The 72,089-nt window shown below is 43.4% G+C and overlaps 1 protein-coding gene across 1 annotated transcript; it reads left to right on the forward strand.

The window, feature by feature from the left end:
* Positions 1–11,673: 11,673 nt before the first annotated feature.
* On the forward strand, positions 11,674–19,626 carry LOC143773391 (gastrokine-1-like). The gene is made up of 6 exons (XM_077260853.1): positions 11,674–11,709; positions 12,793–12,834; positions 13,227–13,364; positions 14,257–14,367; positions 15,761–15,896; positions 18,767–19,626. The coding sequence occupies exons 1-6, from the start codon at positions 11,698–11,700 to the stop codon at positions 18,856–18,858; spliced, it is 531 nt and encodes a 176-aa protein (XP_077116968.1). The 5' UTR covers positions 11,674–11,697; the 3' UTR covers positions 18,859–19,626.
* The last annotated feature ends 52,463 nt before the right edge of the window (positions 19,627–72,089 follow it).

Genomic DNA, 72,089 nt, shown 5'->3' on the forward strand with positions numbered 1-72,089 from the left:
CTCCTCCTGTATATACACTGCACAGTACCACTCCTCCTGTATATATACACTGCACAGTACCACTCCTCCTGAATATATACACTGCACAGTACCCTCCTCCTGTCCTGTATATATACACTGCACAGTACCACTCCTCCTGTATATACACTGCACAGTACCCTCCTCCTGTCCTGTATATATCCACTGCACAGTACCACTCCTCGTGTATATATACACTGCACAGTACCACTCCTCCTGTATATACACTGCACAGTACCCTCCACCTGTCCTGTATATATACACTGCACAGTACCATTCCTCCTGTCCTGTATATATACACTGCACAGTACCACTCCTCCTGTCCTGTATATATACACTGCACAGTACCACTCCTCCTGTATATACACTGCACAGTACCCTCCACCTGTCCTGTATATATACACTGCACAGTACCACTCCTCCTGTATATACACTGCACAGTACCACTCCTCCTGTCCTGTATATATACACTGCACAGTACCACTCCTCCTGTCCTGTATATATACACTGCACAGTACCACTCCTCCTGTCCTGTATATATACACTGCACAGTACCACTCCTCCTGTATATATACACTGCACAGTACCACTCCTCCTGTATATATACACTGCACAGTACCACTCCTCCTGTATATATACACTGCACAGTACCACTCCTCCTGTATATATACACTGCACAGTACCACTCCTCCTGTCCTGTATATATACACTGCACAGTACCACTCCTCCTGTATATATACACTGCACAGTACCACTCCTCCTGTATATACACTGCACAGTACCCTCCTCCTGTCCAGTATATATACACTGCATAGTACCACTCCTCCTGTATATATACACTGCACAGTACCCTCCACCTGTCCTGTATATATACACTGCACAGTACCACTCCTCCTGTATATGTACACTGCACAGTACCACTCCTCCTGTCCTGTATATATACACTGCACAGTACCACTCCTCCTGTATATATACACTGCACAGTACCACTCCTCCTGTATATACACTGCACAGTACCCTCCTCCTGTCCTGTATATATACACTGCACAGTACCCTCCTCCTGTCCTGTATATATGCACTGCACAGTACCCTCCTCCTGTCCTGTATATATACACTACACAGTACCACTCCTCCTGTATATATACACTGCACAGTACCCTCCACCTGTCCTGTATATATACACTGCACAGTACCATTCCTCCTGCCAATCCTGTTCCTGTCCTGTTCTCGGATAGGCGACATTGGTCTTTGGGAGGGTTAATATTGGTTTATTATTTTCAGGAATACTATGGGAAAATAAAATATATATATATTGGAAAACACATTTAAATGGATTATACCAAGTAATCCCCTTTCCCGAGAACTTTGTAGTTGCTGGGGTCCGACCGCTGGGACCCCCATGATCTCGAGAACCGGCGCTCTAAAGAAGCGATCAATCGTGGGCACTGTGGTGACATTCACACATAGCTCTTCAAATAACGCCTTTAAGAGGAGCGTTGAAGGGCACAACACAGTATAGGAAAATCCACTGATCGGGTGTGGGGGGAGTGTTAAGGTACCGTCACACTCAGCGACGCTGCAGCGATATAGACAACGAGCCGATCGCTGGAGCGTCGCTGTTTAGGTCGCTGTAGAGACGTCAAACACAGCAGCTCCAGAACGATGCAGGAGCGATCCAGTGACGTAACGGCGACTCATTTATCGTTCTCACAGGTCGTTAGCTCCATGTAAAACATTGCTGACATCGTTGCTTTTGATGTCAAACATGACGATACACGCCGACCTGACGACCAAATAAAGTTCTGGACTTCTAGCTCCGACCAGCGATGGCACAGCAGGATCCAGATCGCTGCTGCGTGTCAAACACAACGAGATCGCTATCCAGGACGCTGCAACGTCACAGATCGCTAGCGATATCGTTGTAAAGTTGCTGAGTGTGAAGGTACCTTTATAGTCTGTGGGCTGGTGGGGTTTGTGTGGCATTGCTCCTTTTTTGTCCCAGTCCGGCCCTGGACAGCTCTGCAGGGAGGCTGCCATACTTTGTACTGGTTTTACTCCCTGCATATTGTGGGGCAGCTGAAGGGTTCAGGTAGCAGTGTCATCGCCCTGTGTTGTTCTGTAGCCCACATCCCCACACTGACTATATACAGTGGGCAACTAAGGGGTAGACAGCAGTTCCTTATGAATAGTAGGGTCAGTGGGTAAATGTGTCTACCTGTTTTACAATGGTATGGCCCAAATGTGAGCTGAGGTAAAACATTGCCAGAAGCTAAGAGGGACCAAGCTTTCTTCTCTCTAGCCTCTGACATGTCCATACACAGGCACTAATGCCCTCACCCTTCTGCCAGTATGTACTGCCGTGTGTGTGGCAGTAGTTTTTCTAATAGTCTTATCACACCTGTCTGCCATACTTCCTTGAGGAGGGACGGGAACCAAAGTTGACGTGTTCTAATATTGAAATTCCATTTCCCAGCTCTGGAAATTCACCACTTACGGTTGGAGGATTGGCAGTGATTGCATGGTTTAGAGGAGCACACTTCCATTTATAAGGGGTTGTCCCCGTCAGGCTGGGTTTACAGGAGGGATACCCTCCGCGAGGCTGGAGGTTGTGCTGCGTATACAGAATGTAAACTTCACTCTTGTGAACCCAGCCTACAACTAATTATGTAATGGTGCATGTATTACTAATGCAGATGACGTTTGCGTGTGTCGCCATTTCTAATTCATTTATATATTTTACTATATTATACTGCTCTGTAGTAAGCTCCGTTCTGCGCCCATATGTCTGTAGTAAGCTCCGTTCTGCTCCCATATGTCTGTAGTAAGCTCCGTTCTGCTCCCATATCTCTGCAGTAAGCTCTGTTCTGCTCCTATATCTCTATAGGAAGCTCTGTTCTGCTCCAATATCTCTGTAGTAAGCTCGGTTCTGCTCCCATATCTCTGTAGTAAGCTCGGTTCTGCTCCCATATCTCTGTAGTAAGCTCGGTTCTGCTCCCATATCTCTGTAGTAAGCTCGGTTCTGCTCCCATATCTCTGTAGTAAGCTCGGTTCTGCTCCCATATCTATGCAGCAAGCTCAGTTCTGTTCCCATATCTCTGTACCAGCCTGTTTTTAAAGCCTGTTATGTCTGCTGCTTTAATGCAATGGTCAGAGGTAAGCAGGGAAAAGGAGGGCCACCGCAACTCGAGGGCCACTGCCTTGTGATTGCCCCCCAGGCTGAAAAGTGCCAGCCAGCCCCTGAGCCCAGGGCATTTAGAACTAATCCTAGAAAATTCACCAAAATGGGGATGAAAGCCATAATCAAAGAAGAATGGTGAGGTACCAGTCGATTAATTTACTCGGCTATAAAAACCAAACTCAGCGAGAGGTAAAAATGAAGACCAATCCTCCTGCTGAGCACCTTAAAATTTGTTCCAAAGTTTGATTTGTCCTCTTAGTCTGACCATTGGTTTCAGGGTGGTAAGCAGATGAAAATGACAAGTGAATCCCAAATTTACTACAAAAAGCTCTCCAGAATTTAGAGACAGATTGTACTCCCATGTCAGACACAATGTTCAGAGGGATCTCATGTAACCTTACAATATGAGAAACAAACAACATGGAGATTATCTCTACATTAGGTGATCCTGACAAAGGAACAAAATAAGCTTATTTGCTGAATCGGTCAACTACCACCCAGATAGCAGTTTTCCCATCAGACAGAGGCAAATCCATAATGAAATCCATGGACAAATGAGTTCATGGTCTTTCTGGAATTGGCAATGGAGCCAATTCCCTAGCTGGCCAGCTATGACTGACTTTAGCACGTGCGCAGACCTCCCAAGCAGATACAAAATCTTTAATATCATTATGCATGTACGGCCACCAAGAAAATCTAGCAATGGCTTTCCAAGTAGCAGTAACCTCAGGATGACCATTTAAGACAGAATCATGAAGTTCTTGTAACACCTTATAACAATCTTATATACAGAGGCACAAATAATTTGGACCCTGGTGAAGTGGAAGGAGCCAACAACTGGACTTTACTGTAAGAGCAGTGAGACTATGGAACTCTCTGCCGTATGATGATGTTGTAATGAGTGATTAATTACTTAAATTTAAGGGGGGACTGGATAGCTTTCTTGAAAAGTATAATGTTACAGGGTATATATACTAGATTCCTTATTAGGGTGTTGATCCAGTGAACTAGTCTGATTGCCGAGTTTGATTGTGGAGTCGGGAAGGAATTTTTTTCCCCAGTGTGGAGCTTACTCTTTGCCACATGGGGTTTTTTTTTGCCTTCCTCTGGATCAACATGTTAAGGCATGTTAGGTTAGGCTATGGGTTGAACTAGATCGACTTAAAGTCTTCCTTCAACCTTAATAACTATGTTACTACTGTATGTTACTATGTTACTATGTTTATGAATCTCCTCTTCCAATTCCGAGGTTACCATAGAAACCACAATACCCTGAAGAATAATGGAGTATGGAGGTTCTGAAGGAGAAATTTAATCTAGACTACAATGTAATGCACCAGCTCTCACATTTTTTGACCCTGGCCTGCATGTAATAGAAGAATTAAACCGAGAGAAAAACAAGGACTATCTGGCCTGTCTAGGAGTTAACCTTATAGCTGATTCAATGTAAGCTAAATTCTTGTTATAAGTGATCACTAATCATTAACTGCCACCTCCAAAAAATGCCTCCATTCCTCAAAAGCCGAGCTTGACAGCAAGTAACTCCCGATTCCCAACATCATAATTTCTCTCTGCCCGCAAAATTTTTTTTTTAAAAAAAGCACACAGATGCAGGTTTGTCAGAGTTTTGGGCCCCTGTGATAAAACTGCCCCCACTCCAATCTATAAAGCATCCACCTCCACATTGAACGGTTATTGGAGATCAAGTTGGATCAGAATGGGTGCAGACATAAAACACTCTTTTAATCTTTGGAAAGCCCTGATTGCACCCAGCGACCAAACCTTGAGATTCTCCCCCCTTACATTTAAGGTCAGTAAGTGGTTTAGCAATTTGCGACTACCCCTTAATAAATTTCCTATTATAGTTGGCGAATTCCAGAAAATGCTGCAAACCCAATCAATTGCCAAAAAGGAAACAGAGAAGCACATTGCTAAGGAGAGTAAAACTAATCCCAAACTGTTCTTCAACTATATCAATAGTAAAAGAATAAAAACTGAAAATGTAGGCCCCTTAAAAAATAGTGAGGAAAGAATGGTTGTAGATGACGAGGAAAAGGCTAACATATTAAACACCTTCTTCTCCACGGTATTCACGGTGGAAAATGAAATGCTAGGTGAAATCCCAAGAAACAATGAAAACCCTATATTAAGGGTCACCAATCTAACCCAAGAAGAGGTGCGAAACCGGCTAAATGAGATTAAAATAGATAAATCTCCGGGTCCGGATGGCATACACCCACGAGTACTAAGAGAACTAAGTAATGTAATAGATAAACCATTATTTCTTATTTTTAGGGACTCTATAGCGACGGGGTCTGTTCCGCAGGACTGGCGCATAGCAAATGTGGTGCCAATATTCAAAAAGGGCTCTAAAAGTGAACCTGGAAATTATAGGCCAGTAAGTCTAACCTCTACTGTTGGTAAAATATTTGAAGGGTTTCTGAAGGATGTTATTCTGGATTATCTCAATGAGAATAACTGTTTAACTCCATATCAGCATGGGTTTATGAGAAATCGCTCATGTCAAACCAATCTAATCAGTTTTTATGAAGAGGTAAGCTATAGGCTAGACCACGGTGAGTCATTGGACGTGGTATATCTCGATTTTTCCAAGCGTTTGATACCGTGCCGCACAAGAGGTTGGTACACAAAATGAGAATGCTTGGTCTGGGGGAAAATGTGTGTAAATGGGTTAGTAACTGGCTTAGTGATAGAAAGCAGAGGGTGGTTATAAATGGTATAGTCTCTAACTGGGTCGCTGTGACCAGTAGGGGACCGCAGGGGTCGGTATTGGGACCTGTTCTCTTCAACATATTCATTAATGATCTGGTAGAAGGTTTACACAGTAAAATATTGATATTTGCAGATGATACAAAACTATGTAAAGCAGTTAATACAAGAGAAGATAGTATTCTGCTACAGATGGATCTGGATAAGTTGGAAACTTGGGCTGAAAGGTGGCAGATGAGGTTTAACAATGATAAATGTAAGGTTATACACATGGGAAGAAGGAATCAATATCACCATTACACACTGAACGGGAAACCACTGGGTAAATCTGACAGGGAGAAGGACTTGGGGATCCTAGTTAATGATAAACTTACCTGGAGCAGCCAGTGCCAGGCAGCAGCTGCCAAGGCAAACAGGCTCATGGGGTGCATTAAAAGAGGTCTGGATACACATGATGAGAGCATTATACTGCCTCTGTACAAATCCCTAGTTAGACCGCACATGGAGTACTGTGTCCAGTTTTGGGCACCGGTGCTCAAGAAGGATATAATGGAACTAGAGAGAGTACAAAGGAGGGCAACAAAGTTAATAAAGGGGATGGGAGAACTACAATACCCAGATAGATTAGCGAAATTAGGATTATTTAGTCTAGAAAAAAGACGACTGAGGGGCGATCTAATAACCATGTATAAGTATATAAGGGGACAATACAAATATCTCGCTGAGGATCTGTTTATACCAAGGAAGGTGACGGGCACAAGGGGGCATTCTTTGCGTCTGGAGGAGAGAAGGTTTTTCCACCAACATAGAAGAGGATTCTTTGCTGTTAGGGCAGTGAGAATCTGGAATTGCTTGCCTGAGGAGGTGGTGATTGCGAACTCAGTCGAGGGGTTCAAGAGAGGCCTGGATGTCTTCCTGGAGCAGAACAATATTGTATCATACAATTATTAGGTTCTGTAGAAGGATGTAGATCTGGGGATTTATTATGATGGAATATAGGAATATAGGCTGAACTGGATGGACAAATGTCTTTTTTCGGCCTTACTAACTATGTTACTATGTAATTATGGCCTGCACCTTCCCAGGCAGAGGTATATCTAGGGTTTCTGGCACCCAGGGCAAGGATTCAATTTGACGTCCCCCCCCCCCCAAGGACATATGCGATATGCACAATTAGTCATGTACCGATGAGCTGCTCTCCCTAATGCTCGCAATGTTCAGTGAAAAACTGACAGAAGCAGGTAGAGAAGCTCATTGCCACAGGACCATAAGTATGAAAATCGCACATGAGTGAAGTGTCCATGTGATGACTGCTGGAACCTGCAGAGCTGAATCCTGACATTGCAGGCTTCTGAATTCTTACAAAGAATGCACTGCACACTTTTAGGATTCTCCCGTGCCGGTGGACAGTCATGTCAGCACAAGCATGTGATTTGTATACTTCTGGCCACATTCCGACTAGATGTGCCTGGACTCGCTCAGTTAATTTTCATTGAGTGAGGCCATACATGTCTATTCAGCGCATGACTGACTGTATGTAAATCGCCAGCATGAGCGAATCCTGACAGCGTGCAGGGCCCACTGTGAGAATTCATAAGTTTGCAGTCACAAAGAATGACTGCAGACTCATCACAAACCTGAACAACTCCTTTAATGCTCCTAACAAAAATAAAAACATGAGAATTAGTTAATATCACAAATAACATTTACATCCAGGTACCTTATAGATGATGTCATGTCTGGAGTCGTTCTCTTTCTTTTCCTCATATTGTCCAGACCCCATGATGAGTTTTCTCATCCACAGCTCGTCTCTGCAGACTTCCATCTTCTCTGGTCTTTTGCAGAAAATCTCCACATGATGCCCTTAAAGATATAAGTGTCATTATAATGCTCCTGAATAAAAAATTGCCCTTCACTATATTGTTTGCACAAAATATGACCCCCACACTGTCCCTCTTATGGTACATGCTCTTTACACTGACCTTTCCATTCCATACCAGCCCACTCTTCACATTGTCCTCTCATACTGTGTCCCCCCTATAGAGCCCAGTATTTATACTGTACTTTCTCATCACACTCCCCCCTCCTTGGTATACCGTCCTCTCCTGGCTCTGCCCTTTCACTGTCCCTTCATTCTACGCCCCTACTGCTCAGTTTCTATTCTATGCCCACTCACTTTTCTCCCCCATACTGTCTCCTCACACTATTCCCTTCCATCCTCATACTGTCTCCTCTCACATCCCCCTGTTCACCATACTGTCTCATTATATATTTACCTCCTCACTTTCTATACTGCCTGCTCTCCTGACTCCCCATACTGTGTCTGCACACATCCCATCACCCTCACTCCCCGTACTCTGTCCACATACATTTTTCACATCGCTACTCATACTGTGTCCGCATACATTCCCCCGTTTGCTCTCCATACTGTCTGCACCTATCCCCCATACTGTTTCCTCATATATGACCCCCATTTCCCCATACTGTTTCCTCATACATGCCCTCATTCCCCATACTATTTCCTTGTACATGCCCCCATTCCCCTATACTGTTTCCTCATGCATGCCCTCATTCCCCATACTATTTCCTCGTACATGCCCCCATTCCCCCATACTGTTTCCTGAGCCGATCGAGTTGTGCCAGCTTCTAGCCTCCCATGAAGGCTATTGAAGCATGGCAAAAGTAAGAAAAAAATGTTTTAAAAAATATTAAAAATATTAAAAAAATATTAAAGTATAAATCACCCCCCCTTTCGCCCCATTCAAAATAAAACAATAAAAAAAATCAAACTTACACGTATTTGGTATCGCCGCGTTCAGAATCGCCCGATCTATCAATAAAAAAAAGGATTAACCTGATTGCTAAACGGCCTAGTGAGAAAAAAATTCAAAACTCCAGAATTAAATTTTTTTGGTCGCCGTGACATTGCATTAAAATGTAATAACGGGCGATCAAAAGAACGTATCTGCACCAAAATGGTATAATTAAAAACGCCAGCTCGGCACACAAAACAATAATCCCTCACCTTACCCCAGATCATGAAAAATGGAGATGCTACGGGTATCGAAATATGGCGAAATTAATTTTTTTTTAGCAAAGTTTGGAATTTTTTTTACCACTTAGATAAAACGTAACCTAGACATGCTTGGTGTCTATGAACTCGTAATGACCTGGAGAATCAAAATGGCAGGTCAGTTTTAGCATTTAGTGAACCTAGCAAAAAAGCCAACAAAAAACAAGTGTGGGATTGCACTTTTTTTGCAATTTCACCGCACTTGGAATTTTTTTCCCATTTTCTAGTACACAACATGCTAAAACCAATGATGTCATTGAAAAATGCAACTTGTCCCGCAAAAAACAAGCCATCACATGGCCATATTGATAGAAAAATAAAAAAGTTATGGCTCTGGGAAGGAGGGGAGCAAAAAACAAGAATGCAAAAACGGAAAAGGGACAAGGTCGTGAAGGGGTTAAAGCGCCCCATCCCCAGTACAAATCTTCCCACACGCAATAAATAACCCCATATCCACTAAAAATCTCCCCACACACATTAAAAACCCCATCCCCACTCCAAATCTCCCCCCACACATTAAACAGCCCCATCCTCACTCCAATACTCCCCACACATAATAAATCCCCCATCCCCACTCAAATTCTCACCACACATCCAATTATTGTCCTTCATCTCCCCCACCCCATCATTGCCCTCTTCAGACTTGCATCATTGCGCTATCCACCACCAATATCATTGCTTCCACCCCATATCATTGCCCATTCCACCAGTTCCATCATTTCCTCCCCCACCACCCCATCATTGTCTTTTCCTCCCATCACTTCCATCATTGCCCATTCCACCACATCCATCATTTCCTCCTCCTCCACCACCCCATCATTGTCTTTTCCCCCACCACTCCATCATTGCCCATTCCACTACCTCCATTATTTCCTCCATCATTTCCTCCCCCACCACCCCATCATTGTCTTTTCAGCCACCACTCCCATCATTGTCCTTTCCACCCCCACCACCATCATTGTCCTTTCCACCACCACCATCACATTCTCCCCACCACCCCATCATTGTTCTTTCCACCACCTCCATCATTGCTTTTCCCCCCACCACCCCATCATTGCCCTTTCCACCACCTCCATCATTTCCTCCTCCCCCACCACCCCAATTATTGCCATTTCCACCACCATTATTGTTCTTTCCACCACCATCATTGCATTCTCCCGCACCACCCCATCATTTGCCCTTTACACCACCTCCATCATTGCTTTCACCCCTACCACCTCCTCATTGCCCTCTCCATCACAGCCTTATCCTCCACCACCCCCATTCATTACCTCCTTCCCCACCACTCTCATCATTGTCTTTTCCATTACCACCATCATTGCCATCTCTCCCACCTCCATCATTGCCTTCTCCCCCACAACCCCCATCATTGCACATCCCACCACCTCCATCATTTCTTCCATCCCCATCATTGTCCTTTCCACCACATCCATCATTTCCTCACCCCATCATTGCCTTCTCCCCATCTGCCCCATCATTGCCCTCTCCTCCCATCATCCAGCGGCACTGCTGTCTGAGAGGAAGTGGGAGCACGCTGCAGCTTCTCTGTGCCAGCTGTCAGCTTGACAGGCGGCACAGAGAACAGCCAAATCTCATTCCAGGGGTCGGCAGAATGCAGCCACTGTGGGAGACACTGCCACATTAGGCAGCCCGACTGCACCCCCCTGCCAGCTGCACCCGAGGCACATGCCTCGGCTGCACCCCTAGATAAGGCTCTGTTCCCAGGATCCACCTTAAGCCCTTCTGCTGACAAGACAAACCCCAAGAAAGAGATTTCATGAACAGAAAAAAAACACATTTCTCTAATTTAGCAAACAAAGAGTTCTCTCTAAATCTATGTAAGATGACGTTTCTGGTGAGTGTCAAAATCTGGTGAGAATATTAGAATATCATCCAGGTAAATCACAAAATATCTTCCAATGCAATACATTACTGGGGTTATCGTGGTACATACCATACGCTCATTGTTAGTTTCCTGATAATAGGCTTATTAGTGGAAACTGGTTGCGGCCTCCTCCGTTGATCGTTAGCCAACCGTGTAATTGTTCAGATGATAGGGGGCAGCAGAGAGCTGTTCGCTCCAAAAAGAACAGCAGGTGGATCTTTCTTTTATTATTTGGAAAAATTTAATATATACTGTACAAGCTTATCAGCACTCTTTTTTCATGGTCCTGAACACAACTGTATGAGGACAGATCAAATGTTATTATACGTTCTGTCTCCATACAGTACAATATTATCGCAGCGCATACCCTCTTTAAGAGGCTTTATGGGTTTTGAGTAGTCCACTTCCATGTATCCTAAAAAGGAATGTTCTAGACCTAATAATCTGAGCAAAGGCAGAATACAAAAGTGATATTTGCATTTTGTTTCATCAAAGAAAGTACACAAGAAATGCCGCACATATTTCTCTGTGACTTTCTAGCTATTTTACACAATATTACAACACCTATCCAGCCATTGGTTATCATCTATTTCTATTTGTTTATGATTTCACAGAATTATATCCCATTAAATAAATTTGCCTTGTGAAGAAATGACAATAACGTTATCGAGCCCATGCGTCATTTTGAGGTGGACGTTTTCCAATGATTACAAATTTAGGCGCTGCCTGTTTAACAAAGACTCATTATCACACATATATATGGCAGATACACTACCACTGCTTCCCTGCTTGTGGTCATCTCCAACACACAGAATGAAGGCTGTAGTAAGTATCTGCTGCTTCAGACTTCTCTGTCCATCTGCTTTCCTTCTCTAACCAAAGACCCTTCCTACGTTTGTAGAATGTAGAGCTGGAAGGGCAGTAAGCGCAATAGGGTCTTATCTGGATTAACATTAATAGAATCTGGGCAAGGGTGGTCATCTGGTAGGGTTGCGACTTCTATGGTTTGTCCTGATGAAGTGAGACACTTCGAAACACGTCGTTGACCAATAACCCGCATTCCTGGATTCCTGACTTTCTCATTATTCTTCCTCCGGCAATGCAGATTTAACCTGTTTTCACTCCAGTCCTAGTATATTTGTAGGAATTTGGGGTAACAACAACCACTGTATTAACCATTATTGCTCCCATATACATATCTGGCAAAAATTAAGAGACCACTGCAAAATGATCGGTTTGTTTGATTTTTCTCTTTATAGGTATATTTTTAAGTAAAACGTAAATAGTTATTTTATTCTATAAACTACAGACCCCAAATAATGCAAAGAAAACAAGTTCGTAATTATTTAGAAACAACAATACTAATGTTTTAACTCAGGAAGAGTTCAGAAATCAATATTTTATGGAATAACCATGATTTTTAATCACAGCTTTCATGCGTCTTGGCATGTTTCCACCAGTCTTTCACACTGCTTCTGGAGGAAAAATTTGTTTGATGGCTTGTGACTATCCATCATCCTCTTGATTACATTCCAGAGGTTTTCAGTGGGGTTCAGGTCTGGAGATTGGGCTGCCTATGACAGAGTTTTGATGTGGTGGTCTCTTACTTTTTGCCAGAGCTGTATTTTAGCCAGTTTTTCTAAGTGACAAATGCCCAGTACCGACCATCCTGGCAGATTTGCAACTTCAGCCTTTGCTCACAACTTCTGTGGAATTTCCAATGATGGACAACTTTTTTTGAAGCAAAGAAGAAAAATATTAGTTGAACTCAATAATATAAAATGATTCACTAACTAGCTAACTAGTGAAATTAGGACATGATTCATATACCAACAATGTTCGTCTCTCATGACATCAAGACGATCAGCTTTCATGGCTGACTCACTAACTCTCCTATTTGCTTTTCAGATCCTCCTCGCGGCCCTCCTTGGAGTGGTTTTTGCAACTGATGTAGGTTACATGTCCTTTTCATATATACATAAAGACCATATACAAATGACGTGCCTATTAGCTGGGAATGATTAGAAATGGCTCGTGATGGATGACAATGACTATGATTAAATGTACATTATTGTAATGAGATAATTATTTTCAGCATGCCATCCATTCCTCAATCCCATATACAACCCTAAGGGGATCTTTATATCCATGCTCTTATTCAGGAAATATTATTTTCTTTTTTTTCCATAAAGTTAGTTTTCTTTATTTACATTTTTTTTTACTAATTTTGGTATTTCCTTTAAAATATTTTCGTAATGATGTTTTTACTTGTTAAACCCTTCACGGGAAGTCATGAAAAACATCTTTACACATCTAATGTAACTGTCCTTCATTACTTACAGAATATCAATATCAACAATCAGGGCAATGATGGAAGCAACGTCCACCAGACTGTGAACATTGATAATCACAATAGCATTGCCAATATAAACCATTACGATGGCTGGAACTCATGGAATTCCATGTGGGATTATGGAAACGTAAGTGTACTAGACTTGTGATTCTAAACCAAATTCCCCCTACTTCAATAAATTACAGAAAATACCCCCCAAGGGCATAATTATAGACTTTATTGTATTATCCCTAGATATGAAGGCTCACATTAATCAGTGTGTTCGCTTCAATTTCTGGCATGACCCGTGCTAAAAATTATTGCAAATTCTCACTTGTGCCAAAGTTGTGCAAAGATTTAACTTTTTCTGCTGCACTCATAAAAAGTTAAAATGATAAAGTTGAAAAGCAGGCACTGTGAAATAAGTGTGGTCTCAGACACATTTATTAAACAGGAAGCTAGGAAATGGCACATGTTTTGGGGCCAATCTGTCTGTTCATAGTAGGTATAGATTGTATTGTTTCAATACATTTGGCAGATTTGGGAACTAAATTTTGGGAACAGATTTTGGGAACTAAGCTAACTAAAAGTAAGAGTCACGTGAATTTAAATTATTTTGGCACAAACCATTCTGACCGAAGTTATTGACTGACAAATCTAATGCCAGTTTATACTTTGTATTACCTTGGAGAGTTCTTGGGAATAGAAAACGTTTTATGCATAGTGATGTGTTTAAGGTAAGGGCTTAGGGTAAACATTTTTGACCAAGGTATGTTGGCTGGCATATTTCCACTTCAAAGTTCATAATATCACTTGCTTACTCCCAGATATCTTCCCCTTTATGGCTCTTTATTTCAGATTAGTCATCTCTAACCTGTTACTTTTTATCTGTCCTAAAATCATGTCTAGAGTAGTAGTTATGCAACAGCTAGACAGCAAAACATTGAAGACCACTGGTTAAGATACATAAAAAAACATGAAATTGTTTAAAGAATTCAGAAGCCATAAGTTGTAATCAACGTCAACACATTTTCTTTCAGGGCATGTTTGCTGTCCGACTTATGGCCACTAGACATTGTGTGGTAAGTAGGATGAACAAAAATGTAGTCCCAAGCTTGGAACAACTGCAAAAAGCCAGCCAGGAGAGACAGGTAAGCTTCTCTATATCATGCTGTATATGATATGTATGCATATATGATTTGTCCTTCTGTAGATACCCAGTTTGACACTGACCTAGGGAGTGATCTGGTTAAACGGGTTTTCCTATGAACAAAGTACATTTTAACTGATGTCCCTATGCTGAGATAATCTTATAAATGTGCCCCTGCTGTGTCCTTCGTAATGGCCGTGTCTGACTGTACAGGGACATGGTCTGATTATACCACAGCTCCTGGGCAGGGGAGGAAGCAAAAGAGTATACAGACAGGATAGCATAGGATCATAGCTGCTGCTTTCTGTGAGGTAAAACATTTCGCTGCCTGTTTAGAAACATGTTTTACCTCACAGAAAGGATCATCTGCAATCCTATACTATCTATATATTTAGTTTTGTTTCCTCCCTTTCCCAGGAGCTGTAATATGATCAGACTATGTTCCTGCACGGTCAGACACAGCCATTACACAGTACACAGCAGATTCACATTTATAAGATTATCTCAGCACAGGAGAATTTTTGTAATATATCCAACTGCAGAAATTATTTTTATTCCATCTATTAAATACAATTTACTTTGTTTGTGGGAAAACCCCCTTAAGGCTGTAAAGAATATGTTGGCGGGATCAGCCATCCATTTAACGTATATGGGGGTGTCATGACTTTCACTGATAGGCATCGGGAAAAGGAGAATTGGGTATGCTGGATTTCAACATGTCTGATCCTTTTGCTCTCACTGGCAATAAAGAACTTGTGCATGTTTGGCTTGAGTTCAGCAAGCATTTGTATAGAAGAGAGGTCAGGAAAGTTAGCTGTTGGACCAATGAGCCCATCAGAAGTGTATGGCCTGTCTCCTGTTATCCCTTATCTGTCAGGAATAGGTCACTGTGCCTGTAAATGTTCTTTGTATGTCTAAAGGTCTAAACATCACATTTAAAATTTAGGAATTTAGGAATACACTTTTAGTGAACATTATAGTGTCAAACTGACCTTGAGCACACATCCAAAAGATTTACATACACACGCACATATGATTTAATCTATGTTTTCGTTACACAACAATATTTATATGCAACCCGCCAAGTATAACTCAACAGGGGTGTAGGCTTGCAGATCTGGAAACATAACTTTCTTTATTTTCCATAAATGCAAATGATAAAAATCTAATCTGAAATAAGAAGCCTCGCAACGTCACCGTATGTACATCTCATCCAAGTAATGCTTAACATCTACTGTCTTCTGAAATGTCAGAGGCCGAGATCACAGAGCATTGATGACTGAAAAGTGAGCAAATATTTATCTCTTCAGTCTAGAAAAAGCCCAAGATTTGAAGCTATTTCACAGAATGATACAGTTTAGTTCAACCCCTGTTCTTTTTCCATGTTTTGACAGAATCCCAATGCTCCCCCTACAAGGTCCTTGTCCTACACAATCTCTCAGACCAAAGTCAAGAACGTGGCACAGTTTGGTAAACACATTGAATCTCTTTGCAAAGGGGTCCCAACCTTCTTTGCCCAAGAAAACCAAGGTACGTTATTGGGTAGCTAACTAATAGATGTTAAGCTTGATGAATATATTTAAAGAGGACCTGTCAGCAGGTCAATAGTGGCCTTTTTTGCTCATGTTATTCCTTCTGCTCCCCTTAGTATTCTGATTTAGTTTTTTTTATAAATCAGTTCCAGAAATCTGGGCCTTTTTATTAATTAACATTTTTTCATAGTCTTTACAGGCATTGCTCACAGGGTAGCAATGCAGAGGATCCTAAAGACACAACCCCAGACAAACCATTGAGCAACGCTCCCTTGGAGTAGCACTTCTGCCATAAAATACACTTTTCATGAGTTGTACGGATGGGTGTGACTACGCACCATTATGCCCGGGCTAAACTTATTTTGATAGAACTGATTCAAACTAGAGTGAAAATGCCAAAAGTTTCCAAAATGTTTACAAAACTAAGCATTCCAAATAAATGTTGCAACTTTTCAAAGCATTTACTCTACTATTCTGGCGTAAATTCTTTAATGAAACAGACCCATTGTGTTCCTGCTTTTGATGACTACATCTTAAAGGGAGCCTGATATGTCAGCAACATGCTATAGAGTAGGATAAGCTGAGCAGATTTATATACAAATTTGTGAGAAAACATGCAGTATGACACTGCCCACTGGACTCTTTTGCCCAGAATGAGCATGGATATCAATCAGTAATTTATAAAAATTACAGACTTTTTTTTACACAAAACTATAGCTTTATTTGTTCAGCTCTTCCTTCTCTATAACATAATGCTGGTAGACTGGATAGTCTTTTCATGGTGACAGGTTTCATGTCATAAGTAGTAGGGTTAAAGGGAACCTGTCACCCCCAAAATCAAAGGTGAGCTAAGCCCACCAGCATCAGGGGCTTATCTACAGCATTTTGTAATGCTCCTGATGTAACCTGAAAGATGAGAAAAAGAGGTTAGATTATACTCACCCAGGGCGTTCCCGCTGCGGTCCGGTCCGATGGGCGTCGCTGTCCGGTCCGGGGCCTCCCATCTTCTTACGATGATGTCCTCTTCTTGTCTTTGCGCTGCAGTGCGCAGGCACCAAGAAAGGTCAGAGAGGAGCGGCACCTGCGCACTGCAGTACTTTGCTCTGCCCTCAATAGGGCAGACAGAGGTACGCCTGTGCCGGAGCCGCAGCATGAAGACAAGAAAAGCACGTCATCCTATGAAGATGGGAGGCCCCGGACCTGACCGCGACGCCCATCGGATCAGACCGCCCGCCCAGGTGAGTATAATCTAACCTCTTTTTCTCAGCCTTCAGGATACATCAGGGGCTTATCTACAGCATTACAGAATTCTGAAACTCATATAGAGAACAAGCACCACCAATAATCAATAAAAAGATATCAAAGCTTTATTGTAAACAATTACATAAAATACAAGGATGTGACAGAGGTAAGCCAATACTGGGTGGGATCCCAATAAGCATCAGGCAGCAACAGGTGTATAAAAATTAGAGATTAAGTAAATTGCTCAGTAGTTTATATATACCCAATAGTAGTAGTAATATAAGATCTAGAATAGGAAAGTATATACCAGAGCAAACAAACTCCAAAAGGGCTGTATACCACATCTAGAGACAATCAAATAAAAGGTGACTAGATCTGATCAAACGATCATGATAATTACCTGAGAGTGCCTAGAGCCATGCGATGCCCACCGTCCCCAAAGCACGTTTCGGCACTACATCCTTCTTCCGGAAGAAGGCTGTAGCTCCGAAACGCGCCTTGGGGATGGTTATTGGGATCCCACCCAGTATTGGCTTACCTCTGTCGCATCCTTGTATTTTATGTAATTGTTTACAATAAAGCATTGATATCTTTTAATTTATTGATTCTTGGTGGTGCTTGTTCTCTATATGAGTTTCATACTTAGTTGGCACTGAATCCATCCTTTCTCTTCCACATATTTATTTAGATTTTTTGTGGATATTGGGCCTTGTGTGCATAGGTTGAGAATTACAGAATTCTGTAGATAAGCCCCTGATGCCGGTGGACTTAGCTCAACTTCAATTTTGGGGGTGACAGGTTCCCTTCAAACAATTCTTCAACTCTCCATCCTAAATAACTCCCAAGCCTACTGGATTCCTTAGAGTATATGGGCCAGTAAGATTTTGAGCTTAACAGCAATCACTCCTGAATTTTTAGGTTTTCAGTGAAACTAGGCATAAAAATCATCTCAGCTACTACATTAAAGCGGTTGCCCATGACTTTAACATTGACTTCTTAGGATAGGTCATCAATGTCTGATCGGTGGGGTTGCGATTCCCGACACCACTGCAGATCAGCTGTTCATGGTGGTGGCGGCAGCTGGAAGTGCTCAGTTGAGGAGCTGCACATCATTGCACCATGAATTAAATAGTGGCTGTGGCCGGGTATTGCACAGCCACCCCCTATAGAGTTAAATAGAGGGGCATATGCAGTGCTTGGCCGTGGCCACTCTATAGTCAAAGGAGCTGTGTTGTTTAGGTCCATTACTGAGCAGTTCCTGCCACCGCCGACACCAGGAAAAGCTAATTGGCGGGGATGCCAGGTGTCATGCCCGCACTGGTCAGACATTGATGACCTATCCTAAGTGTTAAAGTTGTGGACAACCTTTTTAAAATACACATACAATATAATGCAAATGTCCTGAGGGTTTTTTCAGATGCACTCTGTCCTATTTCCATGTTTTGAAGTCATTAACTTCTTGCCAAGTGATTTTCAAGGTCATTTAATTTTAGAAGGTCTCAAAAGTTCTTTATGTTTTAATTAATATGTTCCCTGTGTTTCATTAAAAATCATGGTTGGCGCAGCTAAAAAGGGCGAATGGGGCAATAACAAGCTGGTGTTACATGTCCTCTTGGTTTCTCTTAGGTGCTGGCTTTTCTGTGGACCTGCATGGCTGTACTCACCTCGGCCTTCTGAGATTTTTGGGCATCTCTCTGTGTGGGAATATTGGATGCTAGACCTCCTGCCTTCACTACTCCTAATCTAAATGAACGTGCCTGGCTGCTGTGATTCGACCCCCTCTGCCCTGCATCTGATTCCCTCTCATATCTATTCTGTGTGTCCGCTGGTCAGATAGTCCGTGTTTTTATACGTAAAATAAGATGACATGTTTATGAATAAAGATCTACCGTAAACACAGCTGCCGCGTTTCACCGTTTCCACTCTTCATCTGATGTTATTATAATTAGCAAATATTTAGGACACATAATACAATGATCAGCAAAATCCGCAATAACATAAGACAGCTTTTCATTTCATTCCCAGTGGTGGCTGAATTTGTGACTGTCTTCTGGTGGTGGCTGAATCTGTGAATGTATGTTGCCGGTATTTTCAATAATCAGGTTCTTTCGGTTTATGCTCAAAACATCAACAAGGCCAATTATAAGTAATTTATTGAGAAACTCTTATGAAAAACTTTGATTTCTGTAAAGCCCTGTGGACATTAATAGTGATATTTAAGTGAGTAAAATAAATAAGTAAATAAAATGTTCAATTAATCATGGCAGCTCAATCCTATTCAAGTAATTAGAACTGAACTACAATACCGGCTGACGAGTTAAAATCGGTCATCACCCTGCTATAGGTTAGGTGATAAGTTGTTGATTGGGGGGTCTGACCACTGGACCCTAACCGACTGGCAGAATGGGGCATTTTATGCTCTTTGGAATGGAGCGACAGTATGCATATTTGACCAAAATTACTTTCATTAAATGGTTCTGCTTAGCACTGAGATCAGTTTTTTTATGGCAACCCCATGGCAAATGAATGGAACATCGATAGGGCGTCTGATCTTCTGAGCCTTTTTTTTAAGTGGAAGTCCCCAGTCGGGAATGAAAATTCGATCACTGCAGGTCCCAGTAGTACTACACCCACCGATCAGCAAGTTTTCTCCTATCCTGCAGGTCAGTGATAACTGGTTTCAACCAGACAACACACAGATGTGCCTGGTAAATGAAGGAGAACAGTAAGTGCTGAGACCCACTCAGTCAGTTGATGGCAAGGGGTTTGGAAGTTGAACTTCTACCAACCTGATAGTGATGGTCTATCTTAGGGACAAGTCTTGTAGTCCAGGAAAATCTCTTTAAATGATAAAATTCTGGCCAACTGGAGCCACCACTAGGAGAACTTAAAAGCTTTCTATATGTGGTTAATAGGTTTAATGTATAATCACTTATATGCCCTAAACTCCCACTCATCTTCGTTAAAGGGAACCTGTCACCCCCAAAATTGAAGGTGAGCTAAGCCCACCGGCATCAGGGGCTTATCTACAGCATTCTGGAATGCTGTAGATAAGCCTTCAATGTATCCTGAAAGATGAGAAAAAGAGGTTAGATTATACTCACCCAGGGGCGGTCCCGCTGCGGTCCGGTCTGATGGGCGTCATGGTCCAGTCCGGGGCCTCCCATCTTCTTACGATGATGTCCTCTTCTTGTCTTCACGCTGTGGCTCCGGCACAGGCGTACTTTGTCTGCCCTGTTGAGGGCAGAGCAAAGTACTGCAGTGCGCAGGCAGATCGGGAAGATGAGTTGTTGGCTAATAAATGTTCACATGACAGATATTACAACTGTATGGGCTCATCAGCTTATGTTTTCTCACAAAGCCAAAAGTTTGAAAAATTGTGTCCCCATAACATGCTTTCAAGGGAATACATTTTGATTCTTCAACAGGAACTGGTTGATCAACTAATAACATCAATAGTCCCCGTTCTCTCTGTTCCTCAGGTCACAGGAACCAAAGGCCAATTAACACTGTAGATAGATCTAAGACTAAGTTTTTGAACAATTTACACTAAACATATTAAAAAACAGACAAAAATAATATTCATCTACATAAAGTATATACTTTGTACTGCTGTTGAAAATCGAAAATTGAAAATGCAAGCCAATCTGCAGCCAGCAAGATACAGAGCAGGACAAACTCTAAAGATTGATGTACAAGTTTATGTGAAAAGAGTCAGTATAATTTGTGTTTGATTAATTTAAATGTCTGCTGATTATGGACTTTTAAGTCAAGTGGGCGATCCCAATCAGTGAATGACAGCCTTCCTTTTCTATATGTGCATACGGAAATAACTGTCAGACACTGATTAGGTCCGCCGCCTACTTGTCTGAAAAGTCTAAAATGTGCAGATATTGAAATAAATAAAACACAAGTTATATTAAATCTTTTCCCAGAGACACAAACCTCGTATATATCAATCTGCTCAGCTCCTCCCGCTTTGTAACATGCTGCATTTCCAATGCGAGGGGTTTGCCATAAGCCATCTGTAAATGTTATTCATGCATGAGAGGAATATAAAATAGCAGAAAACGCAGAGCAAAAAATACACAAATGTTTAATAATGTTTGATAAGAAAAAGAAGACAGGATAATAATGCTGTCAACACTAAGTGACAAACTCCCCAGGATCCATCACAGCGGGATCCATGAATCATCCCACACACAACGAATGAGCAGATTATCTCATCACTAATCTTTCCTCACTATTCTTATATTGCGATAAACTCTACATAGTGTAAGAAATTATTTCCTCATAAAATATTAAGAGACTGAAAAAGATTATAGTTACGAGGTCTTGATGGAGCATATCCACAATACCGGGACAGATTGCATAAGCAATCATAGATGGGATTTTTGGTGCCCAGAAACTCCTTTGTGCTTTTCATCTGAAAACAACGACCCACATTTTTGGGTGCTTTTTACCTGAAAATAGTATACGGTAGTTTATCAAGTATTTGTGCCAAAGTTTAGAGACATTTACACCTCTCTAAAAGTCTAGTGAAGAGTGAATGTGGCTTGCTGCTTGACCTCGGATTTAGGGTTATGCAGTGAGCCCTTCCTAGTTGGAATCGTAGGCTGAAATTTGTTTATCTGTTTGATGTACTGTTTTATACTACATCAACTGCTGCCATCTGTGTTATGGGTACCAAAACTCTTCCATTCACCCCTAAACAGTTTTGTAGAAAACAAGAATTTAAAAAAATAAATAAGATTGCAAAGTTATGATTTTTTGTTATTTCATGACCTTATTATTTTTACTACTTTCCAAAACACTATGCAACAGGGTTGTTTCTCATGGCCAGTTCATGCATCTTTAGAAGCTGCTTTCAACTGCTGCTCTACCAAGATACATACTCTACTGACAAAGAGAAAACACAAATATTCCTTGTCTGGGTACAGAAGTGGGCAGGAGTGGAGAGCAGAGAGTCTCAAGAGTTCAGTATTCCCTTATTCTGATTGTTTTTAAATAGAGTCTGGATCTTGGCTGAGCAGCAACTGAAAGAAGCTTCTAAAGAAGCATGACCTCTATGTGTGAATTAGCCCAGCAGCATGGTGTTTGGGAGAAAAGAAAGGGTATTCTCATCTTATATATCAGTAAGCCTGCAAACTCTGCACTCCTACGCAATCCTACAAGGATTTTTATTATTATTGGTTGATTCACTTAGAATGCAATGATATTTTTAGCCTTAATTAATGGTATAATATATGGCATATGACAGCAAAGATGACAGCATATTTCACAATGTAATTAAGGGTAGCCATGCACAGGTTTTGTGCAGCCGTAGGGTGAACCTGACAACTATGTTACCTACATTGAAAAATTAATCACAAAGCAGAAATTAAATTAAAAGGGGTTGAGAGCATATTAGTGTCAAGCTCTCCCCACTATAATACAAGATCACAAGTCAGGTGGAGTGCTTCAAATATGTTAACCACAACCATGAGACAACAAACCATAATATGGATAAAAAATTAACAAAATCTTTATTATACAATTAGAATTAAAAACAGATCAAGCAAAATCACCAAATCCATATAGACATAATATATATAAACATAAATGGAGGAAAACATGACGGTAGGTGGGGGGGTGGATGGAAAGGTCAAAGAACGAATGGACCAGGGGAAGCTGGATGAAAAGAGTATATCTAATGTGCCAGGGCAGTACTAAATAGTAGTCATTTGAAAGGTAAAAAAATTGTGCCCATATAAAATGGCCATAATAAAAGTGTATCACCCATAAAGAACCTTACCCATAATAGGTTCAGACCTTAGCAGCCCCCCAGGTGGTCCCTGACGCGCGTTTCACGTGTTCAGCTTTATCGAAGGGGAGCAAATGTTTCCTATCGACAATAATGGAGTCGGTCTGGTTGACATTATACTGTCCATCATTTTACTAAACAAATAGCACAACACGGTGACCTAGTGTGAGCAGAGCCTAAAAATACAGAGAAGTACCTAAATAATAAAACAATTAACTCCTTCATGACCCCAGCTTTTTTCAGCTTTGCATTTTCATTTTTCGCTCCCCTTCTTCCCAGAGCCATAACTTTTTTACTTTTCCATCAAAATGGCCATGTGGGGGCTTATTATTTGCGTGACGAGTTGTACTTTTGAACAACATCATTGGTTTAGCATGTCCTGTACTCGAAAATGGGAAAAAAATTTCAAGTGCGGTGAAATTGCAAAAAAAAGTGCAATCTTCAACTTGTTTTTTGTTTGGCTTTTTGCTAGGTTCACTAAATGCTAAAACTGACCTGCCATTATGATTCTTCAGGTCATTACAAGTTCATAGACACCAAACATATCTAGGTTCTTTTTTAGTGGTGAAAAAAGTTCCAAAATTGCGCAATTTTCCGATACCCGTATCATCTCCATTTTTCATGATCTGGGGGTGGGTGAGGTCTTATTTTTTGCGTGCTGAGCTGACATTTTTAATGATGCCATCTTGGTGTAGACATGTTCTTTTGATCGCCCATTATTGCATTTTAATGCAATGTCGCAGCCACCAAAAAAAGGTAATTCTGGCGTTTTGACTTTTTTTTATCCCTAGGCCATTTACCGATCAGGTCAATCCTTTTTTTATTGATAGATCGGGCGATTATGAACCTGGCTATACCAAATATGTGTAGGTTTGATTTTTTTTTTTATTGTTTTATTTTGAATGAGGCGAAAGGGGGGTGATTTAAACTTTTTTATTCTTTTTTTTTTTCATATTTTTAAAAACATTTTTTTACAATTTTGGCATGCTTCAATAGCCTCCATGGGAGGGTAGAAGCTGCCACAACTTGATCGGCTCTGCTACATAGAGGCGATGCTCAGATCGCCCCTATGTAGCAGAATTACTGCATTGCTATGAGTGGCAACCACAGGGTGGCTCTCATAGCAATCCGGCATCAACAACCATGGAGGTCTTAAGGAGACCTCTGGTTGTTATGCTGATGTGCCGATGACCCCAGATCACGTGATGGGGGTCACCGGTGCACGCATTTCCAGAAGGGTGCGCTTGTTAAATGCTGCTGTCAGAGTTTTACAGTGGCATTTAACTAGTTAATAGGTGCGGGTGGGTCGCGATTCCACTCGCGCCTATTGCTGCCACATGTCAGCTGTTCAAAACAGCTGACATGTCCCGGTTTTGATGCGGGCTCACCTGTTCTGTCCGAGGGCAGAAAGGGGTTAATGTTGCGTTATTAGTCACTGTGCAGTACTTAATCATAATACGAATAAAGTTGTTCCTAGTCATGTTTGTCTGCTTTCTCTTCTAGATCCAAGCTACTATGGAACGGGCTGCTCCACCAGTAGTATCATAAACATACTGGGCATCATTATCTGCGGGGTGCCGTCAGACAGCGTACAATAAATTTCCACAGTTTTGTTTTTTTGTTAAATTTCAATGATTCAATAGTTAATTATGGTCCAAGAAATTATATAAATAATCTTTATTAACTCATTTTTCTGTAATAAAGCTTTAGTTCACAAAGAGGAATCGTTATTGCTTATCATTATAATTTCTTTACCTTAAAGTCTATGTGTGTCTGAAATGCCCGATTGTGTTCTCGGGGCTAGAATATGATGTAAGTGGCAGTAGGCAGTTATTTTGTCTGACTTTACATTTTTTTCAACGCTTCCTTGCAATAACATGAAAAAGGGTCAGTGAGAAATGAATAATAAGTGTCAGTTTTACAGATTATTCTCCATTCTCAATTCGAGGAGGTGCATCAAGTCCTGGTACTCCCTCTGTGTAACTGTGGACCCTCTTGATACAAGCACTCGCAGGTGGTTGGTCTTCCACATCCGGTACTGTATTAGAGGCTGTTTTCTCTTTAATGACAAAGCTTTAGGCGACACTTGTTTCTGTCCCTTATCTACAACCCCTGGCAAAAATTATGGAATCACCAGCCTTGGAGGATGTTCATTCAGTTGTATAATTTTGTAGAAAAAAAGCAGATCACAGACATGGCACAAAACTAAAGGCATTTCAAATGGCAACTTTCTGGCTTTAAAAGAAATCAAGAACAAAAAATGTGGTAGTCAGTAATGGTTACTTTTTTTAACCAAGCATAGTGGAAAATTTATGGAATCACTCAATTCTGACGAAAAAATTATGGAATCACCCTGTAAATTTTCATACCCCAAAATAACACCTGCATCAAATTAGAGCTGCTCGTTAGTCTGCATCTAAAAAGGAGTGATCACACCTTGGAGAGCTGTTGCATCAAGTGGACTGACATGAATCATGGCTCCAACTTGAGAGATGTCAATTGAAACAAAGGAGAGGATTATCAAACTCTTAAAAGAGGGTAAATCATCACGCAATGTTGCAAAAGTTGGTTGTTCACAATCAGCTGTGTCTAAAATCTGGACCAAATACAAACATGGGAAGGATGTTAAAGGCAAACATACTGGTAGACCAAGGAAGACATCAAAGCGTCAAGACTGGTAACTTAAAGCAATATGTCTCCAAAACAGGAAATGCACAACAAAACAAATGAGGAACGAATAGGTGGAAAATGGAGTCAACGCCTGTGACCGAACTGTAAGAAACCGCCTAAAGGAAATGGGATTTACATACAGAAAAGCAAAACAAAAGCCATCATTAACACATAAACAGAAAAAAACAAGGTTACAATGGGCTAAGAAAAAGCAATCGTGGACTGTGGATGACTGGATGAAAGTCATATTCAGTGATGAATCCCGAATCTGCATTGGGCAAGGTGATGATGCTGGAACTTTTGTTTGGTGCCGTTCCAATGAGATTTATAAAGATGACTGCCTGAAGAGAACATGTCAGGTAAAGGCATTGGGGAAATGGCTGTCATTACATCTACTATATAATTGTCTAAGGGAACTTCCGTCTTTCTGTCCTTCTGTCGCGGTTATTCGTTCGCTGATTGGTCTCGGCAGCTGCCTGTCATGGCTGCCGCGACCAATCAGCGGCGCGCACAGTCCGGAAAAAAATGGCCGCTCCTTACTCCCCGCACTCACTGCCCGGCGCCCGCATACACCCCTCCGCTCACACAGGGTTAATGGCAGCTGTAACGGACCGAGTTATGCCGCGGGTAACACACTCCGTTACCGCCGCTATTAACCCTGTGTGACCAAGATTTACTATTGACGCAGCGTCAACAGTAAAAGGATCTAATGTTAAAAAAAATAAAAAATCATTATATACTCACCTTCCGCTGCCTTTCCCGCTCCTCGCCACCCTCCGGTAACCGCTCTGTGCAAGCGGCAGATTCCGGTACCACTTAGCGCATGGCAGAAGGACCTGCCATGACGTCACGGTCATGTGACCGCGGCGTCAGCACACCCAGGGACCGCAAGCTGCAGCCTGTACCACGCACAGGCGACAGAACTACAAGTATGGTGAGTATGTTAGAACTACAAGGGGACTTCGGATCGGAAGGTGAGTATGTTTATTTTTTTATTTTTTAACCTGTCACTTACGTGGCTGGGCAATATACTACGTCACTGGGCCACGTCACTGGCCAATATACTACATCACTGGGCAATATACTAAGTGGCTCTGTGCTGTATACTACGTCACTGGGCAATATACTACGTCACTGGGCAATATACTACGTCACTGGGCAATACACTACGTGGCTCTGGACAATATACTACGTCACTGGGCAATATATTACGTCACTGGGCAATATACTACGTAATTGGGCAATATACTACGTGGCTCTGGACAATATACTACGTCACTGGGCAATATACTACGTACGTCACTGGGCAATATACTAAGTCACTGGGCAATATACTACGTAACTGGGCAATATACTACGTGGCTCTGGAAAATATACTACGTCACTGGGCAATATACTATGTAACTGGGCAATATACTACGTCGCTGGGTAATATACTACGTGACTGGGCAATATACTACGTCGCTAGGCAATATACTAAGTGGCTGGGCAATATACTACGTGGCTGGGCAATATACTACGTGGCTGGGCAATATACTACGTGGCTGGGCAATATACTACGTCGCTGGGCAATATACTACGTGGCTCTGTGCTGTATACTACGTCACTGGCCAATATACTACGTGGCTCTGGACAATATACTATGTCACTGGGCAATATACTACGTGGCTGGGCAAATATACTATGTCACTCAGCAATATACTACGTGACTGGGCAATATACTACGTCGCTAGGCAATATACTACGTCGCTGGGCAATATGCTACGTGGCTGGGCAATATACTACGTGGCTGGGCAATATACTACGTGGCTGGGCAATATACTACGTGGCTGGCCAATATACTACGTGGCTGGGCAATATACTACGTGGCTGGGCAATATACTACGTGGCTGGCCAATATACTATGTGGCTGGCCAATATACTACGTGGCTGGGCAATATACTACGTAGCTGGGCAATATACTACGTGACTGGACAATATACTACGTGGCTGGCCAATATACTACGTGGCTGGGCAATATACTACGTGGCTGGGCAATATACTATGTGACTGGGCAATATACTATGTGGCTGGCCAATATACTACGTGGCTGGCCAATATATTACGTGGCTGGGCAATATACTACGTGGCTCTGGACAATATACTACGTCACTGGGCAATATATTACGTCACTTGGCAATATACTACGTAACTGGGCAATATACTACGTGGCTCTGGACAATATACTATGTAACTGGGCAATATACTACGTCACTGGGCAATATACTATGTAACTGGGCAATATACTACGTGGCTCTGGACAATATACTACGTCACTGGGCAATATACTACGTAACTGGGCAATATACTACGTCGCTGGGCAATATACTACGTGACTGGGCAATATACTACGTCGCTAGGCAATATACTAAGTGGCTGGGCAATATACTACGTGGCTGGGCAATATACTACGTGGCTGGGCATTATACTACGTCGCTGGGCAATATACTACGTGGCTCTGTGCTGTATACTACGTCACTGGCCAATATACTACGTGGCTCTGGACAATATACTATGTCACTGGGCAATATACTACGTGGCTGGGCAAATATACTATGTCACTCAGCAATATACTATGTGACTGGGCAATATACTACGTCGCTAGGCAATATACTAAGTGGCTGGGCAATATACTACGTGGCTGGGCAATATACTACGTGGCTGGGCAATATACTACATGGCTGGGCAATATACTACGTGGCTGGCCAATATACTATGTGGCTGGCCAATATACTACGTGGCTGGGCAATATACTACGTGACTGGGCAATATACTACGTGGCTGGCCAATATACTACGTGGCTGGGCAATATACTACGTGGCTGGCCAATATACTACGTGAGCATACATATACTAGAATACCGATGCGTTAGAATCGGGCCACCATCTAGTCTTCAATAAATGCACAAGTTTATGTTGATATTTTGGGCACTTTTCTTATCCCATCAATTGAAAGGATGTTTGGGGATGATTAAATCATTTTTCAAGATCATAATGCATCCTGCCATAGAGCAAAAACTGTGAAAACAGTCCTTGAAAAAAGGCACATAAGGTCAAGGTCATGGTCTGCAAATATTACTGATCTCAATCCAATTGAAAATGTTTGGTGGAAGTTGAAGAAAATGGTCCATGACAAGGCTCCAACCTGCTAAGCTGATCTGGCAACAGCAATCAGAAAAAGTTGCAGCCAGATTGATGAAGAGTACTGTTTGACACTCAATAAGTCCATGCCGTAGATACTGCAAGCTGTTATAAAAGCCAGAGGTGGTGCAACAAAATACTAGTGATGTGTTGGAGTGTTTTTTTGTTTGCTTGTTTTTCATTTTTCATGATTCCATAATTTTTCCCTCAGAATTGAGTGATTCCATAATTTTTTCCCTATGCTTGGTTAAAAAAAGTAACCATTACTGACTACTACATTTTTTGTTCTTGATTTCTTTGTGCTTCTTAAAGCCAGAAAGTTGCCATTTGAAATGTGGATCGCCCCCAAGGGCAGAGGGGTACTCGGTACCGGGTCCTTCGGTTCACAGGAGGGATGTCACGGTGGCTGACCTGGTTCGTGGCCCTGGGACGTCCATGTAAAAGGGAAAGGTCTTTAAAGGGATAGAGTTTATGTTCATGACTAGTGTTGAGCGATACCGTCCGATACTTGAAAGTATCGGTATCGGAAAGTATCGGCCGATACCGGCAAAGTATCGGATCCAATCCGATACCGATACCCGATACCAATACAAGTCAATGGGACTCAAGTATCGGACGGTATTCCTGATGGTTCCCAGGGTCTGAAGGAGAGGAAACTCTCCTTCAGGCCCTGGGATCCATATAAATGTGTAAAAGAAAGAATTAAAATAAAAAATATCGCTATACTCACCTGTCCGACGCAGCCTGGACCTCAGCGAGGGAACCGGCAGCGTTGTTTGTTTAAAATTCGCGCTTTTACTTGGTTACGTGAAGTCCCGGCTTGTGATTGGTCAGGGCGGCCATGTTGCCGGGACGCGGACCAATCACAGCAAGCCGTGACGAAATTACGTCACGGCTTGCTGTGATTGGTCCGCGTCCCGGCAACATGGCCGCCATTAACCAATCACAAGCCGTGACGTCACGGGAGGCTGGACACGCGCGCTTTTTAAAATGGGCGCGTGTCCAGCCTCCCGTGACGTCCCGGCTTGTGATTGGTTGCGCCGCGGTCAACCAATCACAAGCCGGGAGGCTGGACACGCGCGCATTTTAAAATTTTAAAATGGGCGCGTGTCCAGCCTCCCGGCTTGTGATTGGTTGACCGCGGCGCAACCAATCACAAGCCGGGACGTCACGGGAGGCTGGACACGCGCCCATTTTAAAATGCGCGCGTGTCCAGCCTCCCGTGACGTCACGGCTTGTGATTGGTTGCGTCTCCCATGTGACTGCGACGCAACCAATCACAAAGCCGGGACGTAATTTTAAAATCCTTAAGGACCTGAAATTACGTCACGGCTTGCTGTGATTGGTTGCGTCGCCCATGTGACTGCGACGCAACCAATCACAATGCCGGAACGTAATTTTAAAATCCTGAAGGACCTGAAATTACGTCACGGCTTGCTGTGATTGGTTGCGTCCCGGTCACATGGGCGGCACACAACCAATCACAAGCCGGGACTCACGTAAAGGAAAGAAAAGCGCGAATTTTAAACAAAGAACGCTGCCGCTTCCCTCGGTAAGGTGCAGGCTGCGTCGGAGAGGTGAGTATAGCAATATTTTTTATTTTAATTCTCTCTTTTACACATTTTTACATTAATGTTGTTTCGATACCGATACCCGATATCACAAAAATATCGGATCTCGATATCGGAATTCCGATACAGCAAGTATCGGCCGATACCCGATACTTGCAGTATCGGAATGCTCAACACTATTCATGACGCCACCTGTGGTATTCGGTCATGGTGACCGACGCTGCTTTAAGGGGTCCGCTGGGGTGATGTTATGGCAGCTAGATGGAATACCTTCCCACAGGTGAAGTGTATCCCCATGGCTTCTCAGTGTGTACATAGTGGATGGTGAGAGGCGCAGTGAAGAACGAGGACACAAGGTTGCAGTCTCTTTACCTTTTACTGAATGCTTCAGCATCCACAGTCCAGGGTACCAAACCACAGGGCAAGTCCGGCCGGTTTGGAGGCAAATCCAGAGTCCCCTTTTCCAGGTAGAAATCAGTAGCCTTCCTCTAGCACCTGGGTGTTGTAGTACCTTACTGCTAAGCGTCTTATAAGGTCCTCACAACTGTTGAAGATGTTACAGATGTTATGTCTCTCTCTGTCCCCCAGATGGATAGGACAAACTCGTATGACCGGTGGCTTGAGGCATTTTACAGGGACTCTATCATACCCCAGCCTCTAAGTGGTGCCACCTTGCCTCCTGGGTATAGGGCAGGCAGGTAACGTGAAATTAGCTGTCCTGCCGGTCTCTGGAGCAAGGCATAAAGGACTGTTGCTCCCTCGGTATTCCGGCTAACGGGATCCTGCGCCTCAGAAGGAGGCAGCCTGTGTAGGGCAGAACTCCTCTGATATCCACTCCTTTGCTATGACTTCTTCACCCTATCTACAATACAGTTCTCCTTCAGTGTCTGTTTCTGGAAGCTGCCTCACTCAGGGCATGCACAGCTCCGTGTCCTTCAGTCTCGATCTCTGACAGGATCCCACCCCTGCCAGGGACCAACTACCTGAGCCAAGCTCAGCCAGCAACTAACTAACTTCCTCCCCAGGCAACCAGTTTTACCTAAGTGTGTGGAGTGCCCTAATAAATAGGAGCAGAGCTCCCCCTGGTGGCCTGGAGTATAAAATGCATTGCATGTTTGTGATACCTGGATTCAGTTGTCCTTCTTTGCCTCCAAACGTAACATCACTCCCCCCTAGAGGAGAATGATATTACTGCAACGGCCAGGACCATGGGGCGCTGCAAATCACTTTAGTTTTGTGCCATGGCTGTGATCTGCTTTTTTTTCTACAAAATTAAATGAATGAACATCCTTCAAGGCCGGTGATTCCATAATTTTTTGCCAGGGGTTGTACAAGGTGCAGTCTTGTGTTTAGCATAGAGCTCCATCTGCTGCTTGTGTCCTCTGCGGTGGTGAGAAACACAGACCCTTATATGCTCAGGCATGCTGGGAGAGGTCTGATGCTTCACCATATGCTCAATCCCAACCTACAACTCACAACTCCAACTCCAAACAGCTAGATGCATTTTCTTGCCACACTGTCACTACACAACTGCAATATAACCCACATATGTTCTACTTTGGATGTCCAGAACCACCTGCATACTCCAACAGGCATACAGTCTGGAACCATTCAACCAGGCGCCATCCTTGCACACCTTCGCTTTCATACAGCCCACTCAATATACTCTAGTGATGGGTCATTTGCAACCGATCCAGAACAAAGAGCCAGCTCCCTGCTGGCACCCCAATTCCCTGCCTGGCGCTCATTAAGCGTAAAATGACTGTTTTTGGTAGCCAAAGGTGGCTGGGGTTTCAGCTGAATTAATTTCTCCTTAAATGTGTGTTCACCTGTGGTGAACACATATTTAATAGTGACAAATTTAGCATCAAAAGAGCAGGATCTTTTTGGTGAGCGGGCTCAAGTGATCCAGATCAGCAAAAAGAGACAGACTGCCCAATTAGTATACACTTCACAAAACATAATGCTCCCATTGAATAAAGTCAACAGAACAAATATATATTACGTGCACAAATGAAGGTTCACATAAATCCTATTACTTTTAAAGGAACCTGTCACATCTAGAAACATTATTTACCTGCAGAAATTAGAGTTATCTGCAGGTAAATAGCATTTAAATCCTATGCAACCAACTTACCAGAGCAGCAGCTACAGGGAGAAAATGAAGTTATGTTCCCCCAGCAGCTGCTTGCTTCCAGTCATTGGTCATTGACAGCACATTGATTGCTCTGCAGTGGATGTGTACAGGGCAGGTTATCAGTCAATATACCTGTGAGTGATTACAGCCGCGTTCATTGCATAGTGCACGATGACTGTTATAGCTCCCCTTATCTCCCCAATAACTGGAAGTGAGCAGCTGTGGGGTGGATACAATTTTATTTTTTCCCTGTAGCTGTGTGGCGCCCCAGGGTCCTGGTCATCACAGTAGCATTGCTTTCCTCACGAGGAGAGTGATGTTACTTTTGGAAGCGATGAAGGATAACTCTTATCAGGTAACCACCATACACACAACATGTTCACACTCCAGGCCACAAGGGGGAGCATTTAATCCTATTCCTAGGTGACTCCCCTATAAATATTGTGGCTTGGAGGGAAAGTGTGGTCAGATGGTCAGAGAAACAGAGGGGAGCAGACCGACATAGAGTGTCAGAAGGTCTGAAGGTGCCGTGTAGTCTGAAGTACTACAGCCCCTGGAAAGAGACATACAAAAACCAAACATTGTTGCAGGAGAGCAAAGCACAGGAGAGTGACACCAGGGGGAGGACAGCAGAGAGCAGACTGTCTACCCGGCCAGGCGCAGATAACCGGTAGCCAGACCACCGAGGTTGTAAGGGACTCTAAGAGTTACATTAGAAACCGGCAGGACAGCTGAACTGCAAGTTACCTGTTCGCCACACACACCTGAGACACAGTAACACATAGAGCCCGGGGCGTGATAGAGTCCCTGTAAAAAGGCTCGAGTTACCTGTCATGCAGGTATTGTCCTATCCTATATGGGGGACAGAGAGAAGAACTGTGGGGACCTTATCTGAAGCCATAGGCAGTAAGGGACTACAACACCACCGCACTAGAGGAAGGCTTTTAACTCCACCTGGTAAAGGGGACTCTGGATTCGCTTCCAAGCCGGCCGGACCCTGCCTGCCCTGTGATATGGTACCCTGGACAGTGGCTGCCTGAAGTCTTCAGTAAACCAGGTAAAGAGACTGCAAACCTGTGTCCTCATTCTTTACTGCGCCATTCACCATATTCCATCTACACACTGGGAGCCCTGGGGATATACTTCACCTGTGGGAAGGTATACCATCCAGCTGCCATAACATCACCCCAGAGGACCCCTTAAAGCAGCGTCGGTCCCCACTGACCGAATACCACAGGTGGCGTCATGAACATAAACTTTATTCAAATATCCCTTTTACATGGGCACCCAGGGCTACGGACCGGTAGCCGCCACCATGACATCCCCCTGTGAACAACGGACCCGGTGCTGGATACCCCACGGCCCTGGCGGGCGACTCAGCTGCTGCTCCAGTAAGCCAGTTACACATGATTTAAACTCTATTTACCAGAAGATTACCATAACAGGGTCCCTTTCAGTTTTTGAGGAATGAAAGTATCGATAGAAGCTGCCTTTATGCCTTTAGAAGTAAAAACTACAGGCTTAACAACAACTTCAATTAAATCTGCAGCTGTATTTTATAAGAATGCTCTGACATTCACTCTAGAGAAGTAAATGGAGACTGATATTTTGACCAAACTATCTTATGGACAGGAAGGAACCAATCATAATTGTATCACAAATTGCATCACAATCCCGTCTCCACACCACTGTATTTTCATTGATGATACATTTCAGACCTTCACTTGCAGCTGTGATGACTCCAGTGTTTCAAGACTCATCGGCATTCAAATATGGCTATTAAAGTTAATCAATAAAGATATGCGTTTATCTGCACTTTCATATACTGCAGTTAGTCTTGATCAAAGCTGCTGGAATTAGCAGGATGATTTGAGCTAAAATTGCATCAGTAAACTCTTGCTGATGTCTGCTGGTGTCTTGCTGACATCTACTGGTTCATATTATGAACTTATTGAAAAATATCATTTTTTACAGATCATTGACACAAACAAGCAGTCTTTTCGCTGTTGATAACAACTCCTTTGCTTAGAACCAAGGCAGTTTGTAGAGACTAGGCAATATTGGGAAGGCAAAGATCCAAATAGTGCGAAGTTTTAACTATTATTTCCTACTCTTTCCCACAGCATTATCTGTTTCGGTTGTTGTCCTGGTATTACCAGCCATAATTACCACCAACACAACCATTATTGGTGAGTTGTACAGTCAATAAATCTTACAATTTCCAAGGTGAAAACCCCCAAAAGGCCTAAACCCCAGTCAATGTCCCTGCATAACAATTACAATCAGCACTCTCATAAAATTGTCAGTCTGGACCCCAAGTTTTCATGCGTCCATTATAGTGCTTTACAGTCATAATATATCACTTATGAAGACTTATAACAAAGCAGAGCATTGTGTATGATACCACACACACTTACCTCCACTTTTTCTGAAAAGTAATGGGCAGACCGTCGTGGATGGATGTTAGGGTCCATCGTGTTTGGCCAAACATTTAAAAAAATTAGGTTCAGGTACCAGAGCGGTATCCCAACTTCAACCTGTACCAGGATCCCATTCAAATGAATAGTGGGCTCGAACATCTGGTGTTTCTCACACTGTCATCTGTGTGACAGCGTGAGAAACACCGGCTCTGATCAGCGGCAAGTTTGTTGCCGACGGTCAGAGCACTCCAGTTCTCACGCTGCCACACAGATGACAGGGTGTGAGCCAGCAGCAGTGAAAAGGTTACCGCCGGTCACAGGCATCGGCTGGTGAGAGTACTACTCTCTTAATCATACGTCCGGTCTCACTGATAGCAGAAAGAGCAGGCATTTGATGATGAGAGTATTCACAAGCTGGTGCCTGTGCAATAAATAAGTAAATGAATAAAAGGAAAAAATGGTGTTAGGACCCCTCTATTTTTGCTAGCCAGCTCAGGAAAAGCTGACAGCTGGGGGCTGCAACCAAAAGCTGTCAGCTTTATATTGGCTGGTTATCAAAAATAGAGGGGTCTTATACTGTTTTTTTTATTTAAATGCTGTAAATAATTTTTTTAAAACATTGCATTTTTAAGAACCAGCCAAGCTAAAGCAGACAAGTGGGGGCTGGTATGCTCTGACTGGGAAATGACCCTTCCCAGCCTAAAAATAGCAGACTGCAGCTGGACCAGAAAAGGCACATCTATGAGATGTGCCACTTCTGGCACTTTGCCCAGCTCTTCCCACTTGCCTTGGTGCAGTGGCAAGTGAGGTAATATTTGTGGGGTTGATGTCAGATTTGTAATATCAACTGACATCAAACCCACAGGTTAGTAATGGAGAGGCCTCTGTGAGACACCACCATTACTAACCTCATAGTCAAATGCAATAAAAGCATACACAGAGTAAAGTCCTTTAATTGAAATAAAAGTGCAGACTCCTTTATTTGAAATAAACACTTCCAATCCTCTTTTACCCATTTATTGCTGTAAAATTAACGAGAATAAGACATCATATTCTTCACTTGTCTGATGATCATCCATTTATACCACAACGTGCCCCAATTGTGCTACATCTGGACTGCATGGCCGAGAGGTGGCATGATGCGACTGCTCAGCCATGAATCCAGAAGACACTGAGCTGAGCCTGAGAACATAACTACAGTGCCAAGCGCTAACGTCAAAAGGTAACCGGAGTTCATAGCAGGCTGCATCCCTCAGCTGTAAGCTTTATCTTGGCTGGCTATCGAAATAGAGGGGGGCCAAAGTGGGTTTTTTAACCCCTTAACAACCAGATGTATTTTTGGTTTAGCATTTTTATTTTTTGCTCCCCTTCTTCTAGAGCCATAACTTTTTTATTTTTCAGTCAAAATGGCCATGTGAGGGCTTGTTTTTGCGGGACGAGTTCTACTTTTGAACAACTTCATTGGTTTTAGCATGTCATGTACTAGAAAATGGGGAAAAAAATCCAAGTGCGGTGAAATTGCAAAAAAAGTGCAATCCCACACTTGTTTTTTGTTTGGCTTTTTTACTAGGTTCACTAAATGCTAAAACTAACCAGCTATTATGATTGTGCAGGTCATTACAAGTTCACAGACACTAAACATGTCTAGGTTATTTTTTATCTAAGTGGTGAAAAAAATTCCAAACTTTATTTTAAAAAATTGCGCCATTTTCCAATACCCGTAGCGTCTACATTTTTCATGAACTCGGGATGGGTGAGGGCTTATTTTTTGTGTGCCGAGCTGATGTTTTTAATGATACCATTTTGGTACAGATATGATCTTTTGATTGCCCGTTATTGCATTTTAATGAAATGTTGCAGAGGTAAAAAAAAGTAATTCTGGTGTTTTGACTTTTTTTTCTTGCTACGCCATTTAGCGATCAGGTTAATCTTTTTTTATTGATAGATAGGGCGATTCTGATACCAAATATGTGTATGTTTGATTTTTTTATTGTTATATTTTGAATGGGGTCAAAGGGGGGTGTTTTGAACTTTTATATTTTTTAATTTTTTTAATATTGTTAAAACATTTTGTTTTTACTTTTGGCATGCTTCAATAGTCTCTATGAGAGACTAGAAGCTGCCACAACCCGATGGGCTCTGCTACATAGAGGCGATGATCAGATCACCTCTATGCACTAGAATTACTCACTTACTATGAGCGCCGACCACCGGGTGGCGCTCACAGCAAGCTGACAGTGACAACCATAGAGATCTCCAGGAGACCTCTGTTGTCATGCCAACGAATCGGTGACCCGCAATCACATGAAGGGGTCACCTGTGGATTTCCGGCCCTATAGCCAGAAGCCCTAGTTAAATGCCACTGTCAGCATTTGACATTGTCATTTAATGGGCTAATAGCCACGGGTGGATCGCGATTCCACCCGCAGCTGTTCTGGGCACATGTCAGCTGTTCAAAGCAGCTGACATATACCGGTAAAGTTGTGGGTTCACTGCCGGAGCCCACATCAAAAGGAGGGAGTCCGACATCAACGTACTATTATGACCGATGTCAGAAAGGGGTTAATTATTATTTAAAGAAATAACACAGCGTTGTGTCCCCCCACTTTTGATAACCAGCCAAGCTAAAGCTGACAGCTATTGGCTGGTATTCTCAGACTGGGAAGGGGATCTTTATGGAAAGCCTTTATGAGTGTAGGAGTAAATGAACTACAATTTCAAAATATTTCAATGAGGTTTGTTAGTTGTTGCGTTTCAGGGGTCTATGGATGACTGGATGACCCTCCTTATATTTTTTTCCTGTTTTTGCACTTTGTGCAAAGCCTTTATGAGTGTACGAGTATATCAACTACACTTTCCAAATATTTGAAAGAGGCCCCCTAGTTGATGCCTTCTAGGGGTCTATGGATGACTGAATGACCCCTCTTATAATTTTTTCCTGGCTTTACACTTTATGCAAGGCCTTAATGAATGTATGAGTACATCAACTACACTTTATTGAATTTGTCATCTGTAGAGTATTACGTACTTTGTGTTACTTTACGGTGGTATATAAAAATCCAAAAACACATTTTAAAAATTTTTCTGGATTCAGTTAGTCATCAATACAGAGCAATTTGGTTTGTGTAAAATTACGGTTTCAAAATTTTGAAAAACCGCTTGGCCGCGTACATTTCACAAAATATTTTTGCTCCAAAAATACATACTTATAACCTGCTTTGTGTCAAATTTTGTTGCTTTGAAATAAAAAAGAAAAATTGACCTGCTACAGTTCTTCAAAAATTGTCTATTGTCATATATACTGTAGAATTTGATTTGTGTGAAATATCATTGGTTTGAAATAAAAATCAAAATTGGCCTGCTACAGTTGTACAAATTTGGTTGTTCAAAAGTAGACTATTGTCATGCATACTGTATAACCTGCTTTGTGTGAAATTTTGTTGCTTTGAAATAAAAAACAAATTTGGCCTGCTGCAGGTGTACAAATGTGGTTGTTCAAAAATTGACTATTGTCATATACACTCACTGGCCACTTTATTAGGTACACCTGTCCAACTTCTTGTTAACACTTAATTTCTAATCAGCCAATCACATGGCGGCAACTCAGTGCATTTAGGCATGTAGACATGGTCAAGACAATCTCCTGCAGTTCAAACCGAGCATCAGTAAGGGGAAGAAAGGTGATTTGAGTGCCTTTGAACGTGGCATGGTTGTTGGTGCCAGAAGGGCTGGTCTGAGTATTTCAGAAACTGCTGATCTACTGGGATTTTCACGCACAACCATCTCTAGGGTTTACAGAGAATGGTCCGAAAAAGAAAAAAAATCCAGTGAGCGGCAGTTCTGTGGGCGGAAATGCCTTGTTGATGCCAGAGGTCAGAGGAGAATGGGCAGACTGGTTCGAGCTGATAGAAAGGCAACAGTGACTCAAATCGCCACCCGTTACAACCAAGGTAGGCCTAAGAGCATCTCTGAACGCACAGTGCATCGAACTTTGAGGCAGATGGGCTACAGCAGCAGAAGACCACACCGGGTACCACTCCTTTCAGCTAAGAACAGGAAACTGAGGCTACAATTTGTACAAGCTCATCGAAATTGGACAGTAGAAGATTGGAAAAACGTTGCTTGGTCTGATGAGTCTCGATTTCTGCTGCGACATTCGGATGGTAGGGTCAGAATTTGGCGTAAACAACATGAAAGCATGGATCCATCCTGCCTTGTATGGAGCATCTTTGGGATGTGCAGCCGACAAATCTGCGGCAACTGTGTGATGCCATCATGTCAATATGGACCAAAATCTCTGAGGAATGCTTCCAGCACCTTGTTGAATCTATGCCACGAAGAATTGAGGCAGTTCTGAAGGCAAAAGGGGGTCCAACCCGTTACTAGCATGGTGTACCTAATAAAGTGGCCGGTGAGTGTATACTGTAGATAAGTGTTCGCCAAGTTCGGTCCTCAAGAGCCACCAACGGGTCATGTTTTCAGGATTTCCTTAGTGTTGCCCAGGTGAGAATTCCATCATCTAGACAGGCAACAATTCCATCACCTGGGCCATACTAAGGAAATCCTGAAAACACGACCTGTTGGTGGCTCTTGAGGACTGGAGTTGGGGAACACTGCTGTAGATCTGGGTTTGTGTGAAATTTTGTTGGTTTGAAATAAAACCAATAAAACCAAAAAGATTCTCCAAATCGGTTATCTCAACCTACTTTCTGAAATACATTGTTCCATTGCTCTGAGGTTGCCTTTGGAAAGACAGCAATGAATCAGATACATATCTATAATTCCAGCCCAATCTGTCAACATGATCATTTTATCTGTGACCCGGACGTCAAACAGTGATGTGGATTCACTCCAGCATGAAAAATGTGTGCTTATCGTATCTTTTGGTTTCAACACGCTGATTAAGATATTAATGTCAGAGAGCTTAGTCAATGAGCTATCTAGAGTAAAGATGGTGTGGTTGGGATGGGCAATTAGAACCAATTTAATGCCAGGAGACATTTAGGAAAATATATTGAGCTTGTAGACCCAGGTGTTACCATATGTATTGTGGCTAAAATAAGAAAATAAACACTTTCCTTTTGGAGATCAATTATTTTTACATCTATTATATAACTATACAATGTACCATTATTAAAGAACTGAATAGCTTGTTCATGCTCCCTGAAACAAGGGCAGCATGAAACAGACACAGGCTTCATCTTTTCAGTAATATACCCTGTGTTTCAGAGAAAACATACAATTAGGCTATGTGCACACGTTGCGGATTGGAATTTTTTGTGCGGATTCTGAATCGCTTGGCAGAAAATTCAGGTGCGGATTTGATGCGTTTTTTATATCAATTGTGGATCTGCTGCGTTTCTGCACGGTAAAAAGCGGCTGCGGATCCGCAAGAAATCCACAACGTGTGCACATAGCCTTAAAAGCCAGACAGGGACCATTATGCTTGGGTGACTAGCACAAGTGTCCCCACAATTTATATCTCTTGCTATCCTTGAGTGACAGGTTTTTCTCTATAAAGCGGACCACTAGCCGGAAGACGCGTACGGTCTCTTTACCGCTTTTAAATGTACATACAGTGGGGCAAAAAAGTATTTAGTCAGTCAGCAATAGTGCAAGTTCCACCACTTAAAAAGATGAGAGGCGTCTGTAATTTACATCATAGGTAGACCTCAACTATGGGAGACAAACTGAGACAAAAAAATCCTGAAAACCACATTGACTGTTTTTTTTATCATTTTATTTGCATATTATGGTGGAAAATAAGTATTTGGTCAGAAACAAAATTTCATCTCAATACTTTGTAAAATATCCTTTGTTGGCAATGACAGAGGTCAAACGTTTTCTGTAAGTCTTCACAAGGTTGCCACACACTGTTGTTGGTATGTTGGCCCATTCCTCCATGCAGATCTCCTCTAGAGCAGTGATGTTTTTGGCTTTTCGCTTGGCAACACGGACTTTCAACTCCCTCCAAAGGTTTTCTATAGGGTGGAGATCTGGAGACTGGCTAGGCCACTCCAGGACCTTGAAATGCTTCTTACGAAGCCACTCCTTCGTTGCCCTGGCGGTGTGCTTTGGATCATTGTCATGTTGAAAGACCCAGCCACGTTTCATCTTCAATGCCCTTGCTGATGGAAGGAGGTTTGCACTCAAAATCTCACGATACATGGCCCCATTCATTCTTTCATGTACCCGGATCAGTTGTCCTGGCCCCTTTGCAGAGAAACAGCCCCAAAGCATGATGTTTCCACCACCATGCTTTACAGTAGGTATGGTGTTTGATGGATGCAACTCAGTATTCTTTTTCCTCCAAACACAACAAGTTGTGTTTCTACCAAACAGTTCCAGTTTGGTTTCATCAGACCATAGGACATTCTCCCAAAACTCCTCTGGATCATCCAAATGCTCTCTAGCAAACTTCAGACGGGCCCGGACATGTACTGGCTTAAGCAGTGGGACACGTCTGGCACTGCAGGATCTGAGTCCATGGTGGCGTAGTGTGTTACTTATGGTAGGCCTTGTTACATTGGTCCCAGCTCTCTGCAGTTCATTCACTAGGTCCCCCCGCGTGGTTCTGGGATTTTTGCTCACCGTTCTTGTGATCATTCTGACTCCACGGGGTGGGATTTTGCGTGGAGCCCCAGATCGAGGGAAATTATCAGTGGTCTTGAATGTCTTCCATTTTCTAATTATTGCTCCCACTGTTGATTTCTTCACTCCAAGCTGGTTGGCTATTGCAGATTCAGTCTTCCCAGCCTAGTGCAGGGCTACAATTTTGTTTCTGGTGTCCTTTGACAGCTCTTTGGTCTTCACCATAGTGGAGTTTGGAGTCAGACTGTTTGAGGGTGTGCACAGGTGTCTTTTTATACTGATAACAAGTTTAAACAGGTGCCATTACTACAGGTAATGAGTGGAGGAAAGAGGAGACTCTTAAAGAAGAAGTTACAGGTCTGTGAGAGCCAGAAATCTTGATTGTTTGTTTCTGACCAAATACTTATTTTCCACCATAATATGCAAATAAAATGATAAAAAAACAGACAATGTGGATTTTGCGTGGAGCCCCAGATCGAGGGAAATTATCAGTGGTCTTGAATGTCTTCCATTTTCTAATTATTGCTCCCACTGTTGATTTCTTCACTCCAAGCTGGTTGGCTATTGCAGATTCAGTCTTCCCAGCCTAGTGCAGGGCTACAATTTTGTTTCTGGTGTCCTTTGACAGCTCTTTGGTCTTCACCATAGTGGAGTTTGGAGTCAGACTGTTTGAGGGTGTGCACAGGTGTCTTTTTATACTGATAACAAGTTTAAACAGGTGCCATTACTACAGGTAATGAGTGGAGGAAAGAGGAGACTCTTAAAGAAGAAGTTACAGGTCTGTGAGAGCCAGAAATCTTGATTGTTTGTTTCTGACCAAATACTTATTTTCCACCATAATATGCAAATAAAATGATAAAAAAACAGACAATGTGATTTTCTGGATTTTTTTGTCTCAGTTTGTCTCCCATAGTTGAGGTCTACCTATGATGTAAATTACAGACGCCTCTCATCTTTTTAAGTGGTGGAACTTGCACTATTGCTGACTGACTAAATACTTTTTTGCCCCACTGTATGTTTTAGATGAATTGTCACAGTATTTCAGAGTAAAATATACCTGGCTGAAATTATAGAGCCAATGTACAATTCATGCTGCCCAAACCACAGGCAGCATGAATTAGCTGTCAGCTTACCTTTACGCTTGATCTCTTTATAGAGGAAAAGCAAAATCTAAATGCTTCTCTGAGATTAAAGGTTTTATGAAACATTTCAATAGAAAATATAATTAAATCTAGTAATAAATAACCACAAGTTTATGAATTATAGATCAGCTACATAATTGCTTGTATTAAAGGTTTAAAATAACCTTTCATTACCATAGAATAGAGATGTGAATTATATACACATGTGACTATTACCGTAATTAAATACTTACAAGCATCATATATTTACAGTACATACAAGCTGGAGATCAACTCACCCAAAATATTAACAAAAAAAATTCTAATAAAAAAGGGCAAGAAAAATTATATATAATATGCAGATTCTTCTCACTAAATTAGAATATCATCAAAAAGTTAATTTATTTCAGTTCTTCAATACAAAAAGTGAAACTCATATATTATGTAGAGTCATTACAAACAGAGTGATCAATTTCAAGTGTTTATTCAGTATAATGCAGTCCCCCCCAGAGTATAAAGCAGCCACCTCAGGGTATAATGCAGCCCCCCAGAGTATAAAGCAGCCACGCAGAGTATAATGCAGCCCCCACACACAGTATAATTCAGCCCCCCTTCACAAACATACAAAAATAATAATGATAATAATAATAACACACAGTATAGTGCAGCCCCCAAAACTCACAGTACAATTCAGCCCCCCACATACACAGTATAGTGCAGTCCCCCCACACAAAGTATACTGCAGCAGACACACGCACACACTATAATGCACACACACACACACACACACACACACACACACAATACTTACCTCTCCTACTCGTTCCCCTCTGCTCTGGCTTCTGCAGAGTGTCTCAGCTCCCCTGCTGGCACATTTTTAGTCAGAAGCGGAGGGGGAGTGATGAGAGAGGGTGTATCATCTGACGTTCGCTTCTCCATCACTGCTTTCAACTATATCGGCATGTATGATGCCCGATAAGTTGAATGCGGGGGAGGGGCGGCATCGGGCCCCTCTTAATCATGGTCCCCATAGTGGCCATGTGGTGTGCTGCTATTAGCAGCTGCCTGGTCTGCCTGCCCCTAACGCCGGCCCTGCAGAGAAGACCATCAATTAGGTGGCTAAGAGCAGAGAGGTGCGCTGAGGAAACATCCTGAAGGCAGAAAGAAACACTGAGGAGATGGATTGAGGGCAAAGAGGTGAACTGAGGAGATGGACTGAGTGTGGACTTAGGAACAAAAGCCTAGTTTTGAAATGTGATGGGAACCTAATGTAGCTCATTATAGTCAGAGGGGACAGTTTGGCTCTGCTATACGTTCTATGAGAAATCCGTCCCCAGCTGTTTTCCATTTCCATTGTGGCTGTGGTTAAATGCATGGCGTAAAATTTACTGCAGCGCTGTACACATACCGCTTATTCTGTCCCACTTTTTCTTCTTCAAAATTTGGGAGGTATGGAACAGGTATTACAAGTCTTGTAAGAATATAACTCTCAGCATAATCTGACAAATTACCGTATTTTTCGGATTATGAAACGCCCGTTTTTCCCACAAAATTTGGAGGGAAAATGGGGGTGCGTCTTATCTATATACATAATTGTCTAAGGGTTTTTCCGTCTGTCTCTCTGTCCTGGAAATCCCGCGTTTCTGATTGGTCGAGGCCGCCAGGCCTAGACCAATCAGCGACGGGCACAGCATGGCGACGATGATGTCATAAAGGTTGCCTCGACCAATCAGCGACGGGCACAGTCTGCCATGAATTCGCCTCGACCAATCAGCGACGGGCACAGTATCGACGTAGATGTCATAATGGTTGCCATGGCGACGATGATGTCATAAAGGTTGCCTCGACCAATCAGCGACGGGCACAGTCTTGTTGTGATTTTGCTTTTTGCTCCCTCTAGTGGTCATTAGTGATTTGACTCTGGAGCGTCTGTCTTTTCCTATATCCTCACCTGGGCCGTTAGTTCAGGGGCGTTGCTATATTCTGCTATTAGTAAGCTGGCCTCTCTTTGCTGAACCTGGTTCATTTCTGTGTTTGTCATTTCCTCTTACCTCACCGTTATTATTTGTGGGGGGCTTGTATCTTGCTTTGGGGTCCCTTTCTCTGGAGGCAAGAGAGGTCTTTGTTTTCTTCTCCTAGGGGTAGTTAGATTCTCCGGCTGGCGCGAGTCATCTAGCGATCACCGTAGGCATGATCCCCGGCTACTTCTAGTGTTGGCGTTAGGAGTAGCTATTTGGTCAACCCAGTTACCACAGCCCTATGAGCTGGATTTTTGTATCTTGCAGACTTACACGTTCCTCTGAGACCCTGTCCACTGGGGTCATAACACAGTCTGCCGTGAATTCTGGAATCATCATTGTCCATATACTACAGGGACATGCATATTCTAGAATACCCGATGCGTTAGAATCGGGCCACAATCTAGTAATACATAAATACCTTACTGGTACCATTGTTGCAGGCCACAGGCTGCGATGAGGGGGTATCCGGCGGTACTGCGGGTGCCCGGCGGTGCTACGAGGGTGTCTGTTGCTGCGAGGGTGTCCAGCGGTGCTGCCCAGTGCTGCTGCGGATGTCTCCGTTGCTGCCAGAGTTCTGCTGACATTTTGTGAAAGGCCAGAGCCCTGGCAGCTCCATGGTTTCCTGTGCGGTGGACTCCGGGAAAATGACGGTCGGGGGCAGCTCATGTGCAGATGGAGATCTCGGCACCCAATCTCTTGGGAGACACCTGAAGCAGCACTGGGCAGCAGCACCAGGACACCCCCGTAGCACTGTTGGGCACACGCAGCACCGAACACACCCGCAGCAGCACCGGGCAGCAGCATCGGGCACCTCCATAGCACCACTGGGCACCCGCAACACCAGAGACACCTGCAGCAGCACCAGTCAGCAGTGCCAGACACCCGCAGCAGCACCAGACAACAACAGCGGCACTCCGCACATCGGAACACCCCCTCATCCCAGCCTGCAGCATCGCCCCACTCCTGCCTCCTCTAGCAGAGACCCTGGGACTCCGCTTCACCACAGCCACCACCCCCAGTAACCAATAAGACACATGGATTATAAGAAGCACCACCATTTTATTCCAAAAAATTTTTTCATATTTTTCTCCTCAAAATTTGGGGTGCGTTTTATAATCTAGTGCGTCTTATAATCTGAAAAATATGGTACTGCCAATAGTAGAAAACACTAGATGGGAGGCCCAATATCAGACTCTGTTACCCAGGCATGATGCAAGGCTCCTTAATTAAAATCAGATCAGACCCTTAAATTATCACTATGGCTGATTTGTAATTTTGCCACTGCATTTGGAAATACAGTTAAGGCCCCATACAGTTCTACAGAGCTATAATAGTGCCACATGAATGAAGTCTGCCAAAAACATTTGCAATTTTCAAGCTTCAAACTTTAAATTCATAAACTAGATAATCACCCCGCACAAAAAATTAATAAACATTATTTACCATATGTCTATCTAATAAACTACTTTCAAGTCATCCTCATCATTATTCAAACGTCCTTATATTTATTTGGATGGTAGAAGCAGGGCCGGACTGGCCATCTGTCAATTCTGGTAAATATCAAATAAGCCCGTGTGGAGGTGGGCCACATTGCCCACAGCAATTATAATGGTAACTACAGTCAGGGCCGGTTTTAGGCAAAGTGGGGCCCTAGGCAACGGTTTTAAATGAGGCCCCATATGCTAACATATCGCACCATCACACAGAAACATTTTGGTTGTATTTACATGAGTGGATTTCAGGCCACTAAACGAGTGTGATCAACAATATTGAAGTCATTCGCCACTTGTTTCCCAGCCTCTTTACACTGGCTGAGGAATAATGATGGAGACAGAATGATCACTAGTAAATCAATCTGTCTCCATACAGTATCATCTTAGCAGAATATCTGCAGTGTTACCTGGGCGATGTGCTGATGAGAACAATGATTTTTGTTACGGCATAACCAGTCCAATTACTTGATGAATATCCTGCATTTTGCACTCCCTCTAGTCTTCCATATAGTATAATGCACCCCCATAGTCCTCCATATAGTATAATAGACTCCCCCTAGTCCTCCACATAGTATAATACACTCACCATATTCCTCCATATAGTATAATAGACTCCCCATAGTCCTCCATATAGTATAATGTACTCCCCCCTAGTCCTCCATATAGTATAATACAATTGCCATAGTCCTCCATATAATATAATACACTCGTCATAGTCCTCCATATATTGTAATGCACCCCCATAGTCCTCTATATAATATACTGCACAGTTCATAGTCATCCATATAGTATAATATACTCACCTGTTGTGAACTCTGTTTTTGGGCTCCCTCTTGTGGTCACGAGTGGTACTGTGTGAGTGCTGTCTTTGGGCTCCCTCTGGTGGCTCTTTGTGTCATTCTGCAGGTCTGAGGCTGGATCAGCTGTCTCGTTATCTGTTAGCTGGTTTCCTATTTAGCTCACCTGAACTATCAGTTGTTGCCTGCTGTCGATGTATTCAGTGCTATTTTGATTTCTCCTGAATTCCTTCGTTATCAGTCTCGCCAAGAGAATCTAAGTTTCTGTTTGGTTATTTTTTGCTCATCAGTGTTCAATATGTTTCTTGGTTATTTATTTGTCCTTGTCCAGCTTGCTAATATGTGATTTCCTTGCTTGCTGGTAGCTCTAGGGGGCTGAGTTTCTCCCCTCACACCGTTAGTTGGTGTGGGGGTTCTTGAATTCTCAGCGTGGATTGTCATGGTTCTCAATGGCAAGAGACCGTAGTAAAGCATACAAAAGGACTAGCTCTTGGAAGATGGGAACTTGAGCTGACTGTGAGCTAAACCTACTGCACAACTAACAGTGGCCGGGTAGCGTGCATACGTTTTATCCCTAGACGCCCAGCGCCAGCCGGAGGACTGCCTGACCCTAGCAGAGGAAAATACAGACCTGGCTTACCTCTAGAGAAATTTTCCCCAACAGGCAGACAGTAGCCCCCACATATATTGTCGGTGATTTTAGAGGACATTGACATACGAAGTATGAAGATAGGTTTAGCAAATTGAGGTCCGCTTACTAGATAGTAGGAAGACAGAAAAGGGAACTTCACAGTCAGCTGAAAACCCTTTTCAAAGCACCATCCTGAAATTACTTTAAGACTCTAATATCAACTCATGACACTAGAGTGGCAATTTCAGCTCACAAGAGCTTCCAGCCTCAGAAATATTCAAACACAGAGAACTGGAACAAAAATGCAAAACAAACTTAGGACTACAAGTCCAACTTAGCTGATAGTAGTCTAGGAGCAGGAACATGCAACAGAAAGGCTTCTGGTAACATTGTTGGCCGGCATAGAAATGACTGAGGAGCAAGGTTAAATAGAAAACTCCCACATCCTGATGGAAACAGGTGAACAGAGGAGATGAAGCACACAAGTTCAGTACCACCAGTGACCACCGGGGGAGCCCAGAAACCCAATTCACAACAGTACCCCCCCCCTCAAGGAGGGGGCACCGAACCCTCACCAGAACCACCAGGGCGATCAGGATGAGCCCTATGAAAGGCACGGACCAAATCGGAGGCATGAACATCAGAGGCTGTCACCCAAGAATTATCCTCCTGACCGTAGCCCTTCCACTTGACCAGATACTGAAGTCTCCATCTGGAAACACGGGAGTCCAAGATCTTCTCGACAACGTACTCCAACTCACCCTCAACCAACACCGGAGCAGGAGGCTCAACGGAAGGTACAACCGGTACCTCATACCTGCGCAACAATGACCGATGGAAGACATTATGAATAGAAAAAGATGCAGGGAGGTCCAAACGAAAGGACACAGGGTTAAGAATCTCCAATATCTTGTACGGGCCGATGAACCGAGGCTTAAACTTAGGAGAAGAAACCTTCATAGGGACAAAACGAGAAGACAACCACACCAAGTCCCCAACACAAAGACGAGGACCAACACGACGACGGCGGTTGGCAAACTGCTGAGTATTCTCCTGGGACAACTTCAAATTGTCCACCACATGCCCCCAAATCTGATGCAACCTCTCCACCACAGCATCCACTCCAGGACAATCCGAAGACTCCACCTGACCGGAAGAGAAACGAGGATGAAACCCCGAATTACAGAAGAAAGGAGAAACCAAGGTGGCAGAACTAGCCCGATTATTGAGGGCAAACTCCGCCAAGGGCAAAAAGGCAACCCAATCATCCTGATCCGCAGACACAAAACACCTCAAATAAGTCTCCATGGTCTGATTAGTTCGCTCGGTCTGGCCATTAGTCTGAGGATGGAAAGCAGACGAAAAAGACAAATCAATGCCCATCCTAGCACAGAATACTCGCCAAAATCTAGACACGAATTGAGTTCCCCTGTCAGAAACGATATTCTCCGGAATACCATGGAAGCGAACCACATTTTGAAAAAACAGAGGAACCAGCTCGGATGAGGAAGGCAATTTAGGCAAGGGGACCAAATGGACCATCTTAGAGAAACGGTCACACACCACCCAGATGACAGACATCTTCTGAGAAACAGGGAGATCAGAAATAAAATCCATGGAGATGTGAGTCCAAGGCCTCTTCGGAATAGGCAAAGATAACAACAATCCACTAGCCCGAGAACAACAAGGCTTGGCCCGAGCACAAACATCACAAGACTGCACAAAACCTCGCACATCTCGCGACAGGGAAGGCCACCAGAAGGACCTAGCCACCAAATCCCTGGTACCAAAGATTCCAGGATGACCAGCTAACGCAGAAGAATGGACCTCCGAGATGACTCTACTGGTCCAATCATCCGGAACAAACAGTCTACCAGGCGGGCAACGATCAGGTCTATCCGCCTGAAACTCCTGCAAGACCCGTCGCAAGTCTGGGGAAACAGCAGATAATATCACCCCATCCTTAAGGATACCTGTAGGTTCAGAATTACCAGGGGAATCAGGCTCAAAACTCCTAGAAAGGGCATCCGCCTTCACATTTTTAGAACCCGGTAGGTAAGAAACCACAAAATTAAACCGAGAGAAAAATAACGACCAGCGCGCCTGTCTAGGATTCAGGCGCCTGGCAGACTCAAGATAAATCAAATTCTTGTGGTCGGTCAATACCACCACCTGATGTCTAGCCCCCTCAAGCCAATGACGCCACTCCTCAAAAGCCCACTTCATAGCCAAGAGCTCCCGATTACCAATATCATAATTTCGCTCAGCGGGCGAAAACTTACGAGAAAAGAACGCGCAAGGTCTCATCACGGAGCAGTCGGAACTTTTCTGCGACAAAACCGCCCCAGCTCCGATTTCTGAAGCGTCGACCTCAACCTGAAAAGGAAGAGTAACATCAGGCTGACGCAATACAGGGGCGGAAGAAAAGCGGCGCTTAAGCTCCCGAAAGGCCTCCACAGCAGCAGGGGACCAATCAGCAACATCAGCACCCTTCTTAGTCAAATCAGTCAACGGCTTAGCAACATCAGAAAAACCAGTTATAAATCGACGATAAAAATTAGCAAAGCCCAAAAACTTCTGAAGGCTCTTAAGAGAAGAGGGTTGCGTCCAATCACAAATAGCCTGAACCTTGACAGGGTTCATCTCAATGGAAGAGGGGGAAAAAATGTACCCCAAAAACGAAATCTTTTGAACCCCAAAAACACACTTAGAACCCTTTACACACAAGGAATTAGAGCGCAAAACCTGAAAAACCCTCCTGACCTGTTGGACATGAGAGTCCCAGTCATCCGAAAAAATCAAAATATCATCCAGATACACAATCATAAATTTATGCAAATATTCACGGAAAATGTCATGCATAAAAGACTGAAAGACTGAAGGGGCATTTGAAAGACCAAAAGGCATTACTAAATACTCAAAATGGCCCTCAGGCGTATTAAATGCGGTTTTCCACTCATCCCCCTGCTTAATTCGCACTAAATTATACGCCCCACGAAGATCAATCTTAGAGAACCACTTGGCCCCCTTTATTCGAGCAAACAAATCAGTAAGCAGTGGCAAAGGATACTGATATTTAACTGTGATTTTATTCAAAAGCCGATAATCAATACACGGCCTCAAAGAGCCATCTTTTTTAGATACAAAGAAAAAACCGGCTCCTAAGGGAGATGACGAAGGACGAATATGTCCCTTTTCCAAGGACTCCTTAATATATTCCCGCATAGCAGCATGTTCAGGCACAGACAGATTAAATAAATGACCCTTTGGAAACTTACTGCCCGGAATCAGATCTATAGTACAATCGCAATCTCTGTGCGGAGGTAGTGAACCAAGTTTAGGCTCCTCAAAAACGTCACGATAATCAGATAAAAATTCCGGAATCTCAGAGGGAATAGATGACGAAATGGAAACCAAAGGTACGTCCCCATGAGCCCCCTGACATCCCCAGCTTAACACAGACATAGCTTTCCAGTCGAGGACTGGGTTATGAGATTGCAGCCATGGCAATCCAAGCACCAACACATCATGTAGATTATACAACACAAGGAAGCGAATAATCTCCTGGTGATCCGGATTAATACGCATAGTTACTTGTGTCCAGTATTGTGGTTTATTACTAGCCAATGGTGTGGAGTCAATACCCTTCAGAGGTATAGGAACTTCCAGAGACTCTAAATTAAACCCACAGCGTTTGGCAAAGGACCAATCCATAAGACTCAAAGCGGCGCCAGAGTCGACATAGGCATCCGCGGTAATAGACGATAAAGAGCAAATCAGGGTCACAGACAGAATAAACTTAGACTGTAAAGTGCCAATTGAAACAGACTTATCAACCTTCTTAGTACGTTTAGAGCATGCTGATATAACATGAGTTGAATCACCACAATAGAAGCATAACCCATTTTTTCGCCTAAAATTCTGTCGTTCGCTTCTGGACAGAATTCTATCACATTGCATAATCTCTGGCGCCTTCTCAGTAGACACCGCCAAATGGTGCACAGGTTTGCGCTCCCGCAAACGCTGATCAATCTGAATGGCCATTGTCATGGACTCATTCAGACCTGTAGGCACAGGGAACCCCACCATAACATCTTTAATGGCATCAGAGAGACCCTCTCTGAAATTCGCCGCCAGGGCGCACTCATTCCACTGAGTAAGCACAGACCACTTACGAAATTTTTGGCAGTATATTTCAGCCTCATCTTGCCCCTGAGACAGGGCCATCAAGGCTTTTTCAGCCTGAATCTCTAAATGAGGTTCCTCATAAAGCAACCCCAATGCCAGGAAAAACGCATCCACATTGAGCAACGCAGGATCCCCTGGTGCCAAAGCAAATGCCCAATCCTGAGGGTCGCCCCGGAGCAAGGAAATTACAATCCTGACCTGCTGTGCAGGATCTCCAGCGGAGCGAGATCTCAGAGACAAAAATAATTTACAATTATGTTTGAAATTCTGGAAGCGAGATCTATCCCCGGAGAAAAATTCAGGTAAAGGAATTCTAGGTTCAGATATAGGAGCATGAATTACAAAATCCTGTAAACTTTGAACCTTCATAGCGAGATTATTCAAACCTGTAGCTAAACTCTGCTGATCCATTTTTATCAGGTGAAATCAGAACCATTCAAGGATTAGAAGGAGAGAGAGACGAAGGCTGCAGTAAGCAGAGATGCAAGAAATCAACTAATGAGCAAACTCAGGAAAAAAAAAAAAAAATTCTCTGCAGACTTCTTTTCTCTCTTTTCTTCTGCCAATTATTTTAACCCTTGGCCGGCCAAACTGTCATGGTTCTCAATGGCAAGAGACCGTAGTAAAGCATACAAAAGGACTAGCTCTTGGAAGATGGGAACTCGAGCTGACTGTGAGCTAAACCTACCGCACAACTAACAGTGGCCGGGTAGCGTGCCTACGTTTTATCCCTAGACACCCAGCGCCAGCCGGAGGACTGCCTGACCCTAGCAGAGGAAAATACAGACCTGGCTTACCTCTAGAGAAATTTTCCCCAACAGGCAGACAGTAGCCCCCACATATATTGTCGGTGATTTTAGAGGAAATTGACATACGAAGTATGAAGATAGGTTTAGCAAATTGAGGTCCGCTTACTAGATAGTAGGAAGACAGAAAAGGGAACTTCACAGTCAGCTGAAAACCCTTTTCAAAACACCATCCTGAAATTACTTTAAGACTCTAATATCAACTCATGACACTAGAGTGGCAATTTCAGCTCACAAGAGCTTCCAGCCTCAGAAATATTCAAACACAGAGAACTGGAACAAAAATGCAAAACAAACTTAGGACTACAAGTCCAACTTAGCTGATAGTAGTCTAGGAGCAGGAACATGCAACAGAAAGGCTTCTGGTAACATTGTTGGCCGGCATAGAAATGACTGAGGAGCAAGGTTAAATAGAAAACTCCCACATCCTGATGGAAACAGGTGAACAGAGGAGATGAAGCACACAAGTTCAGTACCACCAGTGACCACCGGGGGAGCCCAGAAACCCAATTCACAACAGTGGATATTTTGTATAGGGTTTTTTACTGACCGCACAGTTCCCTGTCTGTCTTCTGCTATCTAGTATTAGTGGGCCTCATTTGCTGAATCTGTTTTCATTTCTACGTTTGTATTTTCCCCTTACCTCACCGTTATTATTTGTTGGGGGCTTCCTATATCTTTGGGGTAATTTCTCTGAGGCAAGTGAGGTCTTACTTTCTCTATAGGGGTAGCTAGTTTCTCAGGCTGCGTCGAGACGTCCAGGAATTTTAGGCACGTTCACCGGCTACCTTTAGTGTGTGCGGTTAGGATCAGGATTGCGGTCAGTCCAGTTACCACCTCCCTAGAGCTTGTTCTATGTTCAGTAACTTAGCTAGTCTGATCTGTGATCCTCAGCCACTAAGGATCATAACACTCGCCATAGTCCTCCATATAGTATAATACTCACCTGTTGTGAATTCTGCTCTTGGGTTCCCTCTGGTGGTTGTTGGTGGTAATGCAGTTGTCCCTGGGTTGCAATCTTGGTCAGGTGTCTCTGCTGATTGCAGCTCTGACTGGGATATTTAGGTGTGCAGGATTCAGCAGTCCTTGCCAGTTGTCCATTGTTCTTGGAGGTTTTTACACCTCTGTCTGGTTCCTCCTTCCCTACTGCCAAGTCAGCAAAGATAAGTGTCTGGTTTTTGTTTCTGCAGCACACATGCTGTGTGCTTTACTATTCAGTGCTATTCATTGTTTTTTCTTAATATATATCACAGTACACCCGTAGTTGGTCACAAATACACCATATTCTATATCTATATATATGTGAAAAATATAGAAAGAAATTTTCATAGACCACCAGGGTCTATGAAAGCAGGAGGCACTAGAGATTCTGGATGAATTAGCACAAGAGCACAATGAACCTATAGGAGGTAAGATCCCGATCTCCATTCGGCCTAGGTCTCGAAAATTTCCCCCCTTGTCAGCGTGTCCCATCATTGACACTTTTGTGAAGACCGTAAGTAAGGAATTTGATAGGATTCCACGTTTTCCAACCAGTGATAATCTGGATAAAGATGAGAAAATGGCTCTTATAAAATTAAGGAATATGTCTGATGTGGTCATTAAACCAGCTGACAAGGGGGGAAATGTTGTGATTTGGCCTAAACAAATGTATGAATATGAGGTATTTTGGCAGCTTAGGGACAATATATTTTATAAAAAATTAACTTTTAATCCCCTGGATAAATTTAGAGCTGAGCTTTTAATAATTCTAAGGGAAGCCCTTGATACTGAGGTCATTAATAAAGATTTATTTTCAGCCCTTCAAGTATTTGAACCAACGGTGTCAACATTTTATTTGTTACCAAAGGTTCATAAGAACCAAAAAATTCCACCGGGTAGACCCATTGTATCCGGATGTGGTAATTATCTGGAAAATATCAACAAATTCCTTGACTCAAGGTTACAACCGTTGGTTGAAAACCTGCCGTCCTTTATAAAAGATACCAATGACCTCTTGAGGAAAATCGATGGCCTTCATGTGGGTGAAGATGCACTCTTGGTATCTTGTGACGTTGAGAGTTTATACAGTGCCTACAAGTAGTATTCAACCCCCTGCAGATTTAGCAGGTTTACACATTTGGAATTAACTTGGCATTGTGACATTTGGACTGTAGATCAGCCTGGAAGTGTGAAATGCACTGCAGCAAAAAAGAATGTTATTTCTTTGTTTATTTTTTTTTTAAATTGGGAAAAGTTTTTTCAGAGGGTCATTTATTATTCAACCCCTCAACCCACCAGAATTCTGTTTGGTTCCCCTAAAGTATTAAGAAGTAGTTCAGGCACAAAGAACAATGAACTTCACATGTTTGGATTAATTATCTCTTTTTCCAGCCTTTCTGACTATTTAAGACCCTCCCCAAACTTGTGAACAGCACTGAAACATGGTCAACATGGGAAAGACAAAGGAGCATTCCAATGCCATCAGAGACAAGATCGTGGAGGGTCACAAGGCTGGCAAGGGGTACAAAACCCTTTCCAAGGAGTTGGGCCTACCTGTCTCCACTGTTGGGAGCATCATCCAGAAGTGGAAGGCTTATGGAACTACTGTTAGCCTTCCACGGCCTGGACAGCCTTTGAAAGTTTCCTCCCGTGCCGAGGCCAGGCTTGTCCGAAGAGTCAAGGCTAACCCAAGGACAACAAGGAAGGAGCTCCGGGAAGATCTCATGGCAGTGGGGACATTGGTTTCAGTCAATACCATAAGTAACGTACTCCACCGCAATGGTCTCCGTTCCAGACGAGCCCGTAAGGTACCTTTACTTTCAAAGAGTCATATCAAGGCTCGTCTACAATTTGCTCATGATCACTTGGAGGACTCTGAGACTGACTGGTTCAAGGTTCTCTGGTCTGATGAGACCAAGATCGAGATCTTTGGTGCCAACCACACACGTGACGTTTGGAGACTGGATGGCACTGCATACGACCCCAAGAATACCATCCCTACAGTCAAGCATGGTGGTGGCAGCATCATGCTGTGGGGCTGTTTCTCAGCCAAGGGGCCTGGCCATCTGGTCCGCATCCATGGGAAGATGGATAGCACGGCCTACCTGGAGATTTTGGCCAAGAACCTCCGCTCCTCCATCAAGGATCTTAAGATGGGTCGTCATTTCATCTTCCAACAAGACAACGACCCAAAGCACACAGCCAAGAAAACCAAGGCCTGGTTCAAGAGGCAAAAAATCAAGGTGTTGCAGTGGCCTAGTCAGTCTCCTGACCTTAACCCAATTGAAAACTTGTGGAAGGAGCTCAAGATTAAAGTCCACATGAGACACCCAAAGAACCTAGATAACTTGGAGAAGATCTGCATGGAGGAGTGGGCCAAGATAACTCCAGAGACCTGTGCCGGCCTGATCAGGTCTTATAAAAGACAATTATTAGCTGTAATTGCAAACAAAGGTTATTCCACAAAATATTAAACCTAGGGGTTGAATAATAATTGACCCACACTTTTATGTTTAAAATTTATAAAAATTTAACTGAGCAACAAAACTTTTTGGTTTGTAAGATTTATGCATCTGTTAATAAATCCTGCTCTTGTTTGAAGTTTGAAGGCTCTAACTTATTTTCATCTTATTAAACCTGCTAAATCTGCAGGGGGTTGAATACTACTTGTAGGCACTGTATACCAACATCCGTCACCAGGATGGTTTGCAGGCGGCAGGGTACTTTTTAGAGACATCATCTATACCCACATCTATGAAGAAATTTGTGATACAACTCCTAGAATTTTCCTTGACAAGGAATTTTTTTCTTTTTAAGGGGTCCCTCTACCTGCAGCTCCAGGGCACAGCGATGGGTGCATCTTTTGCACCATCATATGCTAATTTGTTCCTGGGGCTGTGGGAGAGGGACCTTTTTCACACTGAGTCAGTGTCATCAATGGACCGCATCCTCTTTTGGGTGCGGTTCATTGATGACATTTTTTTCATTTGGCAAGAGTCTACTGAATCTCTCCATAAATTTATGGAACAGCTAAACTCAAATTCCCTGAATATTCATTTGACGTATAAGTGTGATGTTAGGTTTATGGAGTTTCTGGATGTGGGTATATATAAAGATTATAGTGGCTGCTTATATACTGATATTTTTCGTAAATCGACGGCAGTAAATTCTCTTCTTCATGCCTCCTCGTCGCATCCCCCGACAATGATTAGATCCATACCAACAGGCCAATTCTTACGTTTACGTAGGATTTGTACGAATGAAACAGATTTTGAAAAACAAGCCCTGGACATGAAAAAGCGATTTGTAGAACGCGGGTATAGTAAGCGCTCGATCAAGAAAGGTTATAATCGGGCGAAACATATAACACGGCATCAAGCCCTACATGAGAAAAAACCATCAAAACCTGATCGTGTGATTAGGTATATTACACAGTATCATGGGCAGCTAATGAGATCTTACTTAACTAAGTCATGGGCCATTTTGAAGGCCGACCCGGTTCTATCACAATATATTGGTGAGAGACCCAACATCACCTATCGCAGATCAAGAAACTTGAGAGATGAACTAGTCAAGAGCCATTATACTTATAACCCAGTAGTTCCCTCCTTTTTAATGAACACAAAGGTAGTATTGGGCTGTAAGCCTTGTGGTCAATGTGTTGCGTGCCCCAACATTATAAGAACGGAATCATTTTGCAACTTTGATGGTACAACTTCATACAAAATCAAGCATGCCATAACATGTACATCAAAAGCCGTGATTTATCATGCCACATGTCCCTGTTCCCTCGTGTATGTGGGCATGACAACAAGACAACTGAAGGTCCGTGCCAGGGAACACATTCGGGGCATTTTGGCCGCCAAAGAGATAGATGACTTATCATTATTAAAAACAATTCCAAAACACTTTAAATTACGCCATGAGTGTGATGCGTCTCTATTAAAGATAACCGGCATAGACATGATAAGGGCTAATGAGAGAGGGGGTAAGATAAGCACAGCTTTGGCCAAGAAAGAAACTAAATGGATCTGGACCCTCGACACTGTATCACCGAAGGGTTTGAACGAAAATCTGAGCTTTGTACCATTTTTATAACAACCATCACTATAAACTAACATTCTTTTAACCGTATATATTTAATTCTGGGTTTTTACGTATATTATATTATATACTATTGTTTTATTATTGTCTTTTAATTTTATAATAATTTTTTAATATTTTATGGCTGATTTATTATAAGAATTCTTTACAATCCATTAATATTAATATTTTTTTATTATTTTTCTTAGTATTAGTCCTCATCTTTTATTCTATTTCACTTTGAGAATGGATCCGTGATTCAGATAGCCGATCGACTTACCTTGTGTGGACTCTGGCACAGTGACTCTGGATGAAGTAGTCTAAACCTATGGAAGAAAAGGACGATTTATTATTCTTAAAACGGACTATTTATATAAAAAATGAAAAAATATATGTCATTTGATTATAGAAGAGCTATAGGTTTTGGCCTTGTTTATAATTCAATTGGATATGTGATATGATTTCATTGATATACTATGCTACACTTAGTTTCTAGAAATGATTTATGTATTGTTTATATCTTATATTTGTGTTTATATATTTTCTATTTATTTCATCATTATATAATTTTTTCGTTCACACCATATGCACCTAGGACATTATGCGGTTATTGTCCTATACATGGAATTTAATTCCATGTATATATCATCATATATTTACACCGCACACCCATTACCTCGTCTTTTTCCTTTTCCTCTCTTATTATCAGCCAGTAAACCATTGTACTTTATGCCCGTTTGGGCTGCGTTACAACCTTTCCTGTTATGACCCCAATGGCAGAGGGTCTCAGAGGTTATTACCAGGTCTGCACACACAAAAAAACAGCTCATAGGGCAGTGGTAACTAGGCTAACCGTATACCTGATCCTAGCACAACAAATAGCAGTAGCCGGGGAACGTACCTATGTTGGTTCTAGACGTCTCGCGCCAGCCGGAGAACTAACTAACCCTAGAAGGGAAACAATAGACCTTTCTTGCCTCCAGAGAAAAGACCCCAAAAGTTGGATACAAGCCCCCAACAAATAATAACGGTGAGGTAAGAAGAAAAGACAAACGTAAGAATGAACTAGGTTTTAGCAAAGAGAGGCCCACTGACTAATAGCAGAATATAGGAAGATGACTTATACGGTCAGCAAAAACACTATCAAAATTTCCACGCTGAATATTCAAGAACCCCCGAACCGTCTAACGGCACGGGAGGGGAATATCAGCCCCCTAGAGCTTCCAGCAATATCAGGAATCACATTTAGTACAAGCTGGACAAAAATAAGAGCAATGCAAATAACCAAAAAATAAGGAAGCAGGACTTAGCTTATTTTGCAAAGAACCAGGACCAGCAGACAGGAGCAAACAGAAAGGAACTGATTACAACGATGCCAGGCACCAGACTGAGAATCCAGGGAGTATAAATAGCAACACCCCTGGACTAACGAACCAGGTGGGTACCAAGCTGGGGAAAGAAAATCAAAGTGTCATGTCGCTAGTGACCACAAGAGGGAGCAAAAAAGTTTAATTCACAACAGTACCCCCCCCTTAAGGAGGGGTCACCGAACCCTCACCAAGACCACCAGGGCGATCAGGATGAGCAGCGTGAAAGGCACGAACCAAATCGGCCGCATGAACATCAGAGGCGACCACCCAGGAATTATCCTCCTGACTATAGCCCTTCCACTTGACCAGATACTGAAGCCTCCGTCTGGAGAGACGAGAATCCAAGATCTTCTCCACCACGTACTCCAACTCGCCCTCAACCAACACCGGAGCAGGAGGCTCAACAGAAGGAACCACCGGCACAACGTACCGCCGCAACAAAGACCTATGGAACACGTTGTGAATGGCAAACGACACCGGAAGATCCAAGCGAAAGGACACTGGATTAAGGATTTCCAAAATCTTATAAGGACCGATGAAGCGAGGCTTAAATTTAGGAGAGGAGACCTTCATAGGAACAAACCGAGAAGACAGCCACACCAAATCCCCAACGCGAAGTCGGGGACCCACACCGCGGCGGCGGTTGGCAAAACGCTGAGCCTTCTCCTGTGACAACTGTAAGTTGTCCACCACATGATTCCAAATCCGCTGCAACCTATCCACCACAGAATCTACCCCAGGACAGTCAGAGGGCTCAACATGTCCCGAGGAAAAACGAGGATGAAAACCAGAGTTGCAGAAAAATGGCGAAACCAAAGTAGCGGAACTAGCCCGATTATTAAGGGCAAACTCAGCCAATGGCAAGAAGGTCACCCAATCATCCTGATCTGCAGAAACAAAACACCTCAAATAAGCCTCTAGAGTCTGATTTGTTCGCTCAGTTTGGCCATTAGTCTGAGGATGAAAGGCAGATGAAAACGACAAATCAATGCCCATCTTAGCACAAAAGGATCGCCAGAACCTGGAAACAAACTGGGATCCTCTGTCAGACACGATATTCTCAGGAATGCCGTGCAAACGAACCACATTCTGAAAGAATAAAGGAACCAGATCGGAAGAGGAAGGCAGCTTAGGCAAGGACACCAAATGGACCATCTTGGAAAAACGATCACATACCACCCAGATGACAGACATGCCCTGAGACACAGGAAGATCTGAAATGAAATCCATGGAAATGTGTGTCCAAGGCCTCTTCGGGACAGGCAAGGGCAAGAGCAACCCGCTGGCACGAGAACAGCAAGGCTTAGCTCGAGCACAAGTCCCACAGGACTGCACAAACGACCGCACATCCCGTGACAAGGAAGGCCACCAAAAGGACCTAGCCACCAAATCTCTGGTGCCAAAAATCCCCGGATGCCCTGCCAACACCGAGGAATGAACCTCGGAAATGACTCTGCTGGTCCATTTATCAGGAACAAACAGTCTGTCAGGTGGACAAGAGTCAGGTCTACCAGCCTGAAATCTCTGCAACACACGTCGCAAATCCGGAGAAATGGCCGACAAGATAACTCCCTCTTTAAGAATACCAGCTGGCTCTGAGACTCCAGGAGAGTCAGGCACAAAGCTCCTAGAAAGAGCATCAGCCTTCACATTCTTTGAACCCGGTAGGTACGAGACCACAAAGTCAAAACGGGAGAAAAACAATGACCAACGGGCCTGTCTAGGATTCAGGCGTTTAGCAGACTCGAGATACATCAGATTTTTGTGATCAGTCAAGACCACCACACGATGCTTAGCACCCTCGAGCCAATGATGCCACTCCTCAAATGCCCACTTCATGGCCAACAACTCCCGATTGCCAACATCATAGTTCCGCTCAGCAGGCGAAAACTTCCTAGAAAAAAAAGCACATGGTCTCATTATAGAGCAACCAGGGTCTCTCTGTGACAAAACGGCCCCTGCACCGATCTCAGAAGCATCCACTTCAACCTGGAAGGGAAGTGAGACATCAGGCTGACACAAAACAGGCGCCGAAGTAAACCGGCGCTTCAGCTCTTGGAAAGCTTCCACGGCTGCAGGAGCCCAGTTAGCAACATCAGAACCTTTCTTGGTCATATCCGTCAAAGGTTTAACAACGCTAGAAAAGTTAGCGATAAAACGACGGTAGAAGTTAGCAAAACCCAAGAACTTCTGAAGACTCTTAACTGACGTGGGTTGAGTCCAATCATGAATAGCTCGGACCTTGACTGGGTCCATCTCCACCGCAGAAGGGGAGAAAATAAAACCCAAAAAGGGAACCTTCTGCACTCCAAAGAGACACTTTGAGCCCTTGACAAACAAAGCATTCTCACGCAAAACCTGAAACACCATCCTGACCTGCTTTACATGGGAGTCCCAATCATCAGAAAAAAACAGAATATCATCCAGATAAACGATCATAAATTTATCCAGGTACTTCCGGAAAATATCATGCATAAAGGACTGAAACACTGAAGGGGCATTAGAGAGCCCAAAAGGCATCACCAAGTACTCAAAATGACCTTCGGGCATATTAAATGCAGTTTTCCATTCATCTCCCTGCTTAATGCGCACAAGGTTGTACGCACCACGAAGATCTATCTTGGTGAACCACTTGGCACCCTTAATCCGGGCAAACAAGTCCGACAACAAAGGCAAAGGATACTGAAATTTAACAGTGATTTTATTCAGAAGCCGATAGTCTATACAAGGTCTCAAAGATCCGTCCTTCTTGGCCACAAAAAAGAATCCCGCACCAAGAGGGGAAGAGGATGGACGAATATGCCCCTTCTCCAGAGAGACTCCTTGATATACGAACGCATTGCGGTATGCTCAGGTACAGACAGATTAAATAATCTTCCCTTAGGAAATTTACTACCCAGAATCAAATCTATAGCGCAGTCACAGTCCCTATGAGGAGGAAGAGCACTGGACCTGGACTCGCTGAATACATCCTGATAATCAGACAAATACTCAGGAACTTCCGAAGGAGTAGAGGAAGCAATAGACATCGGCGGGGAATCGCCATGAATTCCCTGACAGCCCCAACTTGACACAGACATTGCCTTCCAATCCAAAACTGGATTATGGGTCTGTAACCATGGCAGACCCAAAACGACCAAATCATGCATTTTATGCAGAACCAGAAAACAAATCATCTCCCGATGTTCAGGAGTTATGCACATGGTTACCTGTGTCCAAAACTGCGGCTTATTTTCCGCCAATGGCGTAGCATCAATACCTCTAAGAGGGATAGGATTTACCAACGGCTCAAGAACAAAACCACAGCGTTTGGCAAATGAAAAATCCATAAGACTCAGGGCAGCACCTGAATCCACAAACGCCATAACAGGGTAGGAAGACAATGAGCAAATTAAAGTCACAGACAAAATAAATTTAGGTTGCAAATTACCAATGGCGACAGGACTAACCACCTTTGTTAAGCGTTTAGAGCATGCTGATATAACATGTGTAGGATCACCACAGTAAAAACACAACCCATTCTGACGTCTATGATTTTTCCGTTCATTTCTAGTCTGAATTCTACCACATTGCATTAAATCAGGTGTTTGTTCAGACAACACCACCAGAGGATTAGCGGCTTTGCGCTCCCGCAAACGCCGGTCAATTTGAATAGCCAGCGCCATGGAATCATTCAGACTTGTAGGAATGGAGAAACCCACCATCACATTCTTAATGGCTTCAGAAAGGCCATTTCTGAAATTTGCGGCCAGAGCACACTCATTCCACTGAGTAAGCACGGACCATTTCCGAAATTTTTGGCAATACACTTCAGCTTCATCCTGGCCCTGAGAGATAGCCAGCAAAGCTTTTTCTGCCTGAATTTCAAGATTGGGCTCCTCGTAAAGCAACCCGAGCGCCAGAAAAAACGCATCAATATTTGCCAATGCCGGATCTCCTGGCGCTAACGAGAAGGCCCAATCCTGAGGGTCGCCCCGCAAGAGAGAGATAACAATTTTTACTTGCTGAGCTGAGTCTCCAGACGAACGAGGTCTCAGAGATAGAAACAATTTACAATTATTCCTGAAATTCCTAAACTTAAATCGGTCTCCAGAGAACAGTTCAGGAATAGGTATTTTAGGTTCTGACATAGGACTACAAGTAACAAAATCTTGAATGCCCTGCACACGAGCAGCAAGCTGATCCACACTAGTAATCAAAGTCTGGACATTCATGTCTGCAGCAAGCTCAAGCCACTCAGAGATAAAGGGGAGGAAGAAAGAAAAAAAAAAAAAAACTCAGAATTTCCTTTCTTATAATCCCACTTCTGCAATGCATTAAGTATTACTTTTGGCCTGGCATACTGTTATGACCCCAATGGCAGAGGGTCTCAGAGGTTATTACCAAGTCTGCACACACAAAAAACCAGCTCATAGGGCAGTGGTAACTAGGCTAACCGTATACCTGATCCTAGCACAACAAATAGCAGTAGCCGGGGAACGTACCTACGTTGGTTCTAGACGTCTCGCGCCAGCCGGAGAACTAACTAACCCTAGAAGGGAAACAATAGACCTTTCTTGCCTCCAGAGAAAAGACCCCAAAAGTTGGATACAAGCCCCCAACAAATAATAACGGTGAGGTAAGAAGAAAAGACAAACGTAAGAATGAACTAGGTTTTAGCAAAGAGAGGCCCACTGACTAATAGCAGAATATAGGAAGATGACTTATACGGTCAGCAAAAACACTATCAAAATTTCCACACTGAATATTCAAGAACCCCCGAACCGTCTAACGGCACGGGGGGGAATATCAGCCCCCTAGAGCTTCCAGCAATATCAGGAATCACATTTAGTACAAGCTGGACAAAAATAAGAGCAATGCAAATAACCAAAAAATAAGGAAGCAGGACTTAGCTTATTTTGCAAAGAACCAGGACCAGCAGACAGGAGCAAACAGAAAGGAACTGATTACAACGATGCCAGGCACCAGACTGAGAATCCAGGGAGTATAAATAGCAACACCCCTGGACTAACGAACCAGGTGGGTACCAAGCTGGGGAAAGAAAATCAAAGTGTCATGTCGCTAGTGACCACAAGAGGGAGCCAAAAAGTTTAATTCACAACACTTTCCCACGCTGCACTCCTGGTTGTGCGCGTGCGCGATCTGTGTCCTGCAGTTTCGGCTTCCTGCGTCCATGTTTCCGTGGTCACGCTGGGTACTCCGTTCCCATGCGACCGGTCATGTGACGTGGGGGCCGGAACTGCTGGTCCTCCTGATTGCGCACGCGCCGGTTACACCCGGACCGCAGCGCTCGGAAATAGAACACACTATATAAAGCCCCCTGTATTCTATTTCAGTTACTCCCCCTGACGAAGGATAATTACTACCGAAACGTGCGTCGGGTGAAGCGCAGGCACAGGATTCAGCCCCCTCAGGTATATATAACTATATGTTTGCTGTACATTTTTTTCACATACGGCTGAATGTTCCCAGCACATGCTGGCACTCTATCTATGAACCTAGTGGTAGGTCCTTGCACTTTTGCACTTTTTACATTTTTGTATTTTGAGATTGGAGATAATTAATATCTGATATTTATGCACTTGGTCACTTTACTTTGGCTGCGGTATACTTGTGCACCTTAATTATTTTTTTGCACTAATGTGTTTGAATTGTGTTGTTTTTTTGGCACAAGAGAGATTTATTTATGTACAGCATAATTTAGGATTTCCTGATATCATAGTGGGGTTGGAATTAGGAATATCATATATATCCTATTTTCCTGGTGCCGCGCAATTTTGTTGGTTTTTATATTTCATTTAATGTTAATATATTGTAACCATTACCACTCCTATTAATAAAGGTATATTTTAATATTCCCATGCTTCTGTATCTTTTCTGGATTTTGATCCTTACTGTATTGCTTTGGTTTTAGTATTGTTTTTTCTTGTCCAGCTTGGACTGTGTTAGGATTTTTTCAGTCAAGTTGGATTCTCAGGAGATGCAGATATACATTCCATGTCTTTAGTTAGATGGTGGAATTTTTGTATTATCTGCTGTGGATATTTTTAAGGTTTTAATACTGACCGCTTAGTATTCCGTCCTATCCTTTCCTATTTAGCTAAAAGTGGCCTCCTTTGCTAAATCCTGCTTTCTGCCTGCGTGTGTCTATTCTCTCCTACTTACAGTCAATATTTGTGGGGGGCTGCCTATCCTTTGGGGTTCTGCTCTGAGGCAAGATAGAATTCCCATTTCCATCTATAGGGGTATTTAGTCCTCCGGCTGTGTCGAGGTGTCTACGATGTGTTAGGTACACCCCACGGCTACTTCTAGTTGCGGTGTCAGTTTAGGGTTTGCGGTCAGTACAGGTTCCACCTACTCCAGAGAAAGTCTCATGCTGCTCCTAGGTCACCGGATCATAACAGTACAACTGGCCGATAATGAGTTAAATGCATCTCAGAAGAAGGGAAGAAAGGTGTTGAGCCATTTTTTTTTCTGTAGCCTGCTTTGTCTTTCCTTCCCTCTTTTTCTCTGGGTGGCTGAGGAGTTTTGGGCTAGCATGGATGTTCAGGGATTAGCTTCTCGTGTAGACCAGCTTGCTGCTAGGGTACAGGGTATTTCTGATTATATCGTTCAGACTCCGGTTTTAGAGCCTAAGATTCCTACTCCTGATTTGTTTTTTGGTGACAGGTCCAAATTTTTGAGTTTTAAAAACAACTGTAAACTGTTTTTTGCTCTGAGACCTCGATCCTCTGGTGATTCCATTCAGCAGGTTAAAATTGTCATCTCCCTGCTGCGTGGCGATCCTCAGGATTGGGCATTTTCCCTGGAATCTGGGAATTCAGCCTTGCTTAATGTAGACGCCTTTTTTCAGGCTTTAGGATTATTATATGATGAACCAAATTCTGTGGATCAAGCGGAGAAGACCTTGTTGGCCCTGTCTCAGGGTCAAGAAGCGGCAGAATTGTATTGTCAGAAATTTAGAAAATGGTCTGTGTTGACTAAATGGAATGATGATGCTTTGGCGGCAATTTTCAGAAAGGGTCTTTCTGAATCCGTTAAATATGTTATGGTGGGGTTTCCCACGCCTGCAGGTCTGAGTGATTCTATGTCTCTGGCCATTCAGATTGATCGGCGCTTGCGGGAGCGCAGAACTGTGCGCGCTGTGGCGTTGTCCTCAGAGCAGATGCCTGAGCCAATGCAGTGTGATAGGATTCTGTCTAGAACAGAACGACAAGGATTCAGACATCAGAATAGGTTGTGTTTTTATTGTGGCGATGCTTCTCATGTCATTTCAGTCTGCCCTAAGCATACAAAGAGGATCGCTAGTTCATTTACCATCAGTACTGTACAACCTAAATTTCTGTTATCTGTGTCCTTGATCTGCTCATTGTCATCATTTTCTGTCATGGCGTTTGTGGATTCAGGCGCCGCCTTGAACTTAATGGACTTTGAGTTTGCCAGGCGTTGTGGTTTTCCTTTGCAGTCTTTGCAGAACCCTATTCCTTTAAGGGGCATTGATACTACACCTTTGGCTAAAAATAAACCTCAGTTTTGGACACAAGTGACCATGTGTATGGCGCCAGCCCATCAGGAAGATTGTCGATTTCTGGTGTTGCATAATTTGCATGATGCTATCATGCTGGGTTTTCCGTGGTTGCAGGTACATAATCCTGTGTTGGATTGGAAGTCTATGTCTGTGACGAGTTGAGGTTGTCAGGGGGTTCATAATGACGTTCCTTTGATGTCAATCTCCTCTTCTTCCTCTTCTGAAATTCCAGAGTTTTTGTCTGATTTTCAGGATGTATTCGATGAGCCCAAGTCCAGTTCCCTTCCACCGCATAGGGACTGTGATTGTGCGATTGACTTGATTCCAGGCTGTAAGTTTCCTAAGGGCCGACTTTCAACCTGTCTGTGCTTGAACATACCGCCATGCGGAGTTATGTTAAGGAGTCTTTGGAGAAAGGGCATATTCGGCCATCTTCTTCACCGTTGGGAGCGGGATTTTTTTTTGTTGCTAAGAAGGATGGTTCCTTGAGACCCTGTATTGATTATCGCCTCTTGAATAAGATCACGGTCAAGTTTCAATACCCTTTACCTCTGCTTTCCAATTTGTTTGCTAGGATTAAGGGGGCTAGTTCGTTTACGAAGATTGACCTTCGGGGGGCATATAATCTTGTTCGTATTAAGCAGGGTGATGAATGGAAAACTGCGTTTAATACGCCCGAAGGTCATTTTGAATACCTTGTGATGCCATTCGGGCTCTCTAATGCTCCATCTGTTTTTCAGTCCTTCATGCACGATATCTTCCGGACTTATCTTGATAAATTCATGATTGTATATTTGGATGACATTTTAATTTTTTCCGATGATTGGGAGTCTCACGTGGAACAGGTCAGGATGGTATTTCAGATCCTTCGTGACAATGCTTTCTTTGTGAAGGGGTCTAAGTGTCTCTTTGGAGTGCAGAAGGTTTCTTTTTTGGGCTTCATTTTTTCTCCCTCATCTATAGAGATGGATCCGGTTAAGGTTCAGGCCATTCATGATTGGATTCAACCCACATCCGTGAAGAGCCTTCAGAAATTTTTGGGCTTTGCTAATTTTTATCGCCGTTTCATTGCTAACTTCTCCAGTATGGTTAAACCCTTGACCGATTTGACGAAGAAAGGCGCTGATGTGACGAATTGGTCCTCTGCGGCTGTCTCTGCCTTTCAGGAGCTTAAAAGCCGATTTACTTCTGCCCCGGTGTTGCGTCAACCGGATGTTTCTCTTCCGTTTCAGGTTGAGGTTGACGCTTCTGAGATTGGGGCAGGGGCCGTTTTGTCTCAGAGGGATTCTGTTGGTTCCTTGTTGAAACCGTGTGCCTTCTTTTCCCTTAAGTTTTCGCCTGCTGAACGCAATTATGATGTCGGCAATCGGGAGTTGATGGCTATGAAGTGAGCGTTTAAGGAGTGGCGACATTGGCTTGAGGGAGCTAAGCACCGTATTGTGGTCTTGACCGATCATAAGAATCTGATTTACCTCGAGTCTGCCAGACGGCTGAATCCTAGACAGGCTCGATGGTCCTTATTTTTTTCCCATTTTGATTTCGTGGTCTCGTATCTTCCGGGTTTTAAGAATATTAAGGCTGATGCCCTCTCTAGGAGTTTTTTGCCTGATTCTCCTGAGGTCCTGGAACCGGTCGGCATTCTGAAAGAAGGGGTGGTCCTTTCTGCCATTTCCCCTGATTTACGACGGGTTCTTCAGGAATTTCAGGCTGACAAACCTGACCACTGTCCAGTGGGGAAACTGTTTGTTCCTGATAGATGGACTAGTAGAGTGATTTCTGAGGTTCATTGTTCTGTGTTGGCTGGCCATCCTGGTATTTTTGGTACCAGAGATTTGGTTGGTAGGTCCTTTTGGTGGCCTTCTTTGTCATGTGATGTGCGTTCTTTTGTGCAGTCCTGTGGGACTTGTGCGCGGGCCAAGCCTTGTTGTTCCCGTGCTAGTGGGTTGCTTTTGCCATTGCCGGTCCCTGAGAGGCCCTGGACGCATATTTCTATGGATTTTATTTCTAATCTTCCGGTTTCCCAGAGGATGTCGGTTATCTGGGTTGTTTGTGACCGGTTCTCTAAGATGGTTCATTTGGTGCCTTTGCCTAAATTGCCTTCCTCTTCTGATTTGGTTCCGTTGTTTTTTCAGCATGTGGTTTGTTTGCATGGTATTCCGGAAAATATTGTGTCTGACAGAGGTTCCCAGTTTGTTTCTAGGTTTTGGCGGGCCTTTTGTGCTAGGCTGGGCATTGATTTGTCTTTTTTTTCCGCATTTCATCCTCAGACAAATGGCCAGACCGAGCAAACTAATCAGACTTTGGAAACTTATTTGAGATGCTTTGTTTCTGCTGATCAGGATGATTGGGTGGCTTTCTTGCCATTGGCCGAGTTTGCCCTTAATAATCGGGCTAGTTCGGCTACTTTGGTTTTGCCCTTCTTTTGTAATTTTGGTTTTCATCCTTGTTTTTCTTCGGGGCAGGTTGAGCCTTCTGACTGTCCTGGTGTGGATTCTGTGGTTGACAGGTTTCAGCAGATTTGGGCTCATGTGGTGGACAATTTGGTATTGTCTCAGGAAGAGGCTCAACGTTTTGCTAACCGTCGTCGGTGTGTTGGTTTCCGGCTTAAGGGTTGGCGATCTGGTCTGGTTGTCTTCCCGTCATGTTCCTATGAAGGTTTCTTCCCCTAAGTTTAAGCCTCGGTTTATTGGTCCTTATAGGATTTCTGAGATTATTTATCCGGTGTCTTTTCGATTGGCCCTTCCGGCCTCTTTTGCTATCCATAATGTCTTCCATAGATTTTTGTTGCGGAAATATGTGGTGCCCGTTGTTCCCTCTGTTGATCCTCCGGCCCCTGTGTTGGTTGTTGGGGAGTTGGAGTATGTGGTTGAGAAAATTTTGGATTCTCGCTTTTCGAGGCAGAGGCTTCAGTACCTTGTCAAATGGAAGGGTTATGGCCAGGAGGATAATTCTTGGGTTTTTGCCTCTGATGTCCATGCGGCTGATTTGGTCCGTGCCTTTCATCTGGCTCGTCCTGATCGGCCTGGGGGCTCTGGTGATTGTTCGGTTACCCCTCCTCAAGGGGGGGGGGTACTGTTGTGAATTCTGCACTTGGGTTCCCTTCGGTGGTTTTTGGTGGTAATGCAGTTGTCCCTGGGTTGCAATCTTGGTCAGGTGTCTCTGCTGATTGCAGCTCTGACTGGGATATTTAGGTGTGCAGGATTCAGCAGTCCTTGCCAGTTGTCCATTGTTCTTGGAGGTTTTGCACCTCTGTCTGGTTCCTCCTTCCCTACTGCCAAGTCAGCAAAGATAAGTGTCTGTTTTTTGTTCCTGCAGCACACATGCTGTGTGCTTTACTATTCAGTGCTATTCATTGTTTTTTCTTGTCCAGCTTGGACTGTGTTAGGATTTTTTCAGTCAAGTTGGATTCTCAGGAGATGCAGATATACATTCCATGCCTTTAGTTAGATGGTGGAATTTTTGTATTATCTGCTGTGGATATTTTTAGGGTTTTAATAATGACCGCTTAGTATTCTGTCCTATCCTTTCCTATTTAGCTAAGAGTGGCCTCTTCTGCTAAATCCTGCTTTCTGTCTGCGTGTGTCTATCCTCTCCTACTCACAGTCAATATTTGTGGGGGGCTGTTATGATCCTGGTGGTTAGGAACACTTGGGATGACCTGATAGGTAAACCAGAAATATAGGACAAGCTCTGGGGACGTGGGAACTTTACTGACTGCAACCCTGATCCTATCACACACACTATAGGCAGCCGTGGAGCGTACCTAGCTCTCCCTAGATGCCTCTTCACAGCCTGAGAGCTAGCTACCCCTAGAGAGAAACAAAGCCTCACTTGCCTCAGAGAAATTTCCCCAAAGTAAAGTCAGCCCCCCACAAATAATGATGGTGAGTTAAGAGGAAATACAAACATAGGAATGAAAACAGGTTTTTTAGCAAAGGAGGCCCACTAGTACTAAATAGTAAGAAGATAGCAAGGGAACTATGCGGTCAGTATAAAATACTACAAAAAATATCCACGCAGAGAATACAAAAAAGACCCTCACACCGACTCACGATGTAAGGGAGCAACTCTGCTCCCCAGAGCTTCCAGCTAGCAAGAAAATAGCATATAAGCAAGCTGGACTGAACTTATCATATACTGAGAAACATTTTCCAAAAGCAATGAGCAAAAATGAACTAGCATGAACTTAGCTTCTCCTGGAGGAGACAGGTCACAAGAGGAGTCCCAGAGAGATCTGAACCAATACTGAATACAACGACAGCTGGCAACAAGTAAAGATCTAGGTGGAGTTAAATAGGCAACCAGCACAGCAGAAAACGAGGCAGCTGGAGCCCAGCTAAAGACCAGCAGTATCACTCAAAGCCACCAGAGGGAGCCCACGAACAGAACTCAACAAAGTACCATTCACGACCACAGGAGGGAGCCCGAGAACGGAATTCACAACAGTACCCCCCCTTGAGGAGGGGTCACCGAACCCTCACCAGAGCCCCCAGGCCGATCAGGACGAGCCAAATGAAAGGCACGAACCAAATCGGCAGCATGGACATCAGAGGCAACAACCCAGGAATTATCCTCCTGGCCATAGCCCTTCCATTTAACCAAGTACTGAAGCTTCCGTCTCGAAATACGAGAATCCAAGATCTTCTCCACCACATACTCCAATTCTCCCTCGACCAACACCGGAGCAGGAGGATCAACAGAAGGAACCACAGGCACCACATACCTCCGCAACAATGACCTATGGAACTCATTATGGATGGCAAAAGATGCTGGGAGGTCCAAACGAAATGACACAGGATTGAGGATTTCAGAAATCTCATAAGGACCGATGAAACGAGGTTTAAACTTAGGAGAGGAAACCTTCATAGGAACATAACGAGAAGACAACCAAACCAAATCCCCCACACGAAGTCGGGGACCCACACAGTGACGGCGGTTAGCAAAGCGCTGAGCCTTCTCCTGTGACAGCGCCAAATTGTCCACTACGTGGTTCCAAATCTGCTGCAACCTGTCCACCACAGAATCCACACCAGGACAGTCAGAAGGCTCAACCTGCCCTGAGGAAAAACGAGGATGAAAACCAGAATTACAAAAAAAAGGTGAAACCAAAGTAGCCAAACTAGCCCGATTATTAAGGGCGAACTCAGCCAATGGCAAAAAAGTCACCCAATCATCCTGATCAGCAGAAACAAAACATCTCAGATAAGTTTCTAAGGTCTGATTAGTTCGTTCGGTTTGGCTATTTGTCTGAGGATGGAAAGCCGAAGAAAAAGACAAATCAATGCCCATCTTAGCACAAAAGGACCGCCAAAATCTGGACACAAACTGGGACCCTCTGTCAGACACAATGTTCTCCGGAATACCAATGAACCACATTCTGAAAGAACAGCGGAACCAAATCAGAGGAGGAAGGTAATTTAGGCAAGGGCACCAAATGGACCATCTTAGAAAAACGATCACAAACCACCCAGATGACAGACATCCTCTGAGAGACCGGAAGATCCGAAATAAAATCCATGGAAATATGCGTCCAGGGCCTCTTTGGGACAGGCAAAGGCA

This window comes from Ranitomeya variabilis, chromosome 5 (assembly GCF_051348905.1).
Source record: "Ranitomeya variabilis isolate aRanVar5 chromosome 5, aRanVar5.hap1, whole genome shotgun sequence".
Taxonomy (NCBI): Eukaryota; Metazoa; Chordata; class Amphibia; order Anura; family Dendrobatidae; genus Ranitomeya; species Ranitomeya variabilis.

Coding starts and splice junctions, on each gene's coding strand:
- LOC143773391 (XM_077260853.1), top strand. Junction 13,365..14,256: donor CCATGTGGGATTATGGAAAC/GTAAGTGTACTA, acceptor ATTTTCTTTCAG/GGCATGTTTGCTGTCCGACT. Junction 14,368..15,760: donor AAGCCAGCCAGGAGAGACAG/GTAAGCTTCTCT, acceptor ATGTTTTGACAG/AATCCCAATGCTCCCCCTAC.